This window comes from Bos grunniens, chromosome 23, assembly GCF_055505025.1.
Source record: "Bos grunniens cultivar Pamir isolate PY7600 chromosome 23, Bosgru_T2T1.0, whole genome shotgun sequence".
Taxonomy (NCBI): Eukaryota; Metazoa; Chordata; class Mammalia; order Artiodactyla; family Bovidae; genus Bos; species Bos grunniens.
Genome location: NC_141187.1, coordinates 48,587,475 through 48,659,563, shown reverse-complemented (window position 1 = coordinate 48,659,563; position 72,089 = coordinate 48,587,475). Strand labels below are relative to the sequence as shown.

General features: G+C 41.1%; 1 long non-coding RNA gene across 2 annotated transcripts; it reads left to right on the top strand.

Moving 5' to 3' along the window:
- Positions 1–30,421: 30,421 nt before the first annotated feature.
- LOC147347775 (uncharacterized) lies at positions 30,422–49,607 on the top strand. Of its 2 annotated transcripts, XR_015152796.1 has the most exons (4): positions 30,422–31,386; positions 31,850–32,018; positions 46,870–47,135; positions 48,873–49,607. It is a non-coding gene; the product is annotated as an uncharacterized LOC147347775 (long non-coding RNA). The 2 variants fall into 2 exon arrangements; XR_015152797.1 differs by lacking the exons at positions 46,870–47,135; positions 48,873–49,607 and adding an exon at positions 45,641–46,274.
- The last annotated feature ends 22,482 nt before the right edge of the window (positions 49,608–72,089 follow it).

Here is a 72,089-nt window from a genome sequence, read left to right as displayed (position 1 = left end):
TTTGTTTGGGATTAGAATGAAAACTGACCTTTTCCAGTCCTGTGGCCACTGCTGAGTTTTCCAAATTTGCTGTCATATTGAGTGCAGTACTTCCACACCATCATGTTTTAGGATTTAAAATAGCTCAACTGGAATCCCATCTCCTCCACTAGTTTGTAGTGATGCTTCCTAAGGCCCACTTGATTTCACATTCCAGGATGTCTGGCTCTAGGTGAATGATCACACCATCATGGTTATCTGTGTCATGAATATCTTTTTTGTATAATTCTTCTGTGTATTCTTGCCACCTCTTCTTAATATCTGTTGCTTCTGTTAGGTCCATACCATTTCTGTCCTTTATTGTGCCAACTTTGCATGAAATGTTCCCTTGGTATCTCTAAGTTTCTTGAAGAGAACTCTAGTCTTTCCCGTTCTATTGTTTTCTGCTATTTCTTTGCATCGATCACTGAGGAAGGCTTTCTTATCTCTCCTTGCTATTCTTTGGAACTCTGTATTCAGATGCTTATATCTTTCCTTTTCTCCTTTGCCTTTAGCTTCTCTTCTTTTCTCAGCTATTTGTAAGGCCTCCTCAGACAACCATTTTGCCTTTCTTTTTCTTGTGGATGATCTTGATCCCTGCCTCTTGTACAATGTCACAAACCTCTGTCCATAGTTCTTCAGGCACTCTATCAGATCTAGTCCCTTGAATCTATTTGTCACTTCCACTGTATAATCACAAGGGATTTGATTTAGGTCATACCTGAATGGTCTAGTGGTTTTCCCTACTTTCTTTGGCAATAAGGAGCTCATGATCTGAGCCACAGTCAGCTCCTGGTCTTGTTTTTGCTGACTGTATAGAGCTTCTCCATCTTTGGCTGCAAAGAATATAATCAATCTGATTTTGGTGTTGACCATCTGGTGATGTCCATGTGTAGAGTCTTCTCTTGTGTTGTTGGAAGAGGGTGTTTGCTATGACCAGTGCGTTCTTTTGGCAAAGCTATTAGCCTTTGACCTGCTTCGTTTTGTACTCCAAGGCCAAATTTGCCTGTTACTCCATTTATCTCTTGACTTCCTACTTTTGCATTCCAGAGTGCTATAGCTGCATTTTAAAAAACAAATACTTTATATGTGTAGAAACTTATGAAAACAGTGACTTTTCTGAATCCTTTACAACAGTTTATCGAACTTTGTAGAAGTTGTTCATTGTCTATGCTAAAGCCTTTGACTGTGTGGATCGTAACGAGCTATGGGAAACTCTTAAAGAGATGGGAATACCAGACTGTCTTACCTGTCTCCTGAGAAATCTGTATGCGGGTCAAGAAACAATAGTTAGGACCTTATATGGATGGAACAACTGACTGGTTCAAAACTGAACAAAGGCTGTTTATTGTCACCCTGTTTATTTAACTTATATGGAGAGCACATCATGCGGAATCCAGGCTGGATGAATTGCAAGCTGGAATCAAGATTACTGCAACAAATATCAAGAACCTCAGACATTCAGATGATACTAGTCTAATAGCAGAAAGTGAAGAGGAACTAAAGAGCCTCTTGATGAGGGTGAAAGAGAAGTGTGAAAGAGCCAGCTTAAAGCTTAATATTAAAAAAAGAAAAACAAGAAGATGGCATCCAATACCATCACTTTATGGCAAATAGAAGGGGAAAAAGTGGGAACAGTGCCAGATGCTATTTTCTTGAGCTCCAAAATCACTGTAGATGGTGACTACAGCCATGAAATTAAAAACAAAACAAAACAAAAAACACTTGCTCCTTGGAAGAAAAGTTATGATAAACCTAGACAGTGTCTTAAAAAGCAAAGACATCACTTTGCCAACAAAGGTTCATGTGGTCAAGGCTGTAGTCTTTCCATTAGTCATGTATGGATGTGAGAGTTGAACTGTGAAGGATGAAAAGCGCTGAAGAATTGATACTTTTGAACTGTGGTGCTGGAGAAGACTCCTGAGGGTCCCCTGGACAGAAAGGAGATCAGATCAGTCCATCCCAAAGGAAATCAACCCTGAATACTCATTGGAAGGACTGATGCTGAAGCTGAAGCTCCGATACTTTGGCTACCTGATGGGAAGAGCTGACTCACTGGAAAAGATCCTGATGTTGGGAAAGATTGAAGCAGTAGGAGAAGAGGGTGGCAGAGGATGAGATGGTGGGATGGCATCATGGATTCAATGGATGTAAACTTGGTCAAACACCGGGAGAAGGTGAGGGACAGGGAGGCCTGGCCTGCTGCAGTCCATGGGACCGCGAAGAGTCGGACACGACTTGGAACTGAACACACGCATACAGGAGTTATTGGGATATCTATCATGTGAGTACTATTTTTTAGCTAACATTATCTGTCCAAAATTGGAGAAGGCAATGGCACCTCACTCCAGTACTCTTGCCTGGAAACTCCCATGGGCAGAGGAGCCTGGTAGGCTGCAGTCCATGGGGTCGCTAAGAGTCGGACACGACTGAATGACTTCACTTTCACGTTTCACTTTCATGCATTGGAGAAGGAAATGGCAACCCACTCCAGTGTTCTTGCCTGGAGAATCCCATTGACAGGGGAGCCTGGTAGGCTGCCATCTGTGGGGTCGCACAGAGTCGGACACGACTGAAGCGACTTAGCAGCAGCATCTGTCCAAAATACCCAGCTTACTTTCAAGGAAAGCTTATTTAAATGCTATTTAATATGTAATTCAATTAAGAAATAACTGATGAGTTTAATCAGGAATGCAGAAGAAATCTCAGTTGTCTTTAGTGAAGTTGCTCAGTCGTGTCCAACTCTTTGTGACCCCATGGGCTGTAGCCTACCAGGCTTCCCCATCCATGGGATTCTCCAGGTAAGAGTACTAGAGTGGGTTGCCATTTCCTTTAATCAGGAATGCAGAAGAAATCTCAGTTGTCTTTAGTGAAGTTGCTCAGTCGTGTCCGACTCTTTGTGACCCCATGGGCTGTAGCCTACCAGGCTCCTCCATCCATGGGATTCTCCAGGTAAGAGTACTAGAGTGGGTTGCCATTTCCTTCTCCAGGGGATCGTCCCGACCCAGGGATCGAACCCAGGTCTCCCACATTCCAGGCAGACGCTTTAACCACTGAACCACCAGGGAAGCCTATTGTCTTTCAGTTGTCTTTGGAAGGTCTCAGATACATGCTTCCAAATCTAAAGGTGAAAAATGGCCCAAGACCTGGCTGGAGATAACAATAAGTGACTTGTCTCTCTGCGCCCTGGGTAAATGTGGGTAATAGAGTTGGGAAAAAAACCCTTATTATTATTTATTAATGTGAAAAAGATCTGCCTCAAATGGATGTATTAATGATGTCATGAATCATGATTGAAGAAGAAAGTCATGTGGAATTTGTGAGCAATATGTTCCATAGTTTATTCATTAAAATAATTATATATACTTGAAATGTTTTTAACTTTCCTTGAAAAGCTATTATTAAACCATTTATGTATAGGTATGCTTCTATATATATATACATATATCTTCAGTTACATAGGGAATTATGGAGTTAAAGGAGGATGAAAAAGTAAATATCCAAACAACTTTCAATTTCTTCTTGACCCAGTAGTATTGAAGCTCTGAAAACAGCCTGATACGCTGAACAAAATAATGGATAAAAATGTGAAGCAGTGCAATCAAACAGATAATAGAATTTAAATCCCTTTAAGATTTTATCCTTAAAATTAAATATGGAAAATCTGAGAATTCATATGAGAAGGAACAGACTTCGTCTTCTATTGAAGACCTTTATTAAACTGGATTTTCCTTGCATTTGATGGCGTTCGCTTCCCTGCTCCCACTTTTTTTTTTTTTTTTTAAATCAAGCCTAAGGAAACCTGTAGTGAAGTTCCTTAATAACAAAGTATAACGGGGCCTCCTACACCGCTGTATGCAGAGGGCTGTCTATTCTATTTTTAAAAGTCTCCCGGGAAGGAGCTTCCACCACTTCTTGTGAAGCTCTGACTTAGTACCTGGCAATCTTCCCCTCCCAGGGTCCCCAGGCTGGTCTTCCTCCCTTGCTTAAGAATTTATTATAGATCAAATTATTTTAGGGTACTGAATATATTGTTATATTTAAACGATACTTTCCCCCAAAGGGGCTCAATTAAAAGAGTGGAGGATGTCTGTGCAGTGGAGCTCTGTCTTCAAAGACAGGTGTTCGATTAATACAAGTGGGGGAGATTCAGAGGATAAACATAAATCAGAGTCTTTTAGATAACTCCCTTAGAAGTTTGAAGTGCGACTTCTCACTCCTTCTGATTCTGAGCGGAGTTAAGACCTTCTACACTGTTGAAGACACGGCTCCATTCAGGCAACAGCGCATGCGCACTGCAGGGGGCGGTTTTAGAAGGTGTCACGTGAAAAGAGTAATGAAGACGACCCTCTTCTCTTTTGCTCCTCCTGAAATTCAGCTACTGTATTTTTTTTAATTAATTTTTTTTTGGCGTATATTTGCTTTACAATGTTGTGTGAGTTTCTGCTGTAGAGCAAAGTGGATCGTGCCTGTACATTTACCCCTCTCTTTCGGACCTCCTTTTCATTCAGGTCATCACAGTAGACCTCCCTGTGCCGCATAGCACGTTCCCGTGAGTTATCTACTTACACATGGCATCAGTCGTGTATATGCGTCCATCCCTGTCTCCCACTGCCTCTCACTTCCCCTCTCCCCCTTGGTGTCCGTACATTCATTCTCTACATCTGTGTTTCTCTCTATTTCCACTTTGCAAATAGAATCATCTATACCACTTTTCTAGATTCCACATGTATGTGTTTAAATGCGATTTTTTTTTCTCTTTCTGATTTACTTCACTCTTTATTTTCTCTTTCTGATTTACTGTGTGACACTCTTTAGGTCCATCCACATCTCTACAGATGACCCAATTTTGTTCCTTTTTGTTTAAAAACAGAACTACCCATATGACTCATATGACTCAGCAATCCTGTCACTACTGGGCTAATACTCAGAGAAAACCATACTCAAAAAATACAGTTTTACTGTCAAAGTGATTTTAAAATCATGATCCCGATTATTAGAAAATAGTACACAGATAATTTTTTCCATTCTCCCTTTCAATTGCATGTACAGCTGGCATCAAAAAGTGCTGGCTGAAGCTCCAGGAAGAGCTGCAGGGTCTCTGAGTGGCTGGCTCTTCCTTCTCATCCTTGTCTGCCCCACGAGGTAGAGGCCAAGGGAAGGTCAGGAGGTGGCTTTCCCTTTTGTTTTCTGGATGCATCTTAGGCAGAAAAAGTGTGTGTAGAAAAAGGAAAAAATGGCCTGGGAATGTGGCCTATTGTACTAAGATACACACACTTTACTGGAAAGTTCATATCACAGCAAAGAAGGGGCAAAGAGTTTCTCATCATTTTTGTTTGTTTTTTTGTACTACTTAGCTATTGTTCATCTTGGATCTAGTACATCATTTTTATGTCTCATTTTCTTGGTCTTTAAGAAAGGATAATAACACTTAATCTCAGAAAATATTTTTAAAATACTTCGAATTCTTAATAAAATGTGTCATATTAATGCAAAAACTTCTCAGTCACGATGCACTTTGTTCAATAATATTTTATCTCTTTTTTCTCACATAACAATATTTTCAGCTTCTTAACAGCTTATAATGGAGGAGCGATAAGAGAAGGGCCAGAAGGGGAATCAGTTTTATGATTTGCTCTCCTGTTCTGTATAATTTGCTTATATGTTAAGTGGGTGTGCCTGTGTGCGTGTGTATAGGGGTTACATTTCTTAAACTGCTTCAAATAATAACGTCTCAACTCTCAGTGGATCGTTGACCAAACAATAGGAAAAGAGATTATCTTATTTTTTCCCATTAGAAAGCAATTACAAATGTTTGTCTAATTTCAGTAATTTTGAAATAAGGAAATTATTTTACTTATCATACCTCATTTTGTTAACCTGATATTGTAGCTCTATTAAAAAATACTTTCTTCATTATAGCTGTATCCCATCCAAAAAACAATGCGTGTAGGTAAAACATGTGTCATCTGTGTTTAATACATGTGTGTAAAACATGTGTCATCTGTGTTATCAATCAAAATAATTTTTTAAAGCCTTGTTTTCTGGTATTAACTGTGTCTTTTGATCTAAAAGAAATATTAAAGGGGGGGCTTTCATAGTTTGGAATATGGATTCGGTATAAGACCTTTGAACCTGCGTTAGGAAAAATAAATCATTAAGGAATTCACGGGAAAGATCTACTGCTCATATCCCTTTGAGGTGAGCAGGAGTAAGTCTGCTATTACTGATACCACTTGAAAGCTCATTGAGGGAAATGGTGTAAACACTTTATTTCTTAACAGAAAACTGATATTAAATGTTGGGGTTAGAAAAGCTAGTCAACATTTTTTAAAACCGCTCTAGCTTTAACTCACAATTACAAGCTTATTCCAATCTCTGTATAATAAAACCACATTTTAGACCAACAGCTGTTAGCTACTTTTTTTTTTTTCTGGTAGCCTTGGGGTATGAATATTTTAATATTCATTTTCTATGTGCAGATAAACTAAATACTTCCTACTGGAAGTCTAATCAAATTAATCACAAAAACCTTAGTTGCTGTTCTTTCTTCCATGGAACTCATTTTTTAAAAAACTGCTCACATTTTTCATAAACCTGAAAGTGATTTTTATAAAATGTAACAGAGAAAAGTATGGAGAGATCCATGAACATACAGGATCTCGGAAAAGATGGAAGCCCCAGCGTTTCGGTGACTTGCCCTTTCATTCTCTTCTATCTTGTGCAGTCAGTTTAAGTCTCAAGAGTTTGCTGATGGCAATGTTTTACTAGCTGGTTTTTGTGTTGGAAGGCTGTGATTTCCACTTACTGCAATGGTATTAGGTACTCATGCAAATGATGTGGCCTAAAGGTAGATTTCCTCCCCCAAATCTTCCAGCGTCATCTCACAGACACCACCATGAGGCAGCATGAAACTCGTGGCAACTCTTGCTGTTGGATGGCAGTGAATAAACAGAACACTAAAAGTTCTGCAGGTCAGGAAAATCTACAAGTGGAGCAGCAGATAAAAGTGGGGTGGAAGACCTTCACACAAAATCGTTGCTGTTGCTTAGTCACTAGGTCATGTCCAGCTCTTTGTAACCCTATGGACTATAGCCAGCCAGGCTCCTCTCGCCATGGGGTTTTCCGGGCAAAAATACTGGATGGCTGTCATTTCCTTCTCCAAGGGACCTTCCTGACCCAGAGATCAGACCCGTGTCTCTTGCTTGGCAGGCCAGTTCTTTACCACTGCATCACCTGGGAAGCCCCTCAAACAAAATAGAAACAGGTGAGTGTACAGCGAAGGTGGGTGGATGTCCGTACAGGGGATAGTCAAGATAGATTCTTCATATGTTTATAAACTCCATAGCAGGATATTCTCCCCTGTTCTGCATTTCAGCAGAATACTTCCACTTGCATAATACAGTAAGCAATATTTTTTGAGTGGAAAACATAATCTATACCATTAGCAGGTCAAGACCAAATATCTCATTAATTTTGAACCATGACTGATTAAACATATTTTGAGGCCTGAGTGTGGTAATGGAAAAATAATGATGGGGAAAAAAAGGAGCCGCATAAAATGCTCTGTGTAGTGTTTTGCTGGTTACAAGGCCCAGTGTCTTCTGTGAAAGCTTATTTGGCCTCGAGGAGCACACATGCGGTGATGTCCTGTGTGATCTTCGCTTCTGACTTTATGTTTTCTTGGGATGACAGAACACAAACACTCAGGCCCTGGGTATTTGAGAAACAGATGCTTTTTTTTCTTTTAAGTGGAGTCACTTGATTGGTCTTAATGGAGAGAGGAGATAGAAACTTTTAATCCTTCCCAGGGCCCATGACAGCTAAAATTTTCATGCTCATCTCCTTGTGCATTTCCCCACCTGCTTTGTATTCTTCCCACCCTGTTTTTGTGACTTAAGAAGTGTCTGATTGAAACTGGGGAAATTCCCTTTGTCTTAGGCCTATTTTCCTTTTCATTTCTTCCTTTGCTTTCCTGCCTTAACAGATACGTGTTTCTGCTCTTTGCAATAGAGTCCTAGTATTTTCAGAGATCCTTCCCTGACACTGCCTGGTTCCTCCCATTCCTTATCTTTCAAGATCCCTCACATGCCTTTGTACTGACTTTCTGAGGCATCACTGCCACCCTGTAGGGCTCCCCACATTTGATTTTTATATTCCTGAGGAAATTCCTAACATTCTCTGAGCAATTAACTGCTCTGTTTTGGTATTTTGCATGCCTTACTCATTGAACTGTCTCATCACTTTAAGAGTTGTCTGCTATTATTGCTTCTGTGCTAGAGTGGAGGAGAGTGAAGCTTATGTGGATCACGTAACTGGCCCAAAGATAAGCAGTGGTTGAGTGGCATAGCTGGGAGTCAGACTTGGGTCTAGTCTAGACCTCATGCTTACAGTCACTGAGCTCCTCATCCTCCCTGTCCTTCTCCTGGCATTCCTGCTGACCCGCGTAAAGTAAGCCTCACAAACCCGTAATTGTCACATGTTCAGCACCACGCTTTCTCTGCACACACCCTGTCACACTACAGAGCTGCACGTCATCGCTGCCTTGCGCATAGCCACATCTCTGAACTCTTGAAGTTGGTGGGCTCCTGGTAAGCACGCCTGTGTCCCCTGTATTTCTCCTCCTCTTTTCCTCCATGCGACCCACTTCTCGGTACCTCTCACCCTCCTAACTCCCCTTCTATTCTGCCCCGTCTTCTCACTTCCTCAACTGCATCATCTTCTACCACCTGAATGCTCTGGACCTCTCCCTTTCGTGGTCCTACCCATCAGTCTAGATACCTAAAGTCTTTTAATTTTAAATAAGCCTTCAATTCAATCCCCAATCGACAGTCACTCCTGAAATGACTTTATTCACACCTCTCTTTAAATTCCTAGGGGAAGAAAAGAAAAGATTTCCAGAAGAGGATCTGGCTTTAATTCTATTCCCAAGAAGACACAATAGCTTGGTGGCTCAGATGGTAAAGAGTCCACCTGGAATGCAGGAGACCCAGGCTGATTTCTGGGTTAGGAAGATCCCCTGGAGGAGGGCATGGCAACACACTCCAGTATTTTTGCCTAGAAAGTCCCATGGACAGAGGAGCCTGGCAGATTACAGTCCTTGGGGTTGCAAAGAGTTGGATATGACTGAAAAAGCAAACACTTTCACACTTAAGAAGATGCAGCCTTGATGGACAGGCTTGCAGGTACCCTGTGGCACTTGCTACTTCTTGGAAGTTCTTCTGTTTCTTCCCCATGATTCCTTATTGCTTTTACCTGAGACTTTGTTCGAAACCCTCTTACTTTCTGCTTTCACGGTCAGCCCTCATCTTAGCGGAGGTCCACATTAGCCTCCTGCTCCTTGACTTCTCTGTAGAATTTGGTGCTTGTAACTCTTCACTAAAACTCATTCTTTTCTTGGCTTCCATAACTACATCATTAAAGTTTGCTCCTCACAACTGTGGCGACTCCTTTTTGTCTTACTATTTTTAAAGTCCAGTCGTAGTTTTCTATTTCTATAATAATGCTCTCATAGTTCAACACTAAACTCTGTGATTTTCACTATAAAATCATGATTTCCTTCCCTGACTCTCTTGAGTCACATCTGACACATTTCTGCTTGGGTTTCAAACCACCATCTCTTGCAGGTCTAGAGCAGAAATCCTTCAGAAGTTTTATTTTGTTCAATGGTTTCTCTCCAGAATGTAGCAGCTGCCTTCTACTTGGTAAGCACTGAGATATTTTGGTGTGACGGTATTGTATTAGGACCTGACATTATTTTTGAGCAGCTACTATAGTGTCCTATAGACCACAGGACAAGCCTTTTAGATAAAGCATTTTGTTTAATATCTCAGCAGTCCCTGACGACAGGCTCTGGACAAACACTATGATTGCTTCACCCAGCTTTTATCCACAGTTTCTTTCTCACGAGTCACATTCCAGCCAGGGTTGGCCCAGCAGTACAGGTTTGGATAAAAATATAAGTGAAAGTTTAAAGGGTGAGTCTTTCAGAGAAGCTTTGTCTCTCCCTCTGTAAGAAGACAGGCTGAGCTCATGCCTCTTCACCCTTGACCTTCCTCTTGCCTCCTGCCAAGAAATGGGTGTAATACCTGAAGACGTTGTAGCCACAAGGCCATGAGCAGGAGAACAGAAGCCACAACTCAGGACCTGAAGGAGAAAGACAGAAAACATCAGGTCCCTGATACGAATAGCATCTCGTTGCTCTTCCTCGACACTACGTCTCTTCACTCAGCGCTCCCATCCCTCTCTAGGCCGCTATGCCCAATCCTTGGATTTTGCTCACGTGGCTGCTCCCGCATCTCATAATTGGATTTCTGCTTTCATTTCTTAGCTAATTGACTTCAGGCTCTCCCCTACACCACCAGTTCATTCTGGTTACTGCTGCCAGGCTAAAACTGACTTGAAGAGTTCTGCAAGAATGTTAAGAATACACGTGGAGGTGTTAGCTAATGCTAAGGTGGTAATCGTATTGTAGCATGTGAGTGTAACAAATCAACACACGCTGTATAACATAAAACTTACACAGTGTCACTTGTCAATTATATTGCAATAAAAAATTACATGTAATAAGATGTTATGTAAATGCCACCAACAAACACAAAAAAGGGATACTTCTTTAAACCGATATAGAGCTTCTATGTAAATAAATATAGAACTTACGTGCTTAACTTATTTATTACTTATGCCGTTTAATCTTTGTAAGATATGCAAAGTATATTTGTTATCATCATTACTGCCAAGGTGAAGCTTATAAATGGATCAGCCGAGTCACCACCAGTAAGTGACTGAATTAGAAACAGCATCCAGGTCCCCTGACTCAGAATTTGGTGCTTTTAAAACCACACTACTCTTCTCCTGCTGTTTTGTAATTTATTTTTCTGCTCAAAAGCCTACTCGAGTTATTAACATCATGTTACATGAAGTACACCTTAAATGAATTTGCCCGTAATCTTTCTTCATCCTGCATATGTAACTTGTTCCCTTGCCTCTCCAACAGAACTCTCCCACTTTAGTCAGACCAGTCTAAATATAGTTTCTCAAGCCTGTTTAAGTGGTTTTTCTGCTTGATATTAATCTTTTAAGCTTGGTTCAAATTTCACTTCATCCATATAGCTTTTTTTTTTTAACCTACCTAATTTAGGTTGCTCTATTCTTATGTTTTGTAAAACTTCTTAGCAATTGACCTTATACTCCCTTGTATTACTTTCTAATAACTTTATATAGTGTAAGCTCATCTCTTCATTTACATTATACACTTGAGAAAGGGCTCTGCAAGCACTCAGGGCACCCTGATATAGTTCTAAAATCAGTGTGCAGCCTCTACACAAACTTATAAACACTCATCAAGCACTGCATTTCTTGACTCCTCCTCTTTTCCTTCATCTTCTTTCCTTCCTTTTTCTCTTTCCTCCTCCTCCTTCTCTTCTTTCTCTGTCTTTCTGCCATTGTACTAGTTGCTGAACGATGAATGAATTAGAAACACCCCACTTTTCATTCTAATTGCCACCCATCAAGCCGCCTGATGGACTTCCCAAGCGGCTCAGCAGTCCAGAATCTGCCTGCCAATGCAGGAGATGCAGGAGACATGGGTTCGACCCCTTGGTAGGGAAGATCTCCTGGAGGAGAAAATGGCAACCCACTCCTATATTTTTGCCTGGGGAATCCCATGGACAGAGGAGCCTGGTGGGCTATGGTCTGTGGGGTCATGAAGAGTTAGACATGACTGAATGACTGAGCATGTTGGCGTGCAGCCTGCCTGCTAATCATCAGCTTCATCAGCTTCATCAGCCGAATTCAACCCTCTGTGATCCTGATCCTGTATTTTGTTTCTATTGCTCCGTTATTCAAATCCCTTGACCCAAATTTTCCTAAAGACTTTCATATTGAAAAACAGCATCAAAGAAATGTATACAGCAAGTTCTTCCTCCTACTGTTATGTGCTTATACCCCCAAGATCTGGCTGTTGCAGTTAAATATTTGAAACTCCAGTGTCAACGACAGAGAAGCAGGAGCAGTTACAGAAAGCTGTCATAAGAAGGCATACCAGGCCTATAGGTGCTCTGTTTTACACTGAGTGAATTTCTAAAAGGGTTTGAGTTTCAGAAAATTAAACTGAGTTATCACATGTTGCTGTAGGTTGGTTCAAGGCGATCATGTTTTGAGTTCCAGCTCCGCCTCCGGTCGTTTATGTGATGTCGGAGACTATCTTTTACTTTTTATTAGACGCTGAGCGTTGACCATGTGTAAGGTGATATGTAAGATGAGCTGGTCCAGGCAAAACAGTTCTCTAAAGGCAGACAGTGAGGGTGTCACAAAACAGGTGTGATTCAGGCAATGATCAGTGTAAGCATGAGGGGCAAAAGTTAGTATCACACAATGGACTTACTTAAATATTTTCTGCTTTGGCTCACCACAGCCAGATCCCATGTTGGAAGCAAACTAGTTCCCTTCTATGCTGGCAACTTTATTGTCACATGAAGTCTGGTTCTTGCCTGTTTCTTTATTATCATGATGGTCCCCATTTTTCTCTTCTGTGAAAAAGGGTTTATTTGCCTTATGTCTTCAGTTAGGTTTTTTTTTTTTTTTTTTTAATCAAGGCTTTACATTCTCTAAGTGCAGAGAGAGCCACTTCTGGTTTTTGTATTTTTCTGTTTGGTCCACATGATGATTAAACTCACCATCTCTTCACTTGAAATCTAGAACTTCTGGAGTTTCATGAAACCCTTGCAGTTTCATAAGAAATTCTCAAACCTATTTATATGTGCATTATGCTGAATAGTATCCAGCATTTTCATTCTTTGCTAAAAAAAGTTTGTGAGCGTCTCCATTCTCAGTCCCAGGGCAGTCTGGAGTTGTGTCTGTCAACCACACATCGCTGGAGTTCTGAAGTTGTATAGGCACCCATACTGACTCTACTTGTGAGCAGTCTTGACACCTAGAAGAAGCACAGAGTTTTCCAGACTCTGGGTTGGTCCGTAAGTCATTGACTGAGGGTGAAGAACCTGCTTGTCTTCACCCAGTGGGGCTTTGCCTTTCGGGGCTCTAACCTTAAGCTGAGAAAGTGTAACAGACTCCCTGCTGCTGCTGCTGCTGCTGGAAACACTATTAACTAGAAATCAGTTTTAACCAACACGTCACAGAAATCTATTGATAGTATCTTGAGAAATCAGTCCTTTCTAGGGGAAGAGAAGGTTAGGCTATGAAGGTCTGTGTATTATTCCACCAGCAAATGCCAGATCCAACAACAGTGGAGATTTGGCTGCTGCTGTGGTTTTAAAAGTTTTTGTATTTATTTATTTTTTTAATTTAAATTTATTCATTTTAATTGGAGGCTAATTACTTTACAATATTGTATTGGTTTTGCCATACATCAACATGAATCAGCTTAAGGAACTCACACCGCGCTGTGAGTGTTAGGCTCTCAACTGGCTCATCCAGTCGTGCGGGGCGGCTTCTCCATTTCTTTCCACTCGTCATAAAATTCTCACAGCCCTTGGTGCATTGGTTCCCCTTCTTGTGTACTGCAGATCTGAGAGAAGGTGACCATGGCATCTCACACACTACTGAGAAATTCTCCTTAAATCTTGCAAAGCTGAGCTATTTCTACAATTACACATTATCACATTCAAAAGAAACACTAATCTGGCATTGCAGCCCTTTTTCTCCCCCTTGATGTTCATATATTTGTTCTCTGTCTATGTCTTTATTTCTGTTTTACAAATAAAAGCATCTATAGGACGGGGGAGCCTGGTGGGCTGCCGTCTATGTGGTCGCCCAGAGTCGGACATGACTGAAGCGACTTAGCAGCAGCAGCGGCATACCATTTAGATTCCACATATATGCATTAATATACGATATTTTGCGGCCAAAGAAAAGACAAACGTTCTTGATAAGGGGATCGTCTACAATCAGTAGACTGCAGCCTGTGACTGAGGTATCTAGATAGTTGTGGGCAGCTTTGAACTCCCTTATTGCAAAGTTGAAAGAAACGGCTTTACTTCTACCAGTAGGGTCTTCTGCCAAATTTGACTTGTATGTTTCTAAATCACTTACATATTTTAAAGGATTAAAATTAAAGATGAGATTAAAAACTTTCCTCTTGGCTTCAAAGGCAGAACCAAAATCTCCACACAGCCTAACTGACAACCCACCTCCTTTGCAGTTTACAAAGGAGGGGGAAGAAAAAAAAGACTTGCCCACGGTATTTCTTAGGTTCTTAACCTCTTCTTTCCCAGCCAGCGTTGTTCTGCAGTCAGTGTTAGAGTGTTGACATACATTGTGATGTTTACCTTGGCTTTATGTAAGCCTGAAGTGACATTTAAGAAATCGATACAGAATGGGTGTCCATTTCTGAACTTGGCTCTGACTCCAGTCCTTAGGAAGGAGCTTAATTTAACATGTTGTGACAGAATTAGTGCTGTTGCCATAACAGTAACTTTCCCCTAATAAATTTTTTCTCTCTGGAGATTTCAACACTTCAAAAGATGATACAGCATGCCTTCTGCAAACCAGAGGATGATAAGATTTCATGTAGGCCATGGAGCCAATGATTACTTCTGAAGCCCAACATGTAATTATGGAGACAGGACGAATGAACTTTCAACATGCTTGCTGGTGGTAGAACAGAATACGGGGAGAAATGTCAAGTCGAGGTTGAGGTTCAAAGTTAGGAGCTGGTTTCCAGCTCTGCAGCTGCAGTAATTACACAATTCTGTACATTAGAACCATTTATCTCCTGCCAACTGTGGTAATTAATTTTGTCTTCAGTCAGTGAAGGGAGGATTGATCTTCTCTTTATGAAAAAGTTTCTCACGCAAATGTTTTCCAGTGTTGAAATGTCGAATGCCTTTTCTCCTGTTTTACAGGTACTTACTGGAATCTGAGTTTGCCGTTCTCTAAATCCATGACTAGTGCAAGTCAGAACCAAGTTTATTGATGAAGTCCATTTTCCTCCTTAGGGATCAAAGCTTTTCAAAGTATACGCCAATGAGGACTCTTAAGTTATCTCTAAGCCTATTTGCATGTAATGTAAGAAGAGCGACCTATGCAGATAAATACCCGTTAATTTGCATAAACAAGGAATACAATCTTTTGCAGGCTTACATTTTCTTTTGAAAAATTTCACATGAACTTATAGTCCATATGCTTAACAAAGCTCTTGAACCCAAATACACCCCTGTGACCTTATGGAGTGAAATTAGAATTAAAAATAGGCTTGTCACTGGGCAGCTTTATCTCCATTTCCAGAAAACTTGAATCATACTTTCAAACATTCTGTGTCCCAAAGTCCTTTACTTGGTTTAATATGAGAACCTTTTGATGTAATTTCTCACCAAAGTGTGGAGCTATTGTTATTATTATTATTGAGAGAGGGAGAAGCAGTTTTAAAGAATATGAGGACATGTGTATGAATTATAATCCATATTTTGGTTTTTAGAGAAAATCACTGTGAACTAAAGACAGTATATAATTTTCATTTGATTTATTTCTTGAGTCTTCAAAGTCTTTGAACTGTGCCCATAAAAGATCATCACAGTTAAGCAAAACCGAAAATCACCAGTGATTTTTTTTCTCAAGAAATTAGAGGAGTTAAGCAATATTGGTATTAAGCAAAATGTGATTGGGCTTGAGGATAAAAGGGGAATTCGGCAGTCCTGGGGATGAGAGGACAGTAATGGGAAGGTAAAATTAAACAACGATTTTGCTTTTTTTTCCATAAAAATTAAAATTTGAGTTTATCTCCATGTATCCTTCTATCTGGGAAGCCCTGGTGGCATAGCATTAAAGAATTTGCCTGCTAAGCAGGAGATGCAGGTTTGATCCCTGGGTCAGGAAGATGCCCTGGAGAAGGAAACAGCTACCCTCTCCAGTATTCTGGTCTGGAGAATGCTACAGAGAGAGGAGCCGGATAGGTTACAGTCCATGGGGTTGCAAAGAGTTGGACATGACTTAGTGACTAAACAGCAAAAGCACAACCCTTCTATCTAGTTTAAAACTAAAATTTTAGACCTGGGAACCACTTTAAAGATGACGATACTGATGCTGTATTTTTTCAGCTTTCATGTGAATATGCATTTCCTGGTGATCTTGTTAAGATGGATCCTATTTCAGGAGGTCTGAGCTGAGACCTGAGAGTGAGTGTCTCTAATTTTCCTGCTCCAGCTGCTCTTTGAGCACCAAGGTTCTAGTTCACCCTCCACTCCATCTCTTCACAGACGAACACAGTAGGGTCTAGAGATTCTGGGTTTTCCAAGACCCCACAGCTACGGTGACAAAGAAGTGAGGAAAACAGATCATATCCCCAGCCCAGGAGTTCCTACACGGAACCAGAGTTTTCTGGTTTTTTTTCTGTTGGCAGAAAGCCATGAAAATCACGATGTTCTTTGCAGAATACCTTTAAACACTCACATATTTAATGAACATTACACGACTGGGTGCTACATCAGATAGCATCTTAAAATCGATTCTGCTGCTGCTGCTAAGTCACTTCAGTCGTGTCCGACTCTGTGCAACCCCATAGACGGCAGCCCACCAAGCTCCCCCGTCCCTGGGATTCTCCAGGCAAGAACACTGGAGTGGGTTGCCATTTCCTTCTCCAGTGCATGAAAGTGAAAAGTGAAAAGTGAAGTCACTCAGTCATGTCTGACTCTTCGCGACCCCATGGACTGCAGCCCACCAGGCTCCTCCGTCCATGGGATTTTCCAGGCAAGAGTACTGGAGTGGGGTGCCATTGCCTTCTCCAAAATAGATTCTAGCAATAGAATTTAATATCAGCAGTGAACAGGTTGGTGAGCTCAAGAGGAAATTCTGATTTTGTGCATCCTGAAGGTTACATCATTTGAGGAAGTTTTATTTATTAATTTTTTTAAATGTTTATTTATTTTTGATGTGGACCATTTTCAAGTCTTTATTGATTTGTTACAGTATTGCTTCTGTTTTTCTGTTCTCGTTTTGTGGCCATGAGGCATGTGGGGTCTTAGCTTCCTAACCAGGGATAGAACTCACAGCCCTGGCTTTGGAGGGTCAAGTTTTAACCATTGGACTGCAAGGCAAGTCCCAGGAAGTTTTCTTTCTTTCTTTTTTTTTAAAGGTATTCAAAATTACAAGCACAGATTATTAGGAAAGTTAATGTTTATGTGGAATGGGAGAAGAAATCCCAGGAAGTAACTGAATCATTGGCGATTCCTGCCTCTGTGTTTTGATGACACTTCAGGCAATTCACGAGAAATATTTGTAAAGAATGGCTCCTGTCTGCAGCTTAGCATTCACGCACAGTACTTACGAGAATGTGTGTCAGTGAGTGGACCTGAAGCTTCATCTTCATCAGCTTCACTATAAAGCTGCCTCTGGCCTGAGACAGAGTTTGAGAAGCAGTGTGGTCTCCTTAGACCAGGCTCCATACTACCGGTGCCCCGGGTGAGTTCTCAGGGGTGACTGAGACCCATTCTGGGCTTCCCTGGTGGCTCAGACAGTGAAGAATCTGCCTGCAGTGCAGGAGACCTCGGTTCGTTTTCTGGGTCAAGAAGATCCACTGGAGAGGGAAACGGCTACTCTCTCCAGTATTCTGGCCTGGAGAATTCCATGGACAGAGGAGCCTGGTGGGCTATAGTCCATGGGGTCACAAAGAGTTGGACACGATTAAATGACTTTCACTTTCAAGACCCATTCCACAACCCTTCATGGAGCACAGAATCAGTGTTATATCCTCCATAGACTAGACCCCGTGAGATTTTTATCTAGAAATTCTGCTGTTAGTATAATAAAGCATATTGTGTTAGTGCTCACTCAGCTTCCCCAGTGGCTCAGCAGGTAAAGAATCTGCTTGTAATGCAGGAGGCACAGGAGACTCAGGTTCGGTCCCTGGGTTTGGAAGATCCCCTGGAGGAGGAAATAGCAGCCACTCCAGTATTCTTGCCTGGAGAATCCCATGGACAGAGGAGCCTGGTGGGCTATGGTCCATGGGGTTGCAAAGAGTCAGACGCGACTGAGCACTTGCGTGGTATACGGACGGCATTAGTATTCACTTAGCTCCATTATGTACTTAGAAGGCATCAAAAGAAGCCAACAGGAAAACCAGAAAGGCAAGACAAAGTCAAAAAGCTCTGAGCAAATGTTCCAGCTTTAGAGGTTTCTCCCATCTGAGCCCTACCGTTTCCTCTGTATTTATTTTAGTCATCACCGGGACCATCCCAATTATGACCCAGATTTTGCTTCTCTTCTGATGTTCAACACTTTTGGTCAGCAGGATATTTATAAAACTTATCCAGACTGTAGAATGGAACCATAAAACGTATAACTAAAATGACCTGAAAGCAATATGTGTGTGTGACAACGCTCTCGAATGGTCTTAGATATTGGTAACTGAATTTTAAACTACTTTACAGTTACTTTTAAAAATACACAGAATCCTGTTTTGGAAGATATTTGCTATATTTTACTTTCATATAATAGAGAATCCCCCTTGTACTGCAGTTTAGCATAGCTTCAGCACAGCAAATATGATTAAGCTAAAATTATCAGAAAGCGTAATGGATGTTTAAAACCTCCAGAGAGGAAAAAGTTAAGAACATTGCACATTTTTGGGGTGTTGATGTTACGTGATGATTCATAAGAACACATTTTAAGCCGCTCTTCTTGTCTGGTTGTATTTGTTTAACTGGGACGTGTGGTTGTATTAGATTCACTGTTGTGCCAGCTCTGGTAGATGCTACATCCCGTGTATCTAAAATTGGTTTACAGATCAGGATGATTTATTTAAGCTAGACAAATACTCACTTTTAATTTATACTATGGAAATCAGCTTTGATTTTCTTTTTGTGGCCAACTTGGGGAAAAAATCTGGTGAAATCATTTAGTCTTAAGAGTTTGCTTTATGAGTGATTTTCTCTGGGAAAAGAAGGGGGGACCTTCTGCTAAATTGGGGATCTGGGTAACCAAGCATCTCTAGGAGGAACAAAGGAAAAGAACAGAGGGGCTAATTGTTTAATTAGTAAATGTCTGCTTGGTTAATGACATATTAATGAGTTTTTAAGCCCGTCATATCATTTACCATAAAAGACCCACGCGCCTATCCCTGGATGTACTGTATAATTAAGTAATGTGGCCCAGAGGAGTTAATCATTTAAAACCCTGTCATCTTTCTCAAGTTTGCAGATAGAAAAGCCAGCACAGAAGGCACCTGCCAGGTAGAGTCAGGGTGGCACATAATTCTGAACTAAATTGTCTCTCTGCTATGGTTACACAGTCAGATGTCTGCCCAGAAGCAGAATTTCCACCCCCCCGCCCCTTTTGATAATCTAGAGAGCTGCTAAGACACTGCTGTTTGCTTGCTGGTGTTCAGTTATTTGCTCTGAGAATGTGAGTTTGTATAATAGAATGGGGGCCATTTGAGTGGCTTTTGAGTATTTGAAAGAGTAGACAGGCTCAGCAGACTCTCTGATTGTAGAATGGTGCTAGCCAGTATGGTCGCCACTTGCCACATGGAGCTATTTAAATTTAAGTTAATGAAAATTAAGTGAGATCAGACGTTCATGTTCTAAGTCTCTTTAACCACACACCAAGTGCTCAGTAGCCACGTGTGTGGCTAGTGGCTCCTGTCCAGGCAGCACGGATACAGAGCATTTCTGCCATCACCAAGTGCTCTCCTGGACTGTTAATAGAAACAGAGGAAGCCCTCAAGACCAGTAGGAAACAGCGTTCAACCTGCTTCCTTCCACGCCCACCTCTGAAGAGCTGAAGAGACAATGCCTTCTTCAAACTCGGGCTGCTCAGCCCCATCCTACATAACTAGCTCACCTTCTTTTTCTTGGGGCAGGATCCATACTCGAACGCTGGCAGCCACTGGTTTAGATCAGAAAGTGAAAATTTACCCGACCACAGAGTACCTGATTTGGGGGCTATAAATCATGCTCCTATTGGTATATCATAGAGCTTAGTACATTGGAGAAGGAAATGGCAACCCACTCCAGTGTTCTTGCTTGGAGAATCCCAGGGACGGTGGAGCCTGATGGGCTGCCGTCTATGGGGTCGCATAGAGTTGGACACGACTGAAGCGAGTTAGCAGCAGCAGCAGCGGCAGAGCTTAGTACTGCAAAAGCAAGATGGAACCTTCCAGCTCAGCTCCTTGTTCTAACCTGCTTCCCCAGGACCCTCTACATCTACTCCCGTCAGACCAGCAGGACAGAATTTAAGCCAGAAGCAGTGGTTCCATTCCTCCTACATCTCACAATGTGATTTTCCCTGAAATTAAATTTTGCATCCAGAAACTTTGGAATGTCTTAATTTTCTTGGACCTTCCATATAAATGAATTGTCCAAATGGGCTATTTTAAATAACTTAAATACCATTCCCTTTTCCTAAGACTGTGCTTTACAGTCTGATTTTCATCAATATTTCCTTGGATCAGCCCTCTTTTCTCTCCTTGACACCTATAGTTCTAAATATATTGGCTCTTTGGGGGTCATTGCAAATTGTGGAGGTAAGCAGGTGATAGCCTGTACCACTGGGGGTGCACTCCAGGGCATTCTTAGGGTCAAAATGCTTGAGACCCTCCCCCTAATCTGCTGAGAAAAGCAAGAAAACTCTGCTTCCCATGATTCCTGCTGTAGTCCACATCCCCTGCATTAAACGTCTTTTGCTGAGAGCTAGGTAATGTTCATACTACCACCAGTGACCATCCCGTCATGCCTGACAGCTGTGCTTCAAATAATTTAGGCTTGGAGCACCATTCAGCCCCCAGGTTCCAACAGATCCCGGAAGCTTCTCACTGCTGGCGGTCCGGCACTTTCTTTGTGTCATCTGTAGTGGAAGGACATTAGTCAAATCAAAAACATAGTTCAAAAAGTCAAAGTACACAGCTTAAACAGAGTACATCCATCCTTCTGGCTTGGAGAAATCTCGCAGGAAATATTGTTCGAACATCAAAAATGTTGCGATGAAATTCACACTTCATTTCCTCCTCTGTGTGCGCCTGTACCTTCTACATCCATCCTCCTCTTGAAGTTACTGTTGTTGTCGTCTAGTTGCTAAGTTGTGTCTGACTCTTGTGACTCCGTGGACTGTAGCCCACCAGGCTCCTCCATCCATGGAATTCTCCAGGCAAGAATACTGGAGTGAGTTGCCTTCTCCAGGGGATCTTCCAGACCCAGGGATTGAACCAGGGTCTCTCCTGCATTGCAGGTGGATTCTTTACCGGCTGAGCTACCAAGGAAGCCCTTCTTGAAGTTACCCTTGACCAATTACTTTGTTTGCACATAAGTTGAGAACAGATATAACGTGTGCTATGTGCCACTTCTGGTAGAAGCTTTGACACGAGTGTTCAGCTTACCTTCCTATTCCCTTTGCTATTGTAACTAGCCGCTTTCCACATGGCAGAGGATGATGCTGTGGAAGCCAAGTTCAGAGCTGATAGAATTATACATTTGCATTTGCACCCACTGAATTTTTGTCATTGTTGGTGACGTACCATAGCCTAACCTATCCTGACTCTTACAATTCCTTATATTCAAGATGATTGAAATATAGTAGAAGAGATTAGACAGATTACTATCCAAAGCAATATGAGAATAACAGCATATACACGGTTCAAAATAAACTATCTGAATGCTGAAAAAGAGAAACTGCTTCTGACCAAGGTGATTGGGAAAGATGTAATCAAAGATGAATAAGATGAGCAGTCATTTGAATATGATAAGATCTCAGTAGACAAATGGTGGTGGAAGGCATTCAAGAAAGATGAAATGGAAATGGAGCTGGAGAGCCCAAGGGATGTTTCAAAAATGGGCTAGCATTTGGGCCCTTTAAAGCAGGTCACTGCACAGGATCGAGCAGGCTCTCAGTGCTGAATTATACACCGCAGCCTTGAGTGGAAGAGCTAGTGATGGAAAAGACCAGATAAGTAGGCCAAGGCGCAGGAGAAGATGCTGGGATGTCAAAGAAGTTTGACCTGTGTTCTGTGCAGTGAGAGTGATCAGTGTTTTACGACTAGGGAAGGTATCAGATCAAGATTGTAGGAGATGGTTCTAGCATGATCTTCAAAATGAACAAGAAAAGAAATTTCTAGACCTTTGTTCCTCCTTTGCTCTGGATAAGTGACTCACTGCAACAATTGGAGAATGAGATGGTAAGGGCCTGAAATAAGACTCAGGAGATGGGAATATAAAAATGAACACTTAGGACTTCCCTGGGTGGCCCTGTGGTTAAGAAGCCACCTTCCAGTGCAAGGGCACAGGTTTGATCCCTGGTCGGGGTGGTAAGAGCCCGTATTCGTACAGTGTGACAAAAGGGAAGAAGAACAGACACTTCTAGAGGGAAGTGAGTATCGTTCGAGGCCCTGCCACTTATTATCTTAGGCAAATTCCAATTAATCACACTGAGACTCAGAGTCCTTAAATGCAAAATGGAGATAACACCAGTACCCCTTTCCTAGACTACTACAGGGGAGTAAATAAGAAAAAAATTCATTCATTTCTGGGCTGTTCAGCCCATATATGAAGTCTCAATACTGCAAGTCACTTTTATTTAAAAGAATGTCATTTTGGTTCCTTCCAAGAAGTATTATAATATTTTTTTCTATTAAGCATTCAGTTTGCTTTTTTTTTCCTATGTGATACTTCTTTAGAAGAGGGAAAAAAAAGTCCTCAAAAAGTTAAGCTGTCAAAATAAAAATGAAAAAAAAAAGCGTTTTTGTCTAATTTCAATATCACTCTTTCATTGGACCAGAAACACCTGGTAAGCGTGACCATCAAGGCAGTCAGTCCTTCGTGTGGTAGGTAATTCCTTTTAAGGCCACGAGGGAGAGCCATGGTGAAGAATCCTGAATAGGAAGGCAAACAAGATTAGGTCAGCACCTGTTCTCCCTTGGGGGCGATTCACAGAACTGTTTTTGTGTAAATAAGCAAAACTTTTGCAGAAGTTTGGTTTGTTTCTTTCTGAATTCAAAGTTATTTTCTTATCCTTTGACTAATATTTTAGAAGGGAGAGAAAATATTAAAAAAAAAAAAAGTGAATGCCACTTTAAAAAAAAAGCAGAAAAGTTGGTTTTCAACAGCTAGAGAAAGTCAGCAAAAATATCAAAGCCTACTTTAGGTGGGCACACCAAAAATCTGTGGGTTCCAGGAGCATCCACGTGGCTCTTCTCTGCCGGGAACCATCCTGAGCATTTCGTCACTTCATCATAGTCAGGAGGTTGCTGTTCCATTTTTCAAAAGAGGCAAGAGCAACTCAAGAAATTAATAAACCAAAATAAAGATGTGATTGTATTTATTCATTAAGCATGGGTTTATAAGCCCTAATTTTGTCAGACACTGTTCGCAGCTCTAGGTTATAACCTCCAGCAGGACTTAGATCCTAAGTTCCAGCAGCCCCGAGTTTAGTAGGGAAAAACAAATACATAAGGAAATAGTGGGATGAGGCTTTACACGCCAGGCTCCTTGGTGAGGAGACCTCAGGGTTGAGTCCTGCTGGGTGACTGAGGGTCGGCATCTGCTAAGGCGAGAGGGCAGGACATCAGCAAAATGCTCTGTAGATCAAGGGGGCTACAGCACAACGTGAGTTCCCCGGGCGGGACTGAGGCTTTGGCCGTGGGCTTCCTTGCCACCTTCTGGTAGCTGGGCTTTTTCTTGCTGGCTTTATCAGAATCTGGCTAATCCATAACCATCGCGCTCAAGGCACTAGCGTCCCTTCCCAGGATTGCTGTCGTTGTCTCTTGCTTGGTTTGCTTGGTGTCCCTGTTTCTGCCATTGCACCCGTGTCTGTTTCCATTTCCAGGACATCCTGTTAGAATGTAAGTCAGATCACGTTATGCTGCTTAACACTTTCAGTGTTTTCCACTCATTTAGAAAAACTAAGTGGTCACATGGCTTCAGTGAATCTGCTACCTGCCTTTCACTTTCCTGCACCATTAACTCTCTGGTCTCACTTTCCATTGCTCTTCCTCCTGCTCACTCCGGTCCAGATGCAGAGGGCTTCATGCTATTTTTAGGGCACACCGATGCCCCTAGGGCATCTTCTCACCCCAGGACCTTTGCACCTGCTTGTTGTCTCTCTGCTTACAAGGCTCTTCTCTCTGATCTCTTGAAAGCTTTGACTTAAACATCATCCTCTTGGTGATACTTCCCCAGCCCTCTTTCTAAAGTTGTAACCTATCCTTCTATCCATCTCAGAAATCTCAGTTTTCTTTCATTTAACACACTTATATCTTATTTTGGAAAACTCAGCAGTGGCCACAGGACTGGAAAAGGTCAGTTTTCATTCTAATCCCAAAGAAAGGCAATGCCAAAGAATGCTCAAACTACCGCACAATTGCACTCATCTCACACGCTAGTGAAGTAATGCTCAAAATTCTCCAAGCCAGGCTTCAGCAATATGTGAACCGTGAACTTCCTGATGTTCAAGCTGGTTTTAGAAAAGGCAGAGGAACCAGAGACCAAATTGCCAACATCCGCTGGATCATGGAAAAAGCAAGAGAGTTCCAGAAAAGCATCTATTTCTGCTTTATTGACTATGCCAAAGCCTTTGACTGTGTGGATCACAATAAACTGTGGAAAATTCTGAAAGAGATGGGAATACCAGACCACCTGATCTGCCTCTTGAGAAATTTGTATGCAGGTCAGGAAGCAACAGTTAGAACTGGACATGGGACAACAGACTGGTTCCAAATAGGAAAAGGAGTTCGTCAAGGCTGTATATTGTCACCCTGCTTATTTAACTTCTATGCAGAGTACATCATGAGAAATGCTGGGCTGGAAGAAGCGCAAGCTGGAATCAAGATTGCTGGGAGAAATATCAATAACCTCAGATATGCAGATGACACCACCCCTATGGCTGAAAGTGAAGAGGGACTAAAAGCCTCTTGATGAAAGTGCAAGAGGAGAGTGAAAAAGTGGGCTTAAAGCTCAACATTCAGAAAACGAAGATCATGGCATGTGGTCCCATCACTTCATGGGAAATAGATGGGGAAACAGTGGAAACAGTGTCAGACTTTATTTTTCTGGGCTCCAAAATCACTACAGGTGGTGACTGCAGCCATGAAATTAAAAGACGCTTACTCCTTGGAAGAAAAGTTATGACCAACCTAGATAGCATGTTCAAAAGTAGAGACATTACTTTGCCAACAAAAGTTCGTCTAGTCAAGGCTATGGTTTTTCCTGTGGTCATGTATGGATGCGAGAGTTGGACTGTGAAGAAGGCTGAGCACCAAAGAATTGATGCTTTTGAACTGTGGTGTTGGAGAAGACTCTTGAGAGTCCCTTGGACTGCAAGGAGATCCAACCAGTCCATTCTGAAGGAGATCAGCCCTGGGATTTCTTTGGAAGGAATGATGGTGAAGCTGAAACTCCAGAACTTTGGCTACCTCATGCAAAGAGTTGACTCATTGGAAAAGACTCTGATGCTGGGAGGGACTGGGGGCAAGAGGAGAAGGGGACAACAGAGGATGAGATGGTTGGATTGCATCACTGACTCGATGGACGTGAGTCTGAGTGAACTCCAGGAGTTGGTGATGGACAGGGAGGCCTGGCGTGCTGCGATTCATGGGGTCGCAAAGAGTCGGACACGACTGAGTGACTGAACTGAACTGATCTGATCTGATATCTTATTTATTCGTTTTCTTTATTTTCTATCTCCTTTCCATGGCATGAAAGTTCCAAGAGGGGAGGGATGTTTGTCTGCTCACTGCTGTATCTCCAGTGCCTGCAGCAGTGCCTGGCTTCCTACTAAACGTCCTTGACTAAATAAATGAGTACCTCTGGACACGACTGGAGCAGTGACAAATGCCTTCTGAGATGAACTTTCTTTCTGTATGAGGACAAGGCAAAGAGGAAACATTGGGCTCTGGGCATCACTAAGTATGATAGGGTGAGCCCAAAAGTTAACCACAGACGGAGTGATACTAAGTGTTATAATCTGGGGGCTGTGGGCAAAACCGAGGCAACTCGGGTCTACTGAAAGTCAGAATGGAAGTAATACTGATCATAATCCACATGGGTAGGGCATTTTAAATAAATAGAGAATGCCAAGCACATGTTAGGTTCTTTATTCTTGGCTTTCTTTGCTTGCCTTTCCTAATAGGATACAAGATTCATTTGCACTCTTTTTAAAGCCTTATCAATAAAACCCATGACTCTTCTCGGTGATGCTCTGGGGCTTAATTTTTGATTTCTCTTCCCTCTTTGTAATTTACCCAAAATTAACAGAGTGGTTGGTTCACTCATGAGTCAATATTCAGATCATGTGAGCTGATGATGAGTTGGATGCGAAGTAAAAATCATTGTTCATGCCAGACCATCACCAGAATGTGAGGGCAAACAGCATACTCCCTGTTTTCTTCTAGAGTTTTCTGTTGATCATTTTCTGTATGTATCTTAGCAAACAGTTCTCTTGGATTTTATGTGAAAAATTAATAAAAGGATAGCACCTGTGATAACACATTTTGTCGCTTTTACATTTTTGCTGTATTTTAAGAATATTAATCATAACATACGCATCAAAAAATACCAGATCATTTTATTCTATTATTTCACGGAAACTTGTTTTGTCTTAGTGAAAATTTCTCTGGTGACGGTGATGATAATAGATAACACTGCTATGCAGCTTCGTTTGTGTCAGGCACTTTTTCAAAACACTTTTCTCCTCCCCAGTCCATACACACAGAGATACATATTTTAAAAATTTACTTAATTCTCACTATAGTCCTAAAATAAGTACAGTTTTATTCCCTCATTGTTTTTTTCATGAGGAAAGTCTTTGTTTACAGATCTTTTTCTGTTTTGATAAAGCTGCAAAGCTCTTCAAGGAAATTAAAAATTGTAGAGAAATCATAGCATAGGATATATAGAAGGGCTGTAACTAGACCCTCTGTAGGGTCACCTTGGCTATAGAAGCTCAGATCTCCTGTGTCTACCCACACCCTCAATGATTCTCCAGAAGTGCCTGGATACCCTGTGGCTTGTAGATAAACATTTGAGGAGGAAAGTAGACTTGTATATCACGTAATGCACCATTTGCAAAAATATTGAAGTCAGTGCTTTCTGGACATACGATTGTTTCTTTGGGAATGTGATATGCATTCCCAAAGAAACAATATCGGGCTTCCCTGGTGGCTCAGACAGTAAAGAATCTGCGGTAATGCAGGAGACCTGGGTTCAATCCCTGGGTTGGGAAGATCCCCTGGAGAAGGAAATGGCAACCCACTCCTGTATTCTTGCCTGGAGAATTGCACGGACAGAGGAGCCTGGTGGGCTGAACAGTTCAGGGGGTTGCAAAGAGTCGGACATGACTGAGCAACGAACATACGCTGGGAATGTGAATTAAAATACTGGGACAAGTATTGTGTGTTGCAAACTAGTGAAAACACTAAGCATCAGTAAGCCATTCAACCAACTGCCAGTACTTCTTAGGTATTTATTTATTTGATGGTGCATTATTTCCTGATCTGTCAGCGCTCGCTCCATGATATAAAATCAAGGAAAGAAGTTAAAGTTTTAGGAGTAATCCCAAACTGTAGAAGTCAGGGAGATAATTCTATCAGCCTCCATGGCTCTCCTTACTGGCAGCCAACCCAAGGACTCCTGGTATGCACACAAAGGAAATGTATTTTGCATAACTTGACTTCCAAGCAGTGATTATCCCTTGCAGGCTGTTTGTTTTTCCAAGTGGTCCTGCTGATTAGAGGCTCTGAGTGCAATCTGTGGTGCTTGATAACCTAGCTACCTTGGCTTTCTGCTACATTAAACCCCTTTGGTCTGCTTTAAACAGGCGCACTGATGCTTGCAGACTTTCTCTGCCTTCAGAAGCTGCATTTCTATGCCAGGAATTTGTTTCTTGCAAGTCATCAAGAAGTATATGATACGTGTTGGCAATGTGAACGTCAGTATGCAACTTTTGAGATGACAAATTCTCATGTCTTACCTGATTTTGTGGTTGAATTTTTAAATAATTCAGTGAGTATTTAATGAAGGTTATGCATCATCACCGGGCCTCCCTGGTGGCTCAGTGGTAAAGAATTCACCTGCCAAGCAGGAGATGCGTGTTCGATCCCTGGGTCAGGAAAAATCCCCTGGAAAAGGAAATGGCGATCCACTCCAGGACTCTTGCCTGGGAAATCCCATGGACAGAGGAGTCTAGCAGGCTACAGTCCACGGGGTCACAAGGAAACGGACATGACTGAGCGACTACACCACAACAGCATACATCATCACCATCTTCTCACGACTGAGAGAGGGCTCCCCAAAGTCTATTTCGAGGCATTAGTCCTCTTTGGTGCCTCGTGTTGGAGAGTAGGGTAGATTGAAAAAAAAAGTCACAGTAGAACATGTTTGAGAAATAGTTGCAGATTTGAAATTTACATGAATGATGTTAAATCCTTGAAACATCATTTGGCATCTCTGGCAATTATTGTTTGTCCACAGAATGTCCTTTCTTCATGCCACAGCCTGTATCACTCCTTGGAACTTAATTTCCATAGAGCACACATTGTAAAACGCTGATTTTACAAATGCTCATTCGAGCCACGTGCAGGTTCTGTTTGCAGGACACTCCTCTCTGTTTCACTGTAGGGCACAGAGGAGTACATTTCCTACAAAGTCAATACAAATCTATGTCTTTAATCTTAGTTTTCCTTGCTCCAAGCCAGGGGTTGGAAAACTTTTTTCTGTAAAGCGCAGCATAGGAAATGTTTTTGGCTTCGTGGACCATACGGCCTCTGTCATAGCGATTCACTTCTGTTCTTGTAGCATGACAGCAGCTGCAGACAATATGAGAATAAATGAGCATGATTGAAATTGGGATTTCACATGGTTTTTGTTTATCAAGAGATCGTCTTCCTCTTTTTTCCAACCATTTAAAAACACAAAAACCACTCTTCAATCGCAGGATGTGTAAAAATAGCCAAAGTGCTGGATTTGGTCTATGGACCGGTCAGTCGAGCCCTTCTACTCTTTATGGATATGAGAGTTGGACCATGAAGAAGACTGAGCCCTGAAGAATTGATGCTTTCAGATTGTGGTGCTGGGGAAGACTCTTGAAAGTCCCTGGGACTGCAAGGAGGTCAAACCAGTCCATCCTAAAGAAAATCAACCCTGAATATTCATTGGAAGGACTGATGCTGAAGCTCCAATACTTTGGCCACCTGATATGAAAAGCAAGCTCATTAGAAAAGACCCTGATTCTGGGAAAGATTGAAGGTAAGAGGAGAAGGGGATGACAGAAGATGAGATGGCTGGATGGCATCACTGACTCATTGGACATGAATTTGAGCAAACTCCAAGAGATAGTGGAGGACAGAGGAGTCTGGCATCTTTTTTTTTTTTCTTTTCACAAACAAAAAAAAAAAAAACCACCCTAGTTTTTCCTAAGGAAGGTTTATTCTGACAGTTTACTTACAGAGATAAAAAAATAACTATCTTAATTAATATTAGAATTTTACTTGGTTCCTCAGACCTTTTAATTAGGTCTTTCTTTGAGAGAAAAATGTTTTGAGACATAAGACTTCCAAGACAAGACTGTACCCATTTCCTATTGAAATTCATAGCAACTTCTAGAAGCTCAATGACAGATGGGAGTTGAAAGAACTTTTATAAAATTATCAAATATTTAGCAATAGTAGAAAAGTCTTTAATTACTACCTTTGACACTTTCTTTTGTAGATGTAAGAAAAGCAAAAAAAAAAAAAATCTAAAATCTAAAAATAGATCAGATCCACGTGAGAAGAGTTTCTTAGACACATCAGTCTAGTATTCCATGGTATTCTTTATTTTTAAAAAATTTAAACAATATTTTGTGTAAAACATAAATTATAGTTATTAACTATAGCTTAGAATAAACTCTAATCAAGGATGAGGAACTAATGCAATTTAAAGGAGAGGAAGCTCCTACCTGCTGCTATGACTATAGAGAAGTTACCCGTGTTTTTCTGGAAAATTCCCCAGTCTTGTCATTAAAAATGGCAATGTTATGTACGTATCTGATAGTTTTGTTCCTTGGTTAGGTTTTTATTGATTAATAAATCCATCAATTAATTTCCTCCATCATTCAACCCATGATTCCTGCGAGTTTGCTATGGGCTGGGTACTCTACCATAATAAATATATGGTACATTAATTGGATTCAATTATTGACTTATCTTTTTCATGATAAGATTTCACAAGAAAACTTTTTAACACATCTGGTGAGGACCTTTTCACTTGGAAAAAAAAAAAGTCAAATATTTAACCTAACTATAGATGTATCACCAAAGTGCTTGGCTTCTGGCATAAAACAGGAGCTATGTATAAACACATCATAAAAACAGATAAAACAGGAGCAAAGAGCCCAGAAGGTAAAGTTGTCTTTTAGATATTGTCATGGTGACAACCCAAGCAGTGCCCAAAAAGGCCAGAGGATAAAGCAAACTGAACCAGACTTCAAGTCAACAGACATTTATTGAACTACGTTTCTGCATAGGGCACTGTGATCGTTGCTCTGGGGATACAAACATGCGTGAAACATCATTTCCGCCCTCAAGGAATTTACACGGGGAGACAGAGATATGCAGAAGTGGCACTGCAGGCAGAATACATTAAGTGCTGGAAGAGAGGAACTGCAACGGGAAGTACCAGGGAAGGCTTCATAACAAGGGTGGGACTTGAACTCTTCCTATAAGACCAGATAAGCTTTGAGAGGCAGAGAGGGGAGGAAAGCGCAGCATAACCCACAAACAAGAAGTCATGAAGCAGACAATGGCAGTGTGCAGTACTCAGCCTGGGACCAGAGAAGCACACCCACCAGGGGTGGTAGCTCGCTCAGCCGTTGATCTGGGCCTGTGGTTTCAGGGTCTGGTGCTGAAACCCACAGGGCAAGTGATCAGGAAGTAAAGATGGGTGTGCAGAGGAGCTCGGACAAACCGGAATTCTGCAGGCTGGGCTGGGTCTCCCAAAGAACGCTGGAACCCACTTGGTACGTTCACCAGTTCCCAGCCTCCATCACTGATGATCGGAGTGATTTGTGGGAGAAGCTGGAACCATTCTCTATGGAGCTTGAGATGCCCTGGCCCCAAGTGTGGGACAAGCTGGTGGAGGAGAGCAGAAAGGAGAGAAGGGGCTACACGTGTTTGGATCCGTAGCCAACCAGCTGAGCCCTCTTGCATAACACGTGACCTCCAGCCGCACCTGGTACCCCTCAAGATTGTTGTAGTCAGGGAGGAATGTGGCCGCGGTTTCACGGTTCCATTCCAAACCCTGTACAAGTTGTCTCTTCTGCTCTGCTCCCAGTTCAGAACTCAGCAGAGAAGGGAATCCTGAGAAGCGTAGTTCCAGCTTACTCGAATTGGCAAATGGCGAATCTCCTGCGTGGTGCCCACTCGGGATGACGTCCTGCCTGTTTACATGATACCAGGTACTTTATCTCCTTGGAGATCACATGGGTTCCTCAGAACATCACAGAGAATGGAACACGCACCAGACCCAACCTGTAGTCTCAACTATTGAGGAAAGAATTATTCATTTGCTAAAGATCATTCATCGTGTCCATTCGTTCAGTTATTTAAGCATCAAAGTGCTGGAAATGAACACAAGAGAATAGGATTCGATTAGAAGAGGAAGTTGTATCAAGTTGCTTCTTTTCCTATTTTAATGAGGGAATTAATTTTAACCATTAAGAAATGGAGAGACCCGTTCTTCATTTTTGCTCGGTGACTTACAATTTCCAGATAATGCAAGGCTTTTACCTGTAGATATAGAATGACCTTGTCTTGAACCCCTGAAAATATTATGCTGAAATGAATAGAACAGGTAATAAATGAAATGGTTAATTTTTGGTGGTGAAAGACCTGTTAGCACTTCTTGCTTTCTCTTCCTAGAAATACATATGCATCTGGGTAGGGCTGTGCTTTGGAAGACACCCTGAAGTAGAAGCAAAAAGATTCTTTGCTTAAAGCATTAAAACCACCACCACAACCAACGGCAACAAAACCAACAAAACCTAGGACAAACGAGTTTTGTGGCAACAACAATAAAAGCCCAGGTCAGGTAAGTAAGCACAGAGTTATTTCTTAAGGAACACAAATTAAGTGTTCAGCGTTTGTCCTTTCTTTTGGATTATGCTGCTTGCAAAGAGAATCATTTGAAAGGATTAATATGCTATGCTATGCTATGCTAAGTCACTTCAGTTATGTCCGACTCTGTGTGACCCCATAGACGGCAGCCCACCAGGCTCCCCTGTCCCTGGGATTCTCCAGGCAAGAACACTGGAGTGGGTTGCCATTTCCTTCTCCAGTGCATGAAAGTGAAAAGTGAAAGTGAAGTCGCTCAGTCATGTCCGACTCTTAGCGACCCCATGGACTGCAGCCTACCAGGCTGCTCCGTCCATGGGATTTTCCAGGCAGAGTACTGGAGTGGGGTGCCATTGCCTTCTCAGGAAAGGATTAATAAAACACCATCAAAACTCAAACTAGGACTAAACAATTAAACACAGTTGGCAGTATCTATTCTTAATTCATCTATACAATTAGGTCTCCAGTTTTTAAGCATCTTAGCATCCAGTGTTTTGTCTCTAGACACAAAAACTATGCTCCAGGTGGCTCTAAAACTCAAGAGACGACTTGATAAAGAAGGTGATTTGGAAGGTGTGACTGTGATCACCTCAAAGGAAGGGATTGAATTGGGGTCAAAGATGAAATTGGAAAAGAATTGACAGTTTGTAGAAAAGACGTGCTGAATTAAAAGTTGGTTTTATTACTGTTCCTATTGGAAGTGAGAAGTAATTCCAGTAACTCTAGGGTAGTGATCATAATTCCAGGTCATGCTTTCCTCTCTGTTTTCAAATTCAGTTGTGCTATTTCCAAGAGCCCAGCAAAAGAGAACAAGAGTCTGCCTCTGAATCTCAGAGTCCTGTGATCGGCTGAAATAACTACTGAGACCTCGTGTTCCAACAGCACTTTATCAAGTGTTTTCACATAAAAGATCTTTCTTGATATAACTCTTGCGTGGTGTGTCTTCCATTTTCTAGACAGTGTGAGTTTTTTGATGTGTGAGATGAACTGAAACAGGAAGAGGGACAGGAAATTTACAGACCTGTGGAATAATATTCCACAATGGGGTATTCTTTATAATTATCCTGGCTGAATGGCACCACCCAAAGTTCTTAAATCATCAACAATGCTGTTTTTACTGTAGAGGATAAGAGTTACGATCCTGCGACCCTTTAAATCTTCTTCCTTGACAAAAGTGATCTACCTCTCCAGCCAGCCTGTCTTGATGATCCATGGCGGTGCCACGCTGGTGCTGGATGTGTGTGATGGAGGGCTCCTAAAAGGCTCTTGGTAGGAGGAAAGTGCTACTTACATAGAGCAGGAATCTTGTGAGATTTAAAGGGGGGAAGATGCTAGTTCGAGTCATGAATAACAGAATTCAGCCAAAAGCACTTTTGCATTGCTGCTGCTGCTGCTGCTAAGTCGCTTCAGTCGTGTCTGACTCTGTGCAACCCCATAGACGGCAGCCCACCAGGCTCCCCCATCCCTGGGAAGAACACTGAAGTGGGTTTCCATTTCCTTCTCCAATGCATGAAAGTGAAAAGTCAAAGTGAAGTCGCTCAGTCGTGTCTGACTCTTAGCGACCCCATGGACTGCAGCCCACCAGGCTCCTCCATCCATGGGATTTTCCAGGCAAGAGTACTGGAGTGGGGTGCCATTACCTTCTCCGCACTGCTGTTTTTGTTTTCTGTAACTTGTAACCAAGATTTTTTTTTTTTTAAAGATTTTAAACATGACATTAGTTTCTTGACAGCACGGGTTACCTTCTAACATGGGATCCATGTCAATAGGCCGTTGTCCTAATCTGTTTCCATTGAGAACCTTAAATAGACACTGTGCATGTGTGTGTCTTAGTCACTCAGTCGTGTCTGACTATGACTGTGTGACCCCATGGACTGCACCCGCCAGGCTCCTCTGTCCATAGGATTCTCCAGGCAAGAATACTGGAGTGGGTAGCTGTCCCTTCTCCAGGGGATCTTCGAAACCTAGGGGTCAAAACTGGGTGTCTTGCATTGCAGGCAGATTCTTTACCATGTAAGCCACCAGGGAAGCCCAATGGCTACTAATGTGACAACTATTCAGCAGTGACAAAAAAATGATTTATTTACTCTTCCTCTCTGATCTAATCAACCATAAATCTAGTCATTTCTAATTATTCTAGAGATCACTTCTTGCCCACAGCTGGTACTCAGTCAGAATGGTCTAAAGTATGCCCAGATTAGTTGCATTATCTAAACTAAAACCCTCTCCACTACCTACTAGATTTCTCATCGTTAGGGCTCAATGAGTCCATCAAAATTAGGATGATCAGAAGTGAAATTTTTATCTTCTCCCTCAAAACTATGCTTTCTTTCTAAAGCTATTCGTTCATCTGCGAATGGTCTCGGGGATACTCGTAGTAAAGAAGCTGTCTGCCAGTGCAGGAGGCGTAAGAGGCTCAGGTTTGATCCCTGGGTCAGGAGGATCCCCTGGAGAAGGAAATGGCAGCCCACTCTAGTATTCTTGTCTGAAAAATCCTGTGGGCAGAGGAGCCTGGCAGGCTACAGTCCATGGGGTCGCAAAGAGTTGGACACGACGGAAGTGACTCAGCACACATGACGCAAAGAGTTGGACATGATGGAAGTGACTCAGCACACATGAATGGTGCCCCCATCGCCACCACCGACTGAGACTTCCAAGGCAGCAACTTTGGAGTCTTTCTACACCTTGTCAATCACCTTGTCTTGTCAAATCACAAGTGTGTTTCAAGTCCAGCCTCTCTGATGTGTTCCTAATCCGTATCCTAGGATTCTGTGCTAGTCCACGCCCTCTTTACTTATTTCCTGGATCATTACTGCATTTCTCTAAGTGGTTTTAGTTTTCAACAATCTCTCATTTTTCTGGAACCCATGGTTGTCAATCATCCTCTGTTCATCTAACTGGGATATTTTCTGGGGAATAGATGTTGTATAAAATGATGCTCTGCTTCCCTGTTTGAGGGCTTTCCTGGTGGCTCAGGGGCTGCCCCTGTGGCTCAGCAGTAAAGAATCCACATGGGATGCCAGAGACCTGGGTTCGATCCCTGGGCCAGGAAGGTCCCCTGGAGAAGGGAATGACAACCCACTCAGGTTTTCTTCCTTTTTTAAATTTATTTATTTTTAATTGAAGGGTAATTGCTTTATCGTATTGTGTTGGTTTCTACCAACATCACCACACTCCAATTTTCTTGCCTGGAGAATCTCATGGACAGTTCTCTGTCCATGGACAGCTGGTGGACTGCAGTCCATGGGGTTGCAAAGAGTCAGACACAACTGAAGTGACTAATGCTTTCCCTATTTAAACTAGAACAGCTTATGAAAAATGGCCCCTCACAAAGTAGCCCATGAGCCCACTTCAGAGAAAGGGAGCCATGATCATGGGGGAAATGTGTGGGCAAGGGGGAGGGGGACTTACCTGTTGGTAAAGCAAGGGAGGCTGCTGCTGATACTTGTTAACCATGTGAAGTTGAAGAAATGTTAGTTGCTCAGTCATGTCCAACTCAACAAGGTATCTGAGTTGAGGTTGGATTCTAGAACTGGGTTTGCCTTAATTGGGTACTGTAGGTGGGTGGTGAGCCTGGCACATGGAAAATCAAGAAAGGCAGTACTGTAGAGCAGGACTGGGTCTGGCAGCATCTTCTGCATGACCGTCACCTGCCTTCTTCTCCAGTCGTTCTCGAGTATACATCCTTTGCTTTAGATGTGCAATTTGTTAAAGTCACTTGAGGACATGGTGTATCCGCCATAGATCAGACTGTAGAGAAAACCCTGGGACTGTAAGGATAATAACCCACATCTGTTATTACTATGGCATTTTGAAAGAATAAAAGCTTAATACCATTATAGATTTCCTATTGTTCATAACCTTTATTAATATAAAATTGCTCTCCTTACTCAGTTCAAAGTCTTTCTTAACAAAACTAAGTCTTATTAATTTATCAACTTATGCACTCAACAAGTATCTCTTGAATCCTGATTCCAGATGCTTTGATAGTTGTTGAAAACAGATTTATAACAAACATGCTGCCACTTCTATCTTGGAGTTGTTACTACAAATAAAACTGATGCCCATATTTTTACCCTGGGCCTTTTGAGGAGATAAAAGGGGAAGAATGTTATACTCTAGAGCCTTGTGTATCTGCTGTTTTCTAGTGATATTTTACTTTTTAAATGTTTCTTGTAAAGAACAAAATACTAGATTGTTATTTTAATGATGTCTGGGAGTCTTTGCCTTGTAAAGGGGGGGATTCAGATCTTTTATTTTTCTCTTATGCACAGTCTCCCTTGGTCATCTTGATTCATGCTTTTAGTTTAATGCTTGATTTCTCTTGTCTTTTATTTTCCACAATTGAAAGGTAGCTGCTCTTATTTTTCACTCTACCAGTTGATTTTCAAAATCTTTTCCAGAAGAACTTTAAAACTTTGTTGATGCTAACTATCAAGTGAAGGAACAAAGTAACAACCTCTAAGTCGCCGTCTGAGAAAATGAATTTAGTGCTTTTATTTTTCTTTTCCCCTTTAGTTTAGGTCTTGATTAGTGTATCTTAGAGCCTGGTCTCTGTGTGTAAAATTGGTCTTAAATGTGGTGTTTATGAGACCAAATAAGTATTCAGTCTTAGGCAACTACCTTAACAAATCCTTCCTTATCAACATAGGAATAGTCTTTTATCTCTTGAATGACAGAGAATATTTTATTTTGTTAAATCATGGTTTTTTGAAAATTACTCTTTTATAAGTACTTTAGTAGGACAAGGATGTTTTTACTTTCTTCTGGGAATCAGAAAATCAAACGTGTGCATTATATGGAGGTACTTATTTATCTTTAATGAAAATGCTATACTGTGGATTGTCTTCAATAGAGAATGATGGTTATTGTTATCTATTGTTACCAATAATCAGTTCAGTTCAGTTGCTCAGTCATGTCCAACTCTTTGCAACCCCATGGACTGCAGCACACCCAACTTCCGTGTCCATCACCAATTCCCAGAGCTTGCTCAAACTCATGTCCATTGAGTTGGTGATGCCATCCAACCATATCATCCTCTGTTGTCCCCTTCTCCTCCTTCCTTCAGTCTTTCCCAGCATCAGGGTCTTTTCTTTGTATGAGGTGGCCAAAGTATTGGAGTTTCAGCTTCAGCATCAGTTCTTCCAATGAATATTCAGAACTGATTTCCTTTAGGATACACTGGTTGGATCTCCTTGCAGTCCAAGGGACTCTCAAAGAGTCTTCTCCAACACTGCAGTTCAAAAGCATCAATTCTTCGGCACTCAGCTTTCCTCATAGTCCAACTCTCCCATCCATACATGGCTACTAGAAAAAACCATAGCTTTGATTGGTCATTTAAAAATGGGAGTGAGCCAACAGTGGCTTAATATGAATTAATGCAAGACCCCCATAATACAAAGGGAATCATACCATGAGGAATTAGATATTTTAAATCCAGTTCAAAGTCAAGATGTGAGCCAGAGTCCAGACAGGTTTAAAAGACCACAAAGCAAGTGTTTATTCTTAGGGCAGTGTGGGGAAGCAGACATCTTCTTGTCATTGGTACCACCCCAGAAGCGTTAACCTTGGCAAATGGCGTGTATGGCAGCTTTGACCCTGGAGTAGTTTAAAGACTGGAGGGGCCTTAGAGAGGAGGGTCAGCATGGTGAGTCATTGGCGATGGAAGCTGGGCCGGAGGCTACGTGTCTGGTACTGGATCCAGGCTTCTTTCCATCGCCTCCAACTGCCTCTCATCTCAACCATAAGTTTATAATTAAATAGCAAATATTAGAGATTTTACTTAAAGACTAGATGGGTTCAATGCAGATCAACTAGTATAAAACTCTCTGGCATTTTTTTTTTTTCTGTTAATAAACCAGCCTGATAAATTTAGCCTCCTTTCTAACATCAGCTAATAGAAACCTTTTTTGACATATTGAAAGCATTCACCATTTCCGAGAGGAGCCCACAGTGAGCATGCCTCCACCGCAGTTCCTGATATTTGAGCGATCTGTTTCTTCATAGAAATGAATACATGCTAGTTGTCATCTGAGTGACAATGTATCTCCATGAACACCATTCTTCTTTGGCTCCAATTTGATACATCAGGGGCATGAAGTTTTCAACAACTGTGTTTCATTTCCCTTCTGATGAAGTAAGAATACTGCACATTAACTCTGAATTTCAAAAGCATCCAAGAAAGACAATGTAGCCTATGTTAGCAGCATCTGTAGGTAGCTGTACAGCCTTTGTAGCTGTTGTTTAGTCGCTAAGTCATATCCAACTCTTTTGCAGCCCCATGGACCAGCCAGATTCCTCTGTTCATGGGATTTCCCAGGCAAGAATACTGGAGTGGGTTGCCATTTTCTTCTCCAGGGGATCTTTCCAACCCAGGGATTGAACCTGTGTCTCCTGCATTGGCAGGCAGATTCTTTACTACTGAGCCCATGGACGGTGGAGCCTGGTGGGCTGCAGTCCACGGGGTCGCTAAGAATCAGACACGACTGAGCAACTTCACTTTCACTTTTCACTTTCATGCATTGGAGAAAGAAATGGCAACCCACTCCAGTGTTCTTGCCTGGAGAATCCCAGGGACGGGGGAGTCTGGTGGGCTGCCTGCCGTCTATGGGATCGCACAGAGTCAGACACGACTGAAGCGACTTAGCAGCAGCAGCCGCAGCCCCTGGGAAGCCCACAGCTTTTACTCTCCCCCTGCAAAACAGAGAATCAGACCTTTCAACTGGCTAGCGCATAACAGTGCTACTAAAACAAACAAATATGTATAATGATCTGGTTTCCTTTGCTTAAAATCCAAGGCTTGGAACTTCCCTGGTGAGTCCAGTAGTTAGGACCTTGGCTTCCAATGCAGAGGGTGAGGATTACATGCCTCTGAGCTGAGGCCCCACATGCCTTATAGTCAAAAAGTCAAAACATCGAACAGAAGTAATAGTGTAATAAATTCAATAAAGACTTTTTAAAAAATGACCCACATCAAAGAAAAACGAAAGCTTTAAAAAATCCAAGGCATGTTATCTGATAAAAAGTCCCAAAAGAGACTAGGGAAATCTATGTATACTTTTATCATATGGCAATCCTCTTAAAAATCTTAGCTGTTTCAGAGCACTCTTTATTATTGGCTCCCAGACAGTGATCACTGTAGTAATCAGAAGAGAAACAGGTGTCTAGATGATTTTCCTGTTTTTTTCAGGGATACCTAGGTTAACTCTTACCTGTCATGAGAATAATTACTGGTATCCCTCAGTAGAAGGCAATTCAGTGAGTAGAATTTTGTGAGATGACTTGATTGGTACGCCACGTACTCAATTACATTTCTTAAGTTGTTCAGAAATACACCTGTGGCTCTCTAAATTACTAATGAAGTGAGCCGGCTCTGACTTGGGGAGCTCCCATTACAAAGGGCAGGCCAGATGTCAGGAAGGGAGCCGCAGTAGGGGGTGAGTCCTCGGATCCTTTGGGAATCTGTGTCCCAGGAGCCAGACCGCAGACCTCAGAAAGGAGATTGGAATCCTCCAAGAGCTACCAGCAGAGAAATGAAAGCTGGAAGGTCTGTTTTTATTAATGAGCTAGAAGGAAGTAAATCCCACGAGCCCTCAGCGTTTTGTAAATAAAGAGCCCAGCCTTCCTTGGGGAACAAGGCTAGACGACGGCGTCCCGTTTACGGGTGCCGTAGCCATCGTGTTTTATGTGCAGTTAGCCTGTCCGGGTTCATTGTGCTGCTGATTTTTCAGCTGAGACCAGACACCACTTGCAAGCGTCCCTCCTACACATCGCCTGGAATGTGATTCATTAGAGATTTATTTGGACTTCCAAGCAAATGTGCCACAGAAGATTAAAAGTGGGTAATCAATCATTTTGCCCTGATGAATGAATTAGGTGCTTTCCTGATGGTGGCTGACTGAGTGGTAAGGCCGGGTTGGGGGTTTTGTGGAGAGCCGGGCAGCCCAAACGAGGCAGCAGACAAGAGTGGAAGACGACTCCCGCCTCCCCCTCCGAAAGTGTCTTTCCCTCCTTAGACCCTCAGGTCCACAGGGTTTCTCTGACACTCGTCCTTTCAGAGTCTTGTATTTTCATGATCCATATGATGTGAGTCGTTGTAAAAGAAAATCCAGTGTACGCTTATAAAGGACTTATACAGGTTGCAGACCAACAGTAAGAGTATAATGCAAGACAATAGTCTGATTGGTATTCATGAAAAATACAGACCTATCAAAATATCCTATTGTTTTTCCTAAGGTTAAATTGTTTCAGTTTTGGTGATTTCTTAATTTTTATGATCATTTTTGATAACACACTTTACATCATAATCAAAGCGAAGTTCCTTTACAAAATGGTATCAACTTCAAATATCCTTCCCCTTTGTTCCAGTATAAACATGAGATGAAGACAATATGGTGTGTAGCAAACTCCAATTTATTTGCTTTAGGTCCATGAAGCATTAGTCATAGGAACAAAGTCTCAACTGTTCTGTTAAGTTTTAAATCTTAAAGGGTCCAGTTATTCATAAGTCGTTTTCTTAACTTTTCAGTTACCACCTTAGGGTAAACCGTAATGTGTGGGGATTTAGAATTAGCATTACTTAAATAACCTTAGAAACCATGAAGGATTCCTTGTAGTCTACGGGATGTCCTCCCCCACCTTTAAGTCCCACATGAATCAAGTTAATCACAAAGTCAAATATATAAAATTAAGATTGCATTTTTGTTGTTTAGGCAATTTCAAAGGACAGAGCATAAAAGGAAAAAGAGAGGGCCATTGAAAAAGGCCCCTTCTAACAACATCCCATTTATGAATCCTTTTGTCCCACTGACATCGGCAGTTAGGGCTTCCTGATAAGGAATGTGATGTTAAAATTGATGGGGAAGCCCCACGTTTTACTGCCAATAACTTGTTTTGTTTGGAAAGTTTCTTCTTTTAATGGTACAGCTGTGCCATCAAATAAAAGTATGTCTGTTCTTTCCTATTCTTAGATTAATTCTTAGAAGAATATTGAATTTATGACCATTGCCCAATGGTGTAGCATGCTGCTTTAAACAAAATGTCTTTATTCTCTTACAAGTTGGATAATAACTAAGGCAATGAAATCTAATGAATGCTGCCTTTATGCTTCCTCTGAAGGTGCGTGAGGAGCACTGACTTTTAGGAGACCGATGTTTGGGTCTCCCTGCTGGGGCTGGCAGTGGGATGGATTGAAATCCTGCAGCCAGGGGTCTTGGACCACCAACTAACTTGTGACTTTGAAAGGGGTCCTCACAATGCTTATCATCTCTCTGCAGGATATATATATATATATATATATATTTTTTTTTTTTCCGCTGTAGACAGACTGAGAAAGAGCAGAGAGCTGATGAGATTCCAATTCTAAAGAGCTAGGATTCACAGTAGATGGAGTAAGGAAAGTGGTTTTTAGATTTTAATACTCTATTTAAAAAAAAAAAACAGCAAAATTGAGGAATAGAGATATTATAATGACTTATATTTATTCTTTTTTTTTCTTTCTTCATTTAAAAAATTTTTTGATTGGAGGAAAGTTGCTTTACAATGTTGTATTGGTTTCTGCCACACAACCACACAAATCAGTCATAATTATATATAGGTCCCCTCCCTGTCGAGCCTCCCTCCCCTCTCCCCACAGCCCACCCCTCTAGGTCATCACAGAATGCCAGGCTTATATTCACTCTTTATGATGGAAACAGAACGGTTTTCAAGAGACATTTGTTTTTATTTATTTGGCTGCAGTGGGGCCTCATTGCAGCGTGCAGGGTCTTCAGTTGCAGCACATAGGACCTGGTTCCTGCCCGGGGATCCAACCTGGGCCCCCTGCATTGGAAAGTGCCACTGGGCCACCAGGGTGGTGCCAGGAACAGAATGTTTTTGTTATGATCAACTGCTCGGAATTGAGAAATCACTTTCCTTCATTATCCAGAAATGCCAGGTGGTAAGCTGCCTTTAGCACAAGGATGGTGCGCTGGGGTGGCTGAGTGCAGGCTCGGGAGGCGGGGTGTCTGGCGTCTGAGTCCCAGCCTCGATTCCTCTGCGAGGGCCTCGTCTCACCGCGGTTCGCGGTGTTGACCTTGTGCTCTGGATGCAAATGTCTTTGCTCCGTGGGCTATCGGTGGACTGAAGGCAGAGACGGGCATGTTCAAAATGAAAAGAACTCAGTTAATCCTGGATCCTGAATCTAAGAGCATCTGCTCTCCTCTCCGTTAGATCCTGATTTTACTTTAGGACGTTCTGTCAGAATCCCTGTGTGTGTCTTTGGTCATTATTTGGGAAGTATCATCCCACAATATCAAGACTGAGATATGTCCTCTCAACACAGGGCTTATAGATTCAAAAACAGCTATCGCCCTGTTTGCATATCATCCCAGGATTTGTGTCTCTCAGCTCTGGGTTTTTATGTCTGAACACTGCACAACTGAGCTCACAGTGGCAATGCAATTAGCAAGCTCTCTGAAAAACTGCCTCCGTTTGTGGCTGCTAATGTATTTGCTATAGATTTTAGTGACAGAAATAGTGATATTAATGTCGTCAACATCCATGTCACTGCTTGCAGGCATCATGTAAACCTAAAGGTTACATTTTAAATTATGAAAGGCTGGGTTAAAAAAAAAAAGTCCTTTATTTTTCTGACTTGTCACATTAGAGTTTAAGATTATGTTATAGGTGCCCAGAATTAATCATAGTATTAGGTAGAAGTAAAAATATAGTGTGGGAAGCCTGTATCATTGATTTGGAATATTTAAAATATTATACTATATTCTCAATAATAAGATAAAATTCTGTTTTATGAATAGCCTTGACATTTAGCCAGATAAATTTTAAAAATCTACCATCATTGATTTCAAATATTTTAAGTGTTACACTATATTCTCAATAATAAGGTAAAATTCTGGTTTATGAGTAGTCTTGACATTTAGCCAGATAAATTTGTAAAAATCTACCATCAGACATATCTTAATTAGCATGCATTTCTCTGCTTCGAGGTTCCTAATATACAAGAATCCAAATTATGGAATAGAATGGTTTTCGAATCTGCTCCAAGTGGCGCATACAGACATTCCTTTGCATATGCAGGGTGTGCACAAATGTATACTAACTAACCGCCTGACTGTGCTTCCACGTGGTTCTTGTGGTGAAGAATCTGCCTGCCAAAGCAGGAGATGCAGGAGACTCCGGTTTGACCCCTGGGTCTGGAAGATCCCCTGGAGAAGGAAATAGCAACCCATTCCAGTATTCTTGCCTGGGAAATCCCATGGACAGACGAGTCTGGTGGGCTGCAGTCCATGGGGTCACAAAGAGTTGGACACGACTGAGCATCTGAGTGTAAATGCCTGTTTGTTCAATGTTCCCGATAATCTTCTGGAGCTGGGATTTTTATGCCCACATGCTGCTGCTGCTAAGTTGCTTCAGTCGTGTCTGACTCTGTGCGACCCCATAGATGGCAGCCCACCAGGCTCCCCCGTCCCTGGGATTCTCCAGGCAAGAACACTGGAGTGGGTTGCCATTTCCTTCTCCAATGCATGAAAGCGAAAAGTGAAAGTAAAGTCGCTCAGTCGTGTCCGACTCTTAGGGATCCCATGGACTGCAGCCCACCAGGCTCCTCCGTCCATGGGATTTTCCAGGCAAGAGTACTGGAGTGGGTTGTCATTTCCTTCTCCAATGCAAGAAAGTGAAAAGGGAAAGTGAAGTCGCTCACATGAAAGATGAGCAAACTGAGTCTGAGAGACTAAGTTGCGCAAGATCACACAGTAAAGTGGTGATGCTAGACAAAGTGAAGGATCCGTCTCCACAATCAACGCCCTTACGGATGGACCAACTCTAGATGTGTAACTGTATTATGAGTTAAAGCTATGATTATAATTCTTAGCCATTATGTCTGTGGTTTTTGACACCAATGTTCTTCTTACTGGAGAATACTGTTGCCTTTTTGGTTCTCTCTTTTTTTAGGACAGGTTTGAAGAGTGCAGACTGATCCTTTGAGTGGTGTATGTAGGTGTGCAAGGGGGCAGTGGTAATGGCGATTTTCTGAGGCTACTTCAAGGCAGGAATCATCTCCTGCGCCGCATTGATTACCTTCCTTATATGACATTATGCTTGAAAGCAAGGGCCATGAGTGGTTCTTGGCTTCCTCCTTTTTCTGTCTCTCCTAAAACCACAGAGAAAATGTTAAAATCAATGCCAAGCCATTGTTCTGTGAGAACTTCAGTGCTTAAAAAGGCTAAGGATGGGACCTATTTGTTAATTAGCAGAATTAAAAATCTAGAACTAGAAATCTTGCTGTCCATGGCTAGAGTTTGAAACATTTCTTTTTTTTAAATTGAAGTATGCTGCTAAGTCACTTCAGTCGTGTCCGACTCTGTGTGAAGTATAGTTGATTTATAATACGGTGTTAGTTTCAGATGGACAACAAAGTGATAAAATATATTTATGTATGTATATATTTCTAATTATTATTCATGTGCTAGTTTGGTTAATCCTTTTTCCACATTAAATATTAGGAGGTTGTATCTCCTGCATTTGCAGAAACTTCAGGTTTACAAATTTTTAAACCTACCACTTAATCATTAACAAGGTTAGCTGAGATATTTATCATTTATTCATGTGCTAGACAGTGTATGAAACAGCAGAGACATCGCTTTGCTGACAAAGGTGCATATAGTTAAAGCTATGGTTTTTCCAATACTAATGTACGGATGTGAGCATTGGACCATAAAGAAGGCTGAGCACCAAAGAACTGATGCTTTCAAATTATGGTGCTGGAGAAGACTCTTGAGAGTCCCTTGGACAGCAAGGAGATCAAAGCAGTCAATCCTAAAGGAAATCAACGTTAAATATTCATTGGAAGGATTGATGCTGAGGCTCCAAAAGTTTGGCCACCTAATGCAAAAAGCCGACTCATTGTAAAAGACCCTGACACTAGGCTAGATTGAGGGCAGGAGGAGAAGGGGATGACAGAGGATGAGATGGTTGGATGGCATTGCCAGCTCAACGGGCATGAGTTTGAGCAAACTCCAGGAGCTAGTGAAGGACAGGGAGGCCTGGTGTGCTGCAGTCCATGGGGTCTCATGGAGTCAGGCACGACTGCACAACTGAACAACGACATTCACTTATCAGATATCTACTAATTACCTCCTGCAGGCAAAGGGTCCTGCTAGATGCTAAAGATAGATAGTATCAAAATAAAAACTATCATAGTGCTATATTTCGTTGCTTAGAATCACACAGCTTTCTAAGACCTAGTTGTAGTCCCTGAAATAAAGGAAATTTCTTCAGCTTTGTACTCAAACCATTGGCATTGATGCTATGTCCTGTCAGAAGGCCTATTTGCATGATATTGTGGAGTCTAGAAGCATCTATTTTTATTAGAAAGTGATGTCTGGTTTTATTTGTCTTAAAAATAAGTGCCAAGTTTTATTTTGTTTTTTAAACTCAGAGCAAAGGCGTTACACATAGGAAAGCAGAAATGCTTTGGCTGTTTTTGCTAGTTCCTTTGACTCACGTTTCAGGTCAAGATTTAGTGAGTGAAGAAAGATGTTTAAGCATCTTGTTTGATTCTTACATTTTGTACTTTTATCCAACTCTTTGACATCTGCATAGGTGTGTGCTAAGTTGCTTCAGTCACGTCTGACTCTTTGTGATGCTGTGGACTGTAGCCTACCAGGCCTACCAGGCTCTCCTGTCCATGAGGTTCTCCAGGCAAGAATACTGGAGTGGGTTTCCATGTCCTCCTGCAGGAGATCTTCCTGATCCAGGGATTGAACCCATGTCTCCTGCAGCTCCTTGCATTGGCAGGTGGGTTCTTACCAACTAGCACCACCTGGGAAGCCCTGTTCTCACATTGAAGTGAAGTGAAGTCGCTCAGTCCTGTCCGAATCTTCGGGATCCCCTGGACTGTAGCCTACCAGGCTCCATCCATGAGATTTTCCAGGCAAGAATACTGGAGTGGATTGCCATTTCTTTCTCCAGAGGATCTTCCCGACTCAGGGATTGAACCCGGGTCTCCCACATTGCAGGCAGATGCTTTACCGTCTGAGCCACCAGGGAAGCCTTGTTCTCACGCTGCTGCTAAGTCACTTCAGTTGTGTCCAACTCTGTGCAACCCCAGAGACGGCAGCCCACCAGGCTCCCCCGTCCCTGGGATTCTCCAGGCAAGAACACTGGAGTGGGTTGCCATTTCCTTCTCCAATGCAGGAAAGTGAAAAGTGAAAGTGAAGCCGCTCAGTCGTGTCCGACTCTTAGTGACCCCATGGACTGCAGCCTACCAGGCTCCTCCATCCATGGGATTTTCCAGGCAAGAGTACTGGAGTAGGGTGCCATTGCCTTCTCTGTGTTCTCAGATTGGATACTGTCTATTCTTAGTGGAATTATGGCTTGGAATGAGGTGATCATAGTGTTCAGAGAATCAGGTGTTTTGACCCTCCTGTTTCTATTAAATAATGCAGCTATTAAAAAAATGCAATCAGTCCATATTGGGATAAAAATCATTTGTGGAATAATTCAAATGCCAATGACTTTAGTATTTTCCAACTCTGGAAAAATAGTAACTATAAATGCATGTTTTTTAGTCACTAACAGGAATTTTTCTGAAATCCTCAGAAACTGAACAGACCAAGGATATTTTGTGGGTTACTTTTTGAAGACAATCAAACAAAAATAGTGATTGTGGCATTTGGCGTCCAAATGGTATTAACTTTTGGCTGTTGCATTGGTTTCATTAAATTCAATGAAATTTTGTTGTTGTTGTTGTTTTAAAGAACTTGCCAGAGAAAATTTGCATACCAGAAAAAAGTAGTCATGGAATTTATTCATCAGCATTTTTTACCCAGAAAAGGTCTATGGATGCGAAGGTTTGACTTTGGATGGAGTTCTTTTGGATGTGTCTCCAGGAAGGATATCTTCGAGTTGCAGGCTGCCTAAATCTGGAAGAATTCAGCCCCATTGACTTCCTTTGCTCTTGGCTGATTTACATGGAGTATAGTGATCTCCAAGGCCACGGTATTCAAAGAATTTCACCGTTTCAAGAACTGCTGACAGCCCACCACTCCAGATCAATCCGGTCCATGGCAAAGTCACTGGGGAAGTCGTTTTATAGGTATTTAGGTTTTTCTTTTTACACTAACTATACAGTATATTTGCTTTTCATATTTTCACTTCTAATTAAATCCCTCACCTCACTGCTGATGTTAAGAATGAAGGCAGGCATTATTTTAGCCTTTGGGTTTTGTCAATTGATTTAAAAATGATAAGTTTTTGGTTAGTTATACTGACTAATCCTTAAATGACTATTTAAAAATTGCTTTTCTTTTGTCTGATTTTAGAAGTGGCCTGAAAAAAATAAGAATCAAAGGTATTTATGATACCTTGGTTGAATGGAAGCTGAGATCTGTCAGTCAATCCTTATCTTACCAGATACAGTTTAGAATATTTTATTTTTCCTTTTCTAAAGTCATGTCAATTCAGCAATATCATACTTTTTTGCAGTGATAATATTTAATTTATGAAAATTATATTTTTCTAGAAAATAACATTTTTCTTTCCAATTCACCTTTATAATTTGTCATTGTATTCAGGTCTGGTGAGGGCAAACATCCTTGATAATAAAAGCGTATTTTAGACAGAGGAGGAGCAGTCAAGACCGGTGCAACCCCAGCTGCTAAGTTCACTAAGTGGGCTGGAGATAATTAACCCCCACAGGAGGTTGAGCCCACAGGGGCTTGTGGGCTGAGGTTCCATTGAGGATCTCTCCGTTTAGAGAGAGAGAAGGAAGTATGGGGCAAGGAAACTCAGCAGGCTTCAGCACAGAGAGCAAGGCAGAACTCCAGCTTCTAGGTGGAGTCAGAATTTGGGAGCTGGAGTAAGAGCCTTCATCTCACTCAGGTTTGGGTACCAGGGCCCCCAGGACTTGGCTGAGGTGTTGTCTGGCCCTTCGCATGTCCAGCTGCTGGAAAGAACAAAGGCAAACCTGAACCTCCACCAAGCAGGGTGAAGCAGCTGGATCTGCAAAATTTGAGCTTTGAAGGAGGCTAAGCATTATTTTTGCATTTGTTTCTGTGACTGAATGCAGCGGCATACATTTGAGCAAGTGTCTGTGTGATGCCTTCGGAGGGACTGAATATTCTCGGGGATACTGTTAGGCCACAGATTTCAGAGTGATTCTGGAGCGCAGGGCACTGTTCTCAATCCCCTAGTCTTCGATTTGTCTCCCGATAATAAATAATGTAAATAATGCTAAAATTAAATGAAAGCCCATTTCACAAGAAAACAAACAAACCCCTCAACATTAAAATGACAGAAGAGTCCCCAAACAGAGCAGAAAGCCCTGGAGTGGTGGCCTCACCACGGTCGGACTAAATCATCGGTATAAGCAGGCTCTAATAAACCATCCAGGGTGATAAAAGGGCGCTATTATGTTACAAAGCCCAGAAGACTCTGCTGTTGCCACCACCATGAAGGGAACAGGTTAAAAGAATTTAAATGGGGTTGCCGTGGCTTTCTACTGCAAAAAGGCAGGGCCACGCATACAATATGCCTTTGTTAACGTACAGAATAGAGTGTTAATACTAATCAGAGGTATCTGTGACTGTCGGACAATCTGGTTTACTTCATTCAAAAAGTGAAGGGAACATTGTCAGAAAGAAAACACATTTTACCGAAATGACCCCAATAAAAGTCTTTTTGGATAATGAATTAAAATGTTCTGTTGCAGAGAAACTTCTAAAATAAAAGTAATTGAGTTAAAAACTTTACGGTTGCTAGGGGTGAAGAGAGGATAAATTGGGAGATTGGGATTGATATATACACACTACTCTATATAAAATGGGCTTCCCAGGTGCCTCAGTGGTGAAGAATCTGCCTGCCAAGCAGGAGATGCGGGTCGGATCCCTGTGTCAGGAAGATCCCCCGGAGGAGGAAATGGAAACCCACTCTGGAATTCTTGACTGGAGAATCCCACGCACAGAGGAGCATGGCAGGATCCATGGGGTTGCAAAAAGTTGGACACGACTGAATGACTAAACCACCACCACAATGTATAAAATAGATAATAAAGACCTATTGTCTAGCACAGGGAACTCTGCTCAATACTCTGTAATGACCTCCATGGGAAAAGAATCTAGAAAAGAGTGTGTGTGTATATGTATATGTGTGTATATATGTGTGTATATGTGTGTATATGTGAGTGTATATATGTGTGTGTAGAAATGATTCACTTTGCTGTGGTAGAAACTAATGCAACAGTGTGAATCAACTATACTCCAATAAATTGTTTTTTTAAATTAAAAATATTTTGCCCATAGAAAAGAAAAGTAATTGATCAATTAATGTTTGTTTAATAACTTTTCGGTACTTCCCATGAGCCAAGCACTGGGGGAGGTGTGGGTGCCCACCAAAACAGACACAGTGTTTATTTGCAAATCTCGTCTACTGCTCATTAGACCCAGGATGGGGCTCACATTTATCTTTTTAGTATAAAATCATGTGAAACTTCGAAATAAAAGGCCATCCTCCTAAAAAGTTTTGCGTTCGTTATTTTGACCTCTCTCTTATTTTTGTCTGTGTGATTCTAACCACTTTCTGACCCTTAGCTCTGGAAGGTTAAATAAAAAAGAAATGAACTTAAAGAAAATGTAAGATACATAAATGTTGAGATGTTATTCTTGTGTGATATTATGCATTATGTGAGAGATTGTCATCACTAAGACAATTGCTAAAATTAGTTGTTAAAATATTAGCTGGTGACATGACAAGGAATTTTTATTATAATATATGAAAATTAAAAAAGGATATGAAATATTTTGCATCATCTTGATATAATCTCCTGGCAACAGAATCCTGGCCCTGTGCTACAATCATGCTTTCAGTTATATTACTAAGTCACACATTCAAGGCTAATGAAAAATGACCTTTTCTTTCCATGGTGCCCTGCCCTATGGTTTTTAAAATGAGTTTCAGAAATGAAGATGCAAACTCGAATGGAAGAAAGGGTTATTTAGTATGTTATACTTGTCTTTTTGTGCTTTCTTACATAAGATCAAGATAAATGCTGGTGTTTATTTGCTTTAAAATTTGGATATGTTTTATTTTGAGTTAAAGAAAATCTGCAATACTAAATCATAATGACAAACTTTGCTGGTATGACTCATGCTATTTTCAAGCTTCTTTTGTGGCAAATGTTGATGCAATCTACAATTTTCCCTGAAGGGTTTCTTTCATTTATTTTCTTGGGGGAACATCCTTATGGGAGTGGGTTTTGCAATAGATTGAATGTGCTAATAACTCTGCCCTCATTTGATGAGCCTGTGATTAACTCTGTAATGTGTTCTCCCAACTATTAGTGTGTGTGTGCATGTGTGTGTGTGTGTTGACGTGTGTGTGTGTGTGTGTGTGTGTGTATGGTTGAGGGGCAGGTTCACCAGATTATCACTGTGCTTAATCTTCCTTAAGAACTGGCATCACTTCAGTTCCCATATAAGATGGGTTGATAGTCATTGGGGGTTGGGGGGAGTCTCTTCAAAAGCATGTAAGAATAAATCCTTAGGAGAGAGTAACCTTTTCCATTACTTCAGTCATAAGCTGCTATTTTGGGTTTGATAGGGACAGAATGAAGGTGCAAAATAGGTGATTAAATAGTTAATCCCACTAGGGGATTGTAAATAGAAAGGTATGGGATACCCTTATAAGTTAATGATTACTCAAGAAAGCAGGTTCGCTTAACCACAAAACCAAGCAGCCTTGCTTAGCAACAAAACCAGGCCACAGAAGCACGAGACGTGCCCCCAGACAATAAAGCGATGGTGGCCTGAACCCCACATCCTGCTCGGTGAGCTCAGGAAGTCAGTGACCCCTAGGACATACTCTCTGCACACAGAGAAAAGCAATAACTTGTGGACCTAGTTTGACCACGTGGGGACAAGAAAACCCCCCTGCCCAACCTGGAGGAGGAGCTGATGATGGAAGTGTGATGTCCACTCAAGAAATACAAGGACGCTCTTCTCCCCCTCCCCACTTTTCCTTTGATTATAAAACTGTAGCCCACTAAGTTCTCAGGGTGTGGCATCTCTCACCCACCTGCTTGCCAGCCTCACAAGCGTCCTGTTCTAATCAATCACTTCTTACCTATCCCTTTGCTCTCGCTGAATTCTCTTCACTGAGACACCAAGGACTATGGTCCCAGAGCTCTTCTGAGCATCCCCCGCCCCGCCCCCAAAATGACACTGATTAGTTTCAGGCTTGACTGATCCTTGAACAACAGGGTGCCCCGTGCACGTAGTTCTGATTTTGGATGGCTTTTGGCATGGATCTTGTTCATAAAAATCCCATGGTCGGAGAAGCTTGATTGATAGGTTACAGTCCAAAGAATCAGACATGACTAAGTGGTTTCACTTTCACTTTTATTCACACAACCTGTAACTAATTTAAAAAGTTAGCTTCAAGTTGACAGCCTTTGTCCAAATTCCAGTGATCGATGATGTAACGCTTTAAGTGTCTGTGTAAATGGACCTCCTTATTAAGCTTTTTTTTTTTAATTTCATAGGTTTAAAATAGCATGTAGCTAGCAACCCCTGATATAAAGCATTCCACATTCCTACGAAGACATGGAAAGATCAGAATTAACAACAGCAAAACAAATAAACAAAAGTGAAAACCAACCACACAAGCAGTAATCCTGTCATCAGGATGTGGAAAGATGCTTTAATAACTGTACAGAGCTGATGCATTGGGGCTGAAAACGCAGCCTGGGCCCAATCTTAATAAAAATAATTCCCTTCAGGAGCAGAGGTGTGCTTGCTCCCACTGTACTCTTCCCTGTTCGCGAGATGACTGCCTGCCTGACCATCACTCTCTGAGGCAGAGTATTGGTCACCTGTCTGGTTTTTCACTAGTCAGAACAGCCGAGCCCCAGAAAACAGCCAGGCAGGAAGTAGCCTGGGGCTTGGAGAACTGGTCGAAATATATTGCATTCTGGGCAGTGCAGCTTCCACCAGAAAACGCTGGGTAAGCTGTGTGTGGGGATGGCTTCTTGTACTGACAATTACAGCTTTCTATGTCCTTCATCCTTCCACTGTGAAAAGAACCAGGGAATGGATGTGATGTTTATAGCAATTCCAGCAGACAAAATCCTACTAGACACTAGCAATTGGACCTTATAGGTTCAAGAGAGACCTGCAGTCCACCCCGAGCGCACAGAGCACGTGCTGATGGCTAGGTCGCTGGTGAACATTGGATGCACCTGCAGAGCTATGTCCTAATTTCTGGATGAATCGTCAGTAAGCAACAGCAGCAAAAACAAAACTTATCTAGGGACCACAGAAAATGCTCCCACATCAAGGGAAATGAAGCATCATTCTGAAAAGTCAGAGTAGATTATGGAAATTGTTTTTTTGTAAAGAACTAGACAAAGGAAAACTGGTTAGGCATCAACAGTAAGATGCATGAGAACTCAGCATAGAGTCAGTAGGAAAATTAAAATCTCTACTGGGGGCAGTGGAGAGCCAAGCTGATACTCAGAGAAAGACATCAGTGAGCCGAGGGACAAATTTGGGAACAATTTCCATACAACGGGTGAGCAAGTAAAATCAATTTAAACATTTAAAAAGAAAATGACACATCTGAAGAGAGAGTGTGAAGATTCGAACCTCAAAACTTCAGATCTCCCTCACAGGAAAATCAAATACTCAGAATCATTGGTGACAATTTCACTAGTGGAAAAACAATCTGAATTTGCAGATCAGAAGGTTTTCACAGGGACTTTCCTGGTGGTCCAGTGGGTAAGGATCTGTGTGCGCAATGCAGCGGGCCCAGGTTTGATTCTTGGTCAGGGAGCTAAGATCCCATATGCCACCACTAAGACCCAGCACAGCCAAAATAAAATAAATTCCTGAAAAAGGTTTCCATATATTTCAGTCAACCTTAAGAAGGGAGGCCGCAGATAAAAATGCAAACCATTCAAACTTGTAATTGCAAGAATGCATTGCAAATAAATCTTTAGTACATCCAAACAGAATGACCACAAAGTCATTATGAAAAGGGCACAAAATCAAGCAGATAGTGGGCAAGTTGGTCACTGGGACTTGAAAAGAAAATATTCTATCTCAACAATTGCACAGCTGGTCATGCTTTTTTTTTTTTTTTTGTGGAAGCAAAAGAAAGATACTCTGCATTGTAAAAGTGTTTAAAGTATATTATCTTGTGTTAATTTATTTCCATTGATGGCAGGATTCAGATCAGATCAGATCAGTCACTCAGTCGTGTCTGACTCTTTGCAACCCCATGAATCGCAGCACGCCAGGCCTCCCTGTCCATCACCAACTCCTGGAGTTCACTCAGACTCACGTCCATTGAGTCAGTGATGCCATCCAGCCATCTCATCCTCTGTCGTCCCCTTTTCCTCCTGCCCCCAATCCCTCCCAGCATCAGAGTCTTTTCCAATGAGTCAACTCTTCGCATGAGGTGGCCAAAGTACTGGAGTTTCAGCTTCAGCATCATTCCTTCCAAAGAAATCCCAGGGCTGATCTCCTTCAGAATGGACTGGTTGGATCTCCTTGCATTTATTTCCACTGATGGCAGGATTTATCCATATGAAAACCTAAAATCAGGAAAAAATCTAGATTCTATCTCAAGAAAATGGTAAAAAAGGTGGACAGTGTTATTGAGCCCAGCTTCTTCATGACTACAAAAGTCATAAATGTCCAATGTTAGGAGAAAACTTCATACAGTTGGGCAGCACAGGTGTAAATAATATCATGGCGAAATGTTTTTTACAAAACAGGAAGATGTTTGTAATATAATCTGTAGACTATGCTTTGTGAGGACAGTCCCTGTGTTATTTTGGGTCTTCATTTTATCTCTAGCACCTAGTGCAATTTCTGGCATAGTAAGATTTGTTGACTGTAAAAACAACATTTTCTTCTCTCTGTTTAATTTATATTTCACCTTTATTAAAAATTAAAATTTTCCATATTTTAATAAGATTTATGCTTATAATTAATATACTTCACAATATGTCTTGTCTGTGGCACTGATCATTGTAATCCATTTAGAATTTGGGCTTTCAAAGAGTGATTTGAGATTGGATTTTTTTAAAAACTTAATTTGATTGCAATAACTGGGGATATTTTATGAATAAAATTATCACATAATCAAAAAATGTTTTAAATGGGTAACTTTGTTTTAACTTAAATTGACATAAGGGAGTCTGTGAGCTGGCCTAAGATTCATAGCATTTTTTTCTCTGGGAGAATCCCAAGAGGTCAGTTTATAAACAAGTAATTATTGAACACACCCAGGAGGATCTGGATCTTATTCCCAGTTCTGCCATTAAGCAAATTGCTTAATACCCTTGTCTTCATTTGTACAAGGTTGCACTGAGGATAAAGTTAGAGACAATGGATGAAGCCATACCTTGGGAAGCTGGAAGCGTCTGCAATTATAATTTGTCATCATTAATAATACAGTTATTACATAATACTCATAAATGCACAATTTACGTGATTATTTTGAACCCTTGGCCAAAATTAGATATTATAAAATAAAGCATTTCTTAATTTCATTTCATTCTCATTTAGCTTATAAATTTGTCCAATTAAAATACAATTTTTTCCATCAAAATATTCTTTTATCTAGATGAGATATTTAGAGCAATTTTAAAATTTCAAAATTTAATCTTGTACATTTTAACTCTCCTTTTAACACTTACCTCTACTTTATGGGGACAAATAAAGTTCCCATAAAGTTCCTCCTCTACTTTATGGGGACAAATTTCAATGACATTCTGTTTTCAATAGTTGCAATTTGAAAAAATAAACCCTTAGAATCTTATATGTATTTGCTTCTGAGTCAGATAAATTTTAAAATATATGAGCTACTCTTTGTGTTTAAGAAATTACCTTAAACAGATGGGGTGGGGTGATGGAGAAAAAGAGAAGTAAGCAAATAGTTAAAGTGTAGTAGTATGAACCCAGGAACATCAAATTCATGGTAGTAAATAATGTGATAAACTATCTGTTTTCTAGCTTGGCCAAATGGAACGTTATAATCTAGGAAAATTTTGTTTGCAACAAAAAGAAATAAAGTTAAGTAGCATGTGTTTTATATACATATGGGATTTAGGAAATGAGTTTATAACAACTGAGCAAGTATAGGGACCAAAATTGGAATGAGAGGAAAAATAAATAGTGAACCTCATTCTAGAAATGAGCCAAGGTTAGAAGTAGGAATTTCAGATTTGTCAATTAAGCAACAGTATGTATAGCCAACATCCTGACTGCGGAGCGGAGATAACTCAGGAAAGAATAAGCGAAGAACAGTCCGTGCGATCCTTTTGTGTTCCGGCACACTGGTCTTTACAGGGCAGGGTCGCGTTTGGATGACATCACTTTGCTCAGTGAGGACTGTCCAGGGCCCCTGGTGACATGCGTGTTTAGACACTCAGAGGCTCTGGAGAGAGCCTGTGGGCCCCCTCCACCATGTCCAAAAATCAATCCTCTTGGAATCAGTTGATTCCGATTATTGATTGATTCCGATATGCATTGATTCCAGTATTCTTCTCTGAGGAATGTTCAGCTTCTGAATACCATCTTGGTCTCCAAAAAATGTTGCCTAACAAATATTTTTAAGAAAAGGTGAATGTCGATTAATTTTTTCTTAGGAATTGCTTTATAAATTCTCAACAATTTTGTACTCTCTAGAGCTATCCAAGATGGTCTCAAAACCAGAAAAAAAGAATTCAGGTCATTCTGAACAATTTTCCTAGAACTTTTTCTGAGAGAAATTTGAGTTAAGACTTTATTGTATTGCCACTACTCATTTTTTAACCTGTTTAAAACAAAAACAAAGTGCTGTGTGTACTCATAACTATTATGATTCGTTATTGATTTTGGAGCCATAGGAAAATCTGTTGCCAAGTTAAACTAATTTCATGCAAGTTGTGAAAACATCCATCAAACAGAAATTGATTCTAATAGAAAACACCCAGTGACCAATAGCAGGGAAGAGATCTTTCAGATTTTAGAGATGAGAATGTAATGGAAGCAGTGCGATATATGGTTTGTTGCATTTGAGTCACTATGCCCAAGGTAAACGGTCTGTCCTATGCATCAAGGTAAACTTCTGGGACACACATTTTTCTTAGGAACAAACTTGCTGCAGGCATTCTGCACCATCTGAGCCACCAGGGAAGCTCATGTACACACACACACACGCACATGCACGTGCACACACACACACGCGCACACACACACATGCACGCACGCACACACGTATGCACACACACACACGCACACGCACACACACACGCACACGCACACACACACACGCACGCACACACACACACAAATATGTGTATGCTCACACATACATATGTGTATATGTGTCTCTCCAGTAAAGTGAAAGTCGCTCAGTCGTGTCCAGCTCTTTGTGATCCCATGGACTGTAGCCCGCCAGGCTCTTCTGTCCACCTGATTTCCCAGGCAAGAGTACTGGAGTGGACTGCCATTTCCTTCTCCAGGGGATCTTCTAGACCCAGGGATCAAACCCAGGTCTGCCTGCCGCAGTGGCAGGTTCTTTATCACCTGAGCCACCAGGGAAGCCCCAGTAAACATTTAAAAAGTTTCAGGAGTGAGCTCTAGTACTGTGCCCATCAGCTTACTCGGCTTTACAATACTTGAGAAAATTAAGAAAAATATAGTTTCAACATGTGGAGAAATAGGAATTTATAGATGTATTTCCCCAAGACCTTGTCAATTATTCATAAGCCCCAGTAGGCAATTTTTAAAATGTGTATGAAAGCTAGCCTAAGTATATAAGTCTTCAGCTTATTTGCTTAGAATTTGCTGAGCACGGCCCATGCACTGATTAGCCAGCTAAAAGGAGAGCAGAAGAGTGTGTACAATGTGGTAATATCGGTGGTAAATAGGAGTCTTATGTTGGGAATGCAGAGAAATAGAAAGACTTGAGAAAGATCAGAAGGGAAAGACTGAACTTAGGTAAAGAAAGAAGACGCAGTCATGACGGCCTGCGTCCGGCTGGGGTGCGTGGGAGTGAGTTTTGCTACTATTTCCAAAAGAAGGGAACACATGTGGGAGAGCAGGTTAGGGAGAAGGATGGTGACCCCAGTTCTCATCTGCTGAGTTTGAGGGGTTCACGGGGTGCAGCAGAGATTTCTAGCTGGCTAGTTGACAAGCCAGGCTGAAACTCTGAAGGAAGATCAGACCTGGAGTAGAATACGTGGGCTTCAGCAGCTAGGAGCTGGTAAACAGAGTCTTGGGAATGGTCATGTCACTTGAGGAGAATATCTGGAGTAAGAGAGGAAGCCACAGGAGAAGACCCAGGCACACCAAGACCTCAGGGACTGACAGCAGAACAAGAACCGTCAAAAGGCACCGAGACAGGGGCTGGAGAAGAGAAAGACCAAGAGTAGATTATCAAACAAACAAGATCCGTAATAGTTTGGGTTTTAGAAAACAGAATGCCAGATAAGACAGCACAGAGAATAAGATATTCTCAACCCAAAAGCGCCATTGGAGTGTGTTGTTTTTCCTGTGGATCAGGGATGTGTAAAAAGCCTTGCTTGGCAGATCAGCACCACTACTTGTCATGTTTCCCAAAGCCACAACACAGAGAAGAGATCATTGGTTCATTAATTTTTGAATGAATCACAATTGACCACCTCTGACTGATTAAGGCCTTTGGGGCTCTGTGAAGCTCAATGATGTCAAGGTAGCACATGAAATTGTAGAACTTACGGTACTGAGAGCAGTTAAAAGCTTGAATGACCTGTAAATACTCGACTCACACGGAAGCAACCAGTGTCTACAGAATAACAGCTTAAACACTGTGAGGTGTGTCTTCAAAAAGATGAGATGAACATTTTTTTTCATATCTGTTAATTTTTTTAAAGCAAGTGACTGCAGAGGAGACGGTTGATCTTGCACTTTAATGGAAAGTGTTTTTTTTTTTTATATATAAGAAGATGGAGCTTTACTTCTACTTGTAAATATTTCATATTGTAGGTAATCATGATATTCTGTGTTTTCCAATTTTAGATTTAAGATCCATAAAGATTAGAGTCTATGACATTGAGGAATTATAAGAGCCTCCAGGGATGTTTCAGATATAAGAAAGTGCAGCGAACCTGTTCGTATAACTGATCACATGTCAAAGTGGCTACTTATTCAGAAATCAATGCCACACACAGATACAGTTGCATAGCTTTTGACGAGAAGGGGATGGGGTAAAAGATGTGCCGCGTTTAGTTTTTAAGTCTATCTATGATGATTTAAATGGACACTCCAATATGCTACATTTAGAGAGAGGAAGCATGAGTCATAGTCCCTATTATATTAAACGGTTATTTGCATACAGAAATAAATACATCGGTGGGGGGGTAAAAAATCTGCTGGCTCAGTGGTAAAGATTCTGCCTGCTAATGCGGAAGATCCAGGTTCTATCCCTGGGGCAGGAAGAACCCCTGAGAAGGGAATTGGCAACCTACTCCAGTCTTCTTGCCTGGGAAATCCCATGGACAAAGGAGCCTGGCAGGTTACGGTCCATGGGGTTGCAAGAGTTGGACACGACTTAGCAACTAAAACACCACCACCATCAGTGTAGTGAAAGGCTATAGTAAAAATGAACAATTGCTTCAAAGTCTTTACACCAATATTACACTTAGATAAAGTCAAGCTATCTGAATTTTTGTAAAAAGGCATCTGGATGGAATGCCCTTAGTTTTAACCAGATGAGTCTGCTGATACCCTAATAAAGCAATAACTAACATGCCCTGCTGCCCAACCTTGTCAGTCGTCAATGCATTTCAATCCCCTTTACTCTCCCCATTATTTTCAATCAATTCTAGCTTCCAAAGTTTTTACTATACTTACTGGAATCTTAGAGCAGTTTTAAAATAATTTTATCCATCGCATTTTACATCAAGTCCATGTAACCAAACATCCAATCATACACGTCTCTCACTTTGCGTTACAAATGTGCTTCTGAGAAGTAATAAGTTTAATGATATTTTAAATGCATTCTGGAAACTAATTATTTGAAAGCACATTGTGGTGAATTCTTTTGTAATTCAAATGTTATGTAAGCTTGTGCTGCCCTGAATTGGATTTTATTAAAACAGTATTCTAAGTACTAGCACTGATGAGAGAAATAATTCACACTAGACTACAAATGTTCAATGAATATAATTGAAGTATAGAGTATTTACATAGCAAAAAGATACTTTCACCTTGAAAAGATGTTTAAACACCTGCTTGTATTTTTTTAAAATAAGCTTAAAGTCATGTTCAGGTCTATATCCATCCTTCCTGAGTTTAAAAATCTGTCTTTCTAGTTGGGCTTATATAGAGTCTGCTTGAAGCACAAGTAACAATCTTACAGTCCTAAAAACTTTGTTTTAAAACGACTTCTTTTCATGCATGGCAACATATAAAACAAAACCACACATCATCCTCTGAGATGGCACCAAAAGGAATCCTTAAAGATCATTCTTCTCATAACTATTATTTAATCTCCATTTTGTTGACTAAATTTATCTTTTTGTGGCAACTAGATTGCAAAATACTTTAAAAAGTAACCAGAATCACTTTTCGGAACTTTGTTTACTAAAAGACCAAAGATTGTTAACTTATCTGCATACCACTGCAGTGAACAGCACTTCATTTAAGGAAGATGGCTTTAAAACCCTCTGTCTTTATACCCATCTATGTTTATACCAATAACATGGAAGAGACAGGGACAAATTGTAATTGCAACCTAAGGGATCGTTTCATTTGCAGGTTTTTTAAAAAATTTCTTTCTAAAGGAGAATATATCAATCCATCTAACATATTTATTTCTACCCTGTATTTATTTGATGCATGAAGGTGTACAGTGATGGACGTGGCCTTGGTACCTACCTTCAGAGGGCATATAATCAGTCTACTGAAAAAAAGAAAGCCTGTATGTAAACAGCAAAGTATTGCTGTGATTACCGGATGTAGACAGAGTACCAGAGAAGGGGGAAATTATCTCCGGCTGGAGGAAAGAGGAAAGCGTTCCCACATCCATGGACGAATTCCAAGCCTTCTCAGTGAAAAATGTCCTGTGGCAAAGGGTCCAGAAAAGCAGGCAGAGGTCCCCTGGGGAGTGCAGGTAGCTCTGCTTCTTTAGGCTGGAGACTTGTGTGGATGGAGGGAAAGTCAGATCATGTAGGGCCTTGAATGCCAAGCTGAACAAAACGAACAATTTTCTTTGCAAAGTCCTGTATAGTCAAAGCTATGGTTTTTCCAGTAGTCATGTACAAATGTGAGAGTTGGACCATAAAGAAGGCTGAGTGCCAAAGAATTGATGCCTTAGAATGTGGTGCTGGAGAAGACTCTTGAGAGTCCCTTGGACTGCAGGAAGATCAAACCTGTCAATCCTAAAGAAAAGCAACCCTGAATATTCGTTTGAAGGACTGACGCTGAAGCTGAAGCTCCAATACTTTGGCCACCTGCTATGAAGAGCCGACTCAGTGGAAAAGACCCTGATGCTGGGAAAGATTGAAGGCAGGAGGAGAAGGAGATAATAGACGATGAGATGATTAGATAGCATCACCAACTCAATGGACATGAATTTGAGCAAACTCTGAGAAGGACTGGGAAGCCTGGCATGCTGCAGTCCATGGGGTCACAAAGAATCAGACACAACTTAGCAACTGAACAACAACAGGTAATAATAGGAGATTTTGGAACAGGAGAGGATTACGGTGAAACGTATGGTTCAAGAAAATTAGTCCTCTGCTGTTGTATAACATGGATGGAGAAGGGTGAAAGGATGGTCAGAGTGTGAATGCAGACAGAGGATGTCACAGTCATTAAGGAGTGAGCATATGCCACCGAATGGGGCCAGACAGCTCAGCGCAGGAAAACCATCCCCGAGAATCAGATGTGTTAAACTCTCAGGAGGGATGGAGCCTGTTATGGGGACGGTGGAGGGAGAAGGGATTTAAGTATTCATCTCCACGCCTGGGAGAGTGAAGGTAGCATCAAATTAATAGAAATGGGAAAAACAGACCCAGAAACAGGCTTGGGAATAAAATAGTAATCTTGGATTACATGCCCTACACAATGTTCCATGTCAGTGTTTCACACTTTCTGCAAAAGAGTGATTTCCACAGTTTATTAGCCAAGCATTTGCATCTCCAGATACTGTTTTCTTTCTAAATTAATATAAGGATTTCATTAATTTACTAAGTTACGTTGCTGGAATAAGGCAGTTCCCTAATATTTGGAACTAATATCAGTCCCTTCATGGATGTTTGCCACTACTCAATGCCTCAGTTCCTAGCAACTAACCTCTTTAATTAGAGAAAATAATGAAATGAGTGTAAATCACATTCTGCTTTTGGAAATTCAGTCATCTATGTGATGTCAGCCTTCATTTTAGAGTTATTTTAAAAATGTGTGTAAGAAGTACACAGAGTTAGCTTATGATCTGTGTGTGCTGATGGAGATACTGTCATCCCTTGGTACCCTTGTGGGGTTGGTTCTAGGACCCTGAAAAAAAAGTGAAAGTGCTGGTCGTGTCCCGACTCCACTCCTTGCGACTCCATGGACTGCAGCCCACCAGACTCCTCTGTCCACGGAATTCTCCAGGCGAGAGTACTGACGTGAGCAGCCATTTCAGGGGGTCTTCTAGACCTAGGGATGGAACCCGGGCGTCCTGCACTGCAGGCAGATTTTTTACCATCAGGGCCACCAGGGACCCTCCCTGATACCAAAATTTACGATACTAAAGTTCCTTGTATAAAATGGTGTAGTATTTGCATTTAACCTAAGCACATCCTCCTGTGTACTTTAAATTATCTATAGATTACCTATAATGCCAAATGCGATGTAAATACTGTGTACGTAATTTCCTGCACATGGCAAATTTCAAGTTTTGCCTTTTGGAACTTTCTGGAATTTTGTCTAGATATTTTCAATACACAGTTTGTTGACTCTGCAGATGTAGAACTCACAGATACAGAGTTGACTGTATTTCTTTAGAACATGACCTCCAAAGTTTTTTTGTAAAGGGATTGATTTTTATTTCTCTGAATTTTTTGATAAGTAAAAAATAGATTATAAGATTAAAGGTATTGATTATGAATGTTATATTTGTATACAGAATTATCTATACTTTCCTGATCATGAATGCTTCAGTGGTAAGTCTAAATATTAGCCCTAAATTTGCATGTTACTTTGTACAAAATAGGAAAGGAAATAGTTTATATCCAATATTTAACAGAAATTCCAAGGAGCTATTTATAAATGTTGGTTAAATGTACTTTTAAGAGCAAAATAATATTTTTAAAGACTGTTGTGAATAACTCCAGCACAATTAGGTAAGTCAGAAGTGTTGGGATTATGTTTATTCATTTAGATCAACTAAAATGCAGATCAGTCATTACTAATCTTGAGAGACTTTTCTATATCTTCTTTTACTTTACATTTCCTCTTAACCTTCCAATTTTTACTATCCTTTTTAATTTAGTGATTATGTTTTGACATCAGATGACCAGATTCCAACATTGACCCCTTTGCAGAAAACAGATGCAAATTATAAGACTTTCCCCAACCTCATTCTTGATCAATAGACCATGAAGTACTGCTCAGAGGGTCTACTTGAAACCATTTGAAAAAACTCCCTAAATCACATGACTGACATTTATAGGATTTTCTAACTAGTCCTGCAGTATTAAGATAGTGCCATATATACAGTGTATTTTATGAGAACTGGTTCAAATACCCTATGTGATACAGTTGGGCTTGAAACACCATTGTATTAATAATTTCTGAGAAAATACAGTATGTCACAACTCACTCCATAAAGAGTATATGGAAGCATGGAATATTTTACAAGAAACCTTTGGAAATCAGGGAATCTTAGATTAATGCTGTATTATAATTAAGAATGAAAAACCAATGTGCTTATTAACTTTTTGTAGTATAAGTATCAAAAAATGAAAAACAAGAATAACCACAAAACCTCCCTCAACCTGGAAAGCTTAGGACTATCTATGGAACCCAATATGTTCTGTAGATAATGTATTTCATTGCTGAATGCAGTTGATCTTACTGAGAATAATTCAATGAATATAATGCCATTTTTCTACTGTTTCAATTATATTTTAATACTGGAAGAAATGTGTGAGACTTAGTCAATTCTACCATGATTAAAACTTAATTCCATTTATTAATAGCCATTGTATTCTATTAAATCTGGTAGAAAAGATTTATACTGCCATTTATTTCCATTCTTAATCATTAGAATGAAAGAGAGCTTATCAGTGTGCTTCTTAAAATACGCTTGGATTATGAATTAAATATAAAACTGTAGCTGAAAAAACAGGAAGGTGTTTTTTAAGAAAATCTTAAAGCGGCGATGGTCTGAGCTTGGACTGTTTCACCCTCGCTTCCTTGTCTTCCCTCGCCTCCTTCTCCCCCTTCTCTTCTCCCTCCACTTCCGTCCATCCCTTCGGACTCTTTCCTCTCCCTTTCCTCTCCTCCTTCTTCTTCCTCTTCTTCTCTTCCTTCCTCTCTCGCCACTCTCTCTTCCTCCCTCCCTGAAAATAATTCCCTGAAACTTTGTCACGAGGTGCTATAGTACATTGTGGAAGTAATACATATAATGCTATTTAGCTATTACTTAAGCAAATACATACAAGTAATTGTACTTAGATGCATACTGAAGGAGAAAAGCATGGTGTTACTGCATGTACAATTCTAAAAATTAAACCTTTCATTTTGAGATACTTGTTGCTTCACATGCAGTGTAAGATATAATATAGACTTCCCGTGTACCCTTTACCGTGTCTCCCCCGATGGAAACATCTTACAGCGCTCTAGCTGACCTCACAGCCGGCGTACGGATGCTGATGCAGTCAAGACAGAGGACTTTTCCATCGGCACAGATTCCCTGGTACACTTTCTTTACCCCTCCCCATTTCCTCCCCACTCTGATTTCCTCCTTAATTCCTGGCAGCCTTTAATAATGTGATAATATAATATGATATGATGTGAACATTGAAAATTATAAAGACTATTCTTTTAGAGTCATTCTGTTCTTTCTGCAGCCATCTGCCTGCAGTGCAGGAGACATGGGTTCAAATCCTGGGTTAGGAAGATCCTCTGGAGAAGGAAATGGCAACCCACTCCGGTATTCTTGCCTGGGAAATCCCATGGACAGAGGAGACTGGCTGCAGTCCATGGGGTTGCAGAGGGTCAGACATGACTTAGCACCTAAACCACCACTGTTTCCTTCCCACCCTGACTCCCTCCTTAATTCCAGGCAACTATTAATAATGTGATAATATAATATGATATACATATTTAAAATTATACAGACTATTCTTTTAGAGCCATTTTAGGTTCACAACAAAATGAAGGGAAGGTGCAGATTTCCCATACACTCCTCGCCCCCAAACACGCATGGCCTCCTCCATTGTCAATATTCCCCACCACAGTGGTGTGTTGGTTACAATTTGTGAACCTAAGTTGACGTGTCATATTCAAAGTCCATAGATTATGTTTTAGGTCTCTCTTGGCCTTCTGCATTCTGTGTGTTGGTCGCTCAGTCGTGTCCAGCTCTTTACAACCCTATGGACGGTAGCCTGCCAAGCTCCTCTGTCCATGGAATTTTCCAGGCAAGAATACTGGAGTGGGATGCCATTTCCTTCTCTAGAGGATCTTCCCGACCCAGGGATTGAACCCGAGTCTCCTGCATAGCAGGCGGATTCTTTACCGTCTGTGCCACCAGGGAAGCCCCCATATTCCATGGATTTAGACAAGTGTATGATGACATGCATGCATCATTAATGAATTATACAGAGTGTTTTTCAATGCTCTGAAAATCCCCTGTGCTCTACGTGTGCCTGCTAAAGGACATGCTTGGTTTCTTCTAAGCTTTGGCAATTATGCATAAGCTACCAGCGATGTTTGTGTGTAGGTTTCTGGGTGATAGGACTTTTCAACACTTTAGAGCTTGATCGCTGGGTCACATGGTGAGAGTCTGCTTAGTTTTGTAAGAACCTCCCAAAGTGTCCCGCCAGCCACCTGTGAGGGACAGCAGACGGTGAGAAACTAGCTTGGAACTGGACCAATGGATCAGCCAGCCCCCAGCTGACGGGGCCACTGGCCACAGAAGTGTTAGGGGACCCAGCTGAGCAAAGAGAAACTGTCCAGCTGAGCCCAGGACAAATCGCTTAACCTTAGAATTTTGAGTTAAATGGTGATTATTTTCTAATGTGTACGTTTTGGAGGTTTGCTAGTTAAGCAGCCAACCGATTTGTAGTCTTTTTTGTTCGTTTGTTTTTTGTTTCTGTTTTTAAAACAAATTTACTTAATTGGAGGCTAATTACTTTACAGTATTGTGGTGGTTTTTGCCATACATTGACATGAATCAGCCATGGGTGTACATGTGTCCCCCATCCTGAACGCCCCTCCCATCTCCCTCCCCATCCCATCCCATCCCTCAGGGTCATCCCAGTGCACCGGCCCTGAGCACCCTGTCTCATGCATCAAACCTGGACTGATGATCTGTTTCACACATGGTTATATACATGTTTCAATGCTATTCTCTCAAATCATCCCATAGTCTTTGGACTTAAGGTACAAGGGTCTGAACTAGGAGGATGGTGAGAAAAGTTGAATGGAAGGAGCTGATATAAAAGTCATTTCATGTAAAAGAGGAAAATAGAGCCTGTATGAAAATAGCTTCCATTTGGTGCCACATCTGTGCCCATTCTATATGCTTTATCTCGTTTAATCTTCAAAGGACCCCTATATAGCTATCATTTCCTGCTTTCCTGTATATAAAAGACCGAGCTTTGGGGCAATTAAATAACTTGTCCAGGCTTATGTTTCGTTGGAATTCGGATTGGGTCTGAATCGGAAGCCCTTGCTCTCTCTCCCACGTCATAACCAGAGGAATAGTAAAAATTTCATCAGCAATTTCCAGCCTTGCTCAATCTTTTCCTGCCCTGCAGGGCCAGTGTCCCTGAGTTTTAACCAGAGGTCTAGGCAGCTCTCGACTGCTGAAGTTAAAAGTTCATTAAAGGCTATTCCGATGTTTTTGGTCAGAGGGCTGCGTAGAACGGGGTTGCAGCCGTTAGCCAATGGGGAGATGGCGGCTGTAACTATTTTGTGACAAGAGCAAGCACCTCTCATTTTGGAGTAAAAAAAAGACTCCTGTGAGGGTGGCTGGGGGCTGGCAAGAAAGAAATGAGAGACAGAAAGCCTGTAGGGTCAGTGTTTACAGAAGAAATACTGAATCCTCCAAATTTAACCAGCTTTTTTGCACTGTTTTCAACTTATTCACATCTAACTGCACACCGTAGTGAGACCTTGTTTACCAGGCCAGCTCTGAATAGTCCAGGACATCAGGCTGAAGAATAACAGCTGATCCAATCATATTCCCACCCCCCATACTTTGCAAATATATACAAATAACGTTGGCAGGATCAACACTTAATAAACTATAGGGAGAAATAAAAACACGACATTTGTAAATGTCACATATATATTCTTAAGTCAGAAGAGATCCTCTATCCATTTGAGTTTAAATGACATATTTGTCTTTTATGATAGGGGAATATATCCGTTTCAATTGTTTCACTTCATAGGCACAAAAAAGAAAAAGACTGCCAGAAAACAAAAGTCACCTAAAAGCATAAGAGTTCGTTTTTCTTTTTATAAAATCAGGCAGAATGAATAGATTCCTTGCAGTCAGCAGGTACCCAGGCTCTTTCTATCTTCCTGCGTCGTGCCTTCAGCGTGTGGTTTCAATTCTCAAGGTTATTTCACAGTGGCTGCTGGAAATCCAGTGATCATGTCCACATTGGAGATATCTGCAAGGAAGAGGAGAGACGTGTAAAGCAAAACAAAAAACGAACATTCAAAAACCCACACCCAGAGTCACCTCTGTTTTTTAAGGAGACTTTTCAGGAGTTCCGTGGAACCTGCAGAAGGACCAGTTAACCTAAGCTGTGGACCAGGAGCTGGTCATTTGTTCACATCCAGCTGCAGGTTGTAAAATGGAGGCAAAGTCTGCACTGTTCAGTCAGTAAGGAAAAAGAGAAAATGGTTCTTGAGGGACAATGAACCTCTCTGACAATAAGGATGTAAGTGATTAATGTTAATACATGAAAAGTTTCTCAGAATTTTGTTATTAAATATTTATCCTTTCTTAGATCCAGAAACAGTCACATGTACTGATTGGTTTAATGCTGTGTTAATAGCATGTATATGATGAATACAGTTTAAAAATAAATGCAATTTTGCATTTCAAACTTCATCTAGGTTCTGTATGTTCTGACTTGGCTTTCAGCAAAAATAACACTGGATCTTGGGCTTTAACAGTTCACTTTCTGTTAAATGTAGCACACGATGTTTCAATATTAGAAGCTGACAGAAAAATATATAAAGCTTTTGTGTGTTTGTGGTTTGTGTCTGCGTAAACAAAGAATATATTTTTGCACTGGTTACTGGCCACTGTTAAAGCAATTGAATTATTGCCATTATCCATCATGTAACAGATTTGGATTTCTAGGACAGAAATTAAAATACAAACAATCAGACAACAAATAAGTACGAATTTAAAAATATCCAATGAGAAAAAGTCAAATCTACAAATAAGAAAGATCATCATCACCTGATTGTTATGAACCATCTGAATATAGTTTTCAAGACATTGTTCACTCTGAATAGAGAAAAAATGACTCCCACTGGATAAGAGAAAAAAAGCAGTAAGATCTAAATCTTAATCAAATGTTATTCAGACCTCTGTATCTAGGGGCTGGCTTTACAGGAACATTTAGAAAGTTGTGTGTGTGTCTCCAGGTCTCAAATGTTGCTTTAAAGACCTCATGTGGAATACAATTGCATTCAATAATTTCACATTGTGTAACTAGAAATTCAAAGCCAGTAACAAGTATTTTTGTCCTCTTTTGAAATAAAGAATAATATCTTCATCGACTGACAAAAGGGATTCTTAGGAGCAGGGACTATGCCTTTAGGCTCTAGGACGATGACTTTTTAGTGTCTAAATGCAAACTTTAGTTGAATTACGGCTCTAATTGATGGGACTTGAAAATCAGAGCACCCACAGGCCACTTTGCTACATAGAACATCGTCATTTTCTTCCACATTGAATTAATTTTCAATCAACATTGTTTAAAAAAATGAGCAAGAGGAGAAACTGGCTACCAATACTCTAATGCTATTTCAAATCCCAAAGCACAAAGATTAATTAAGAACCAATTAATATAGAGGGTATACGTCAAAAGCAGATAAAGGAGAGATGATGAGGTCAAAGTAAAAGTCGTTTTTGTTTTCTTTTTCTGAAGCTTAGATATAGCATAACTATAAAATAGAGGAGAAAATAAAACTGCTGTTTGGATCATTTTTAAGAAATACACATATAAATTATCCTTGATGTTACTTACCCATAAGATTATCACAAAAGAGGAAGGCATCAGAAGCATTCAAAAAGCTCCCCTTGTAATTTCTCAGGAATAAGACAAGTGGATAAGGGTGGAGGCCTTAGTGTGAAGCTGAAAGTGGTGAAAGTGTTACTCGCTCAGTCGCGTCTGACTCTTTGCAACCCATGGACTGTAGCCTGCCAGGCTCTTATGTCCATGGGATTCTCCAGGCAAGAGTACTGGAATGGGTTGTCATTTCCTCCTCCAGGGGAACTTCCCAACCCAGGGATTGAACCCAAGTCTCCTGGGTTCAAATTCTGGCCTGTTTGTATCGTTGTGAGCAAGTATCTTCTTTGTATTTTGCATGATGTGTTCTTAAGTATTCTTCCACACAGTCTTTGTGTGAAATGAATGAGAAATTACATGTAAGATACATAGAAAAGAATCTGGATACAGTAAAACCCAATAAATGTTATTCTTATTCTTATTCAATTCCAAAATATGAATTAATGAGAACTATGTAAAGATATTACATGAAACAGAAGCAATTGTACTGCATTTAGAGGGTATAGACTTATTACTATTGTATTGAAATTTCAGTTAATTTATTTTAATTTACCCTACTTGAGGGTAAGTACAAATAATATACTATCCTTGTCATATTTAGACAAACAAATAAGAAAATAGCCGGATAATATTTTTAGCAAGCACTTTTATTACACTTATTTATATTACACTTATATGTTAAAGACAAATGTTCACACAAAATTGCAAAACTGAGAAATTGCGTCTCAGATAAGAATGTTGGGAGAAGGCAATGTCACCCCACTCCAGTACTCTTGCCTGGCAAATCTCATGGACGGAGGAGCCTGGTAGGCTGCAGTCCATGGAATCGCTAAGAGTCGGACACGACTGAGCAACTTCACTTTCACTTTTCACTCTCACGCATTGGAGAAGGAAATGGCAACCCACTCCAGTGTTCTTGCCTGGAGAATCCCAGGGACGGGGGAGCCTGGTGGGCTGCCGTCTATGGGGTCGCACAGAGTTGGACACGACTGAAGTGACTTAGCAGAGCATAAGAATGTTATTTGTTGTTGCTGTTCTTGTTGTTCAGTTACTAAGTTATGTCCTACTCTTTGAGACCTCATGGACTGTAGTATGCCAGGCTCCTCTGTTCCCTACTATAAAATGGAAAATGTACTTGATTACAGAAATGTGTGGCAAAGCAAAGTCATCATTTTAAAAGAAGGAAATGAGAAGAATTTGAAAGACAATGTATTTTAGTAAGCTGGATAGAAATGAGATTGTACTATGTAAAAAGACTGTACAGTTAGTTAAGTTCAGTTCAGTTACTCAGTCGTGTCCGACTTTTGCAACCCCATGAACCACAGCACGCCAGGCCTCCCTGTCCATCACCAACTCCCGGAGTCCACTCAAACCCATGTCCATTGAGTCAGTGATGTCATCCTACCATCTCATCCTCTGTCATCCCCTTCTCCTCCTGCCCACAATCTTTCCCAGCATCAGGGTCTTTTCCAATGAGTCAACTCTTCACATCAGGTAGCCAAAGTATTGGAGTTTCAGCTTTAACATCAGTCCTTTCAATGAACACCCAGGACTGATCTCTTTTAGGATGGACTGGTTGGATCTCCTTGCAGTTCAAGGGACTCCCAAGAGTCTTCTCAAACATCAATTCTTCGGCACTCAGCTTTCTTTATAGTTCAACCCTCATGTCCATACATGACCCCTGGAAAAACTATAGCCTTGACTAGATGGACCTTTGTTGGCAAAGTAATGTCTCTGCTTTTTAATAAGCTATTTAGGTTGGTCATAACTTTCCTTCCAAGGAGTAAGTGTCTTTTAATTTCATGGCTGCAGTCACCATCTGCAGTGATTTTGGAGCCCAGAAAAATAAAGTCAGCTATTGTTTCCACTGTTTCCCCATCTATTTGCCATGAAATGATGGGACCGGATGCCATGATCTTAGTTTTCTGAATGCTGAGCTTTAAGCCAAGTTTTTCACTCTCCTCTTTCACTTTCATCAAGAGGCTTTTTAGTTCCTCTTCACTTTCTGCTATAAGGGTGGTGTCATCTGCATATATGAGGTTATTGATATTTCTCCCAGCAATCTTGATTCCAGCTTGTGCTTCCTCCAGCCCAGGGTTTCTCATGATGTACTCTGCACAGAAGTTAAATAAGCAGGGTGACAATATACAGCCTTGACATACTCCTTTTCCTATTTGGAACCAGTCTGTTGTTCCATGTCCAGTTCTAACTGTTGCTTCCTGACCTGCATATAGGTTTCTCAAGAGGCAGGTCAGGTGGTCTGGTATTCCCATCTCTTTCAGAATTTTCCACAGTTTATTGTGATCCACACAGTCAAAGGCTTTGGCATAGTCAATAAAGCAGAAATAGATGTTTTTCTGATACTCTCTTGCTTTTTCGATGATCCAGTGGATGTTGGCAATTTGGTCTCTGGTTCCTCTGCCTTTTCTAAATCCAGCTTGAACATCTGGAAGTTCACGGTTCACATATTACTGAAGCCTGGCTTGGAGAATTTTATGCATTACTTTACTAGCGTGTGAGATGAGTGCAATTGTGTGGTAGTTTGAGCGTCCTTTGGCATTGCCTTTCTTTGGCATTGGAATGAAAAAGACTGCACATGGATATTCAGTTTTGGGCTAGAAAAGGTTAAATCTTTAAATATTAATGGGCTGCAGGAAAGAACTAGTAGAAATCTATCTTCATGAAAAGAGCATTGGACAAAACACTTTTGGGTCTGAGTTTTTCATTAATTACCTGTTTTTGTGAATATGTTGGCTCTTGAACCTCAGTTTTCTTATCTGTAAAGCAAGACTATTTTACCTGATAATTTCAAGGTTTAATATTGCAAGTAGGAAAAAAAAGGGCAGAAAGCTTGATGTATAATTATATCCTTGCTTCTTATATTTTCTTGAAAACATGGCAGTTTTGCAGATAATCCTTCTAGATTTCACCTTTGTAAACACCCTCTCAAGGGCAGCTAGGCTATTTTCTCCACTAAGAGCTTTACAAGTATTGGAGGTGGGTGATAAAGGAGGCTGGGTGCTGAAGAACTGATGCTTTTGAACTGTGGTGCTGGGGAAGACTCTTGAGAGTCCTTTGGATTGCAAGGAAAGCAAACCAGTCAATCCTAAGATCAATCAACCCTGAATATTCCTTGGAAGAACTGATGCTGAAGCTGAAGCTCCAAAACTTTGGCCACTTGATGTGAAGAGCCAACTCAGTGGAAAAGACTCTGATGCTGGGAAAGATGGAGGGCAGGAGGAGAAGCGGGTGGCAGAGGATGAGATGGTTGGGTGGCATCACCAACTCAATGGACATGAGTTTGAGCAAACTCCGGGAGATGGTGAAGGACAGGGAAGCCTGGTGTGCTGAAGGTCAAGGGGTTGCAAAGAACTGGACATGACTGAGCAACTGAACAGCAAAAACAACAGGAGGTGAAGGTGGGGATACTAAAAGGATGCTGAGCATCAAGACTCGGGATTTTGAATCACTGTGTAGGTACCCTGCTTCTGGCTGGTGATGGCTCTGGGTCCAGTGTGTAAAGGGGCCCTGGAGCCAGTCGTTAGACAGACCATA